The 72,089-nt window shown below is 34.9% G+C and overlaps 3 protein-coding genes across 6 annotated transcripts; 1 reads left to right on the top strand and 2 right to left on the bottom strand.

The window, feature by feature from the left end:
- Nucleotides 1-30,070: 30,070 nt before the first annotated feature.
- Nucleotides 30,071-41,298, bottom strand: LOC128016037 (transcription factor AP-2 gamma-like). Of its 4 annotated transcripts, none has more exons than XM_052600356.1 (7): nucleotides 41,162-41,298; nucleotides 36,786-37,241; nucleotides 36,651-36,702; nucleotides 34,312-34,540; nucleotides 32,850-32,968; nucleotides 31,608-31,749; nucleotides 30,071-31,411 (listed from the first exon to the last, which is right to left on the bottom strand). In XM_052600356.1, the coding sequence occupies exons 1-7, from the start codon at nucleotides 41,189-41,191 to the stop codon at nucleotides 31,117-31,119; spliced, it is 1,323 nt and encodes a 440-aa protein (XP_052456316.1). In that variant the 5' UTR covers nucleotides 41,192-41,298; the 3' UTR covers nucleotides 30,071-31,116. The 4 variants fall into 4 exon arrangements, with proteins under 4 accessions (XP_052456316.1, XP_052456315.1, XP_052456313.1 ...); XM_052600355.1 differs by having other exon boundaries at nucleotides 36,786-37,244; nucleotides 41,162-41,295; XM_052600353.1 differs by lacking the exon at nucleotides 41,162-41,298 and adding an exon at nucleotides 38,450-38,761 and having other exon boundaries at nucleotides 36,786-37,244.
- A 512-nt stretch (nucleotides 41,299-41,810) lies between these two features.
- Nucleotides 41,811-62,642, bottom strand: LOC128016036 (replication termination factor 2). The gene is made up of 9 exons (XM_052600352.1): nucleotides 62,435-62,642; nucleotides 61,563-61,657; nucleotides 60,919-61,012; nucleotides 59,648-59,787; nucleotides 58,363-58,441; nucleotides 46,849-46,962; nucleotides 46,502-46,553; nucleotides 44,162-44,233; nucleotides 41,811-42,577 (listed from the first exon to the last, which is right to left on the bottom strand). Exons 1-9 carry the CDS (start codon nucleotides 62,501-62,503, stop codon nucleotides 42,378-42,380), a joined length of 915 nt encoding a protein of 304 aa, XP_052456312.1. The 5' UTR covers nucleotides 62,504-62,642; the 3' UTR covers nucleotides 41,811-42,377.
- On the top strand, nucleotides 49,770-55,392 carry LOC128016035 (beta-1,3-galactosyl-O-glycosyl-glycoprotein beta-1,6-N-acetylglucosaminyltransferase 7). The gene is made up of 4 exons (XM_052600351.1): nucleotides 49,770-49,946; nucleotides 53,095-54,081; nucleotides 54,229-54,324; nucleotides 54,770-55,392. The coding sequence occupies exons 2-4, from the start codon at nucleotides 53,130-53,132 to the stop codon at nucleotides 55,009-55,011; spliced, it is 1,290 nt and encodes a 429-aa protein (XP_052456311.1). The 5' UTR covers nucleotides 49,770-49,946; nucleotides 53,095-53,129; the 3' UTR covers nucleotides 55,012-55,392.
- Nucleotides 62,643-72,089: the final 9,447 nt, after the last annotated feature.

The raw sequence follows: 72,089 nt of genomic DNA, 5'->3' as shown, positions 1-72,089 counted from the left end.
TGCTCAGAAGCCTGTTTTCAAAGCTCGAAGATCTCATTCTGAACTCAAACACTCCTCATCAAATGTTCTCTTACTGGATGACAACAACTGACTCATTTGAATCTTTTTTGTTTGTTATTATTGCTCCAACAGAACTGTGGAAGAAACATCTGCTGTGAAAAAGCAATTGTCCTCCTGGTGTATTTACAAACAACTCCAGAGTTGTTCATTTCCTCCATCTATTATGAGTTCTCTCCGCTGAGCTCTCGTCTCTTGTGTTAGTTCTGGAGGGTACGTTGTTGTTTTCTTCCACCATCCCATGCCTTCCTCTCCAGTCCATGGCTGTAAACCTTGCTGGGGGGCGGGGTATACCCGGCCCTGTCTCCCGTCAGCTGCGGCGCGAGGCTAGTGAGGCTAGCAAGGCTAGCGCTGGAGGTGTTGAGCAGCAGGTCTTCACAGTAAGTTGTGGTGACAGGTGTCATTGGTGCACACACACGCCTCTCTGATGACTGTCCCTCTCACTTATGATCCCATGCACGGCACTTTTCACAAGTCATGGAAACACACACACACATACACACACACACACACACACACACACACATACACACACACACACACACATACACACACAACTACTCTGGCATCCCACACACGCCTGCTGCCAGCTGTAGTTACATGACAAGAAAGAAAGAACGGCCAGAGATACCACAGTACATTAGCATGAGCCACTACAGCCAGAGATTTACAATTCCTGATGAAATTATGAGTACACGTGCTAATGTGATGTAGGAGGTTACAAGGGTGTTGCTATGCACTTGCTAAGATGTTCTGAGTTTTTGTAGCATTTAGTGTTTTTATCATGTTGCCATGTTTTACTAAAGTGCTCCGTGTAGTTGCCAGGTCATTGATAAGCAGTTACCAAGATATTCAGAGAGGATTTAAGCGTGCTACTATGCAGATTTGCTTTTCTGTCTCAGGTAAATAATATAATCTCATAATATTAAAATACTAATTTCAAATACAGTAATACATAATACATGTATTATAATATAATAAAATACAATATCTTTTTTTATATATCTTTAAATATATGATGAAAAAATATCATCAAAATAGTATTTAATAATTTTATTAAATTGCGTGCAAACACATTAAAAATATATGGTGCTCACTGAAATAGATTCAATGTAGTTGGCACTTTGTGTGGCACGCAGTTTCTCTCGCTCTCTGAACTTGACCTCAGCTCTATTCAGTCATTTTGCTAGTGTGTGTATCACAGCCTGTGTGTGTGTGTGTGCTCTTGTTTTTATATCATATCAGGACACAACTCTGTATAATGACATGGGTATGACACAGGTATTACAAGGAGAGGGTGACTCCTGAGGACATAACCCATGTCCCCATTTTTCAAAACACTTATAAATCATACAGAATGAGTTTTTTTGAGAAAGTAAAAATGCACAAAGTTTCCTGTGAGGGTTAGGGTTAGGTGTAGGGTTGGTGTAGGGCCATAGAATATACAGTTTGTACAGAATACAAACCATTACACCTATGGGATGAACACACTTTACACACAAACAAACGTGTGAGTGTGTGTGTGTGTGTGTGTGTGTAAAGGCTCACAGTGGGAGTCCAGGTTTGGCTCTGTCCATTCAGAGCAGCCATTAGATCATGATAATTAGCTATTGCATCTCAGTGGGCCCTCGGTAGGAGATCGAATGCTTCTCAGGACCCTCACACACACACACACACACACACACACACACACACACACACAGTGCTAATGAACACAACCACCCAATTCTCCGCCTTACCCCATTCACACCTTCCCACAGCCGCTGTAAACGCTGCGTCTTCACTCCACCTTCTCACACGGCTGTCCCCGCTGTTATTGCAGACACAAAAGCACAGAGTTTATTTAACATTCCTTTAGAACTGGACTGAAAAACGCCCGCTTCTCTGTTAGCCCTCCAGTTTAATTCTCCTTCTGTTCTCCTCAGGTCACAACAATTTAAACATTATTCAAAAATTTGAATTCACATTTATTCTTGTGATAGTCACTTTTGAAAAAGATCACATATTAGGAAAATATTCAATTATAATGTTACTACTTTTAAATCAGACAGTAAATACATTTATAATTTCACAAAATGCTGTTCTTTTGAACTCCTATTGATAAAAAAAAAAAATGTTTACTCAAAATCATGAAGCTCCACAATTGCTTTTAAATTGATAATTATAATAAGTAAAATAATTATATTAAATAAAAATTGTCCAGCAAATCAGTATATTAGGATGATTTCTGAAGATCATGTGACACTGAAGACTGGAGGAATGATGCTAAAAATACAGCTTTACATAAAAATAAAAATAAATTATATTTTAACATAAATTTCTATAAAAACAGTTATTTTAAATTGTTATAATATTTCACAATTTTGCCATTTTTACTGTATTTTTTAGCAAATAAATGCAACATTGGGGAGTTTTTCTTTAAAAAAAAAATATTTAGAATAAATACTGTTTTTAACTTTTTGTTCCTCAAAGAATCCTAAAAAACTCACAGGTTCCAATACAAATATTAGGCAGCACAACTGTTTCCAAAATCAGTATGTTAGAATGATTTCTGAAGGATCATGTGACACTGAAGATTGTAGTTTATATACGTATATAAATATATGCATAGATATATATACAGTGTGGGAGAAGTGAAATGTCAGTCTCTCATTCCTAATAACAGAAGTAAGTGCTACAAACGTTTTGAATTAGTGTGTTTGGTGTATAAATGTGCACAAATAAACAGAAGCTAATGACGCGGCCTGGTTCATATTACTTTAGTGTGCAGTGTGTAATCATGCGTCTTGAGAAGAACCAGATTCACTGCTCTCTTGAGCAACGTGAGAAAATCAGACACAATGCATATACGGTTTATGTGTTTTAATGTATTCACGTTCTGAGTATTGATGAGGCTGCGACATCACTCTGTTTTAATTAAGACACTGTGTGTCCCACTAATTAGTGTCAGATTTGAGCAAATACTGCAGCAGGAGACAAAGCACCAAGTGCTATGATTTTAATATTCGTGAGAATAACTGCAGTGACATTATGGCTAGTTGCTTTCTCACCAAACGAGTTCATGCCATAAAATCATCAGCGACTCAATGACGTTTGACGTTTTTATGTGCTCCTTCCAAGAGCCGATCAAACCTAATCCCAATCTCATTTGCATTTATGCAGATTAATCTTCTAATCTGCATGTCTGGCTAATGAACAAGACAGAAATTGTGTGTGTGTGTGTGTGTGAGAGAGATAGAGAGATAGCGCTTGGTTAATTAGCAAATCTTTGCTTTGGATTCCTAAAGGTCAGAGTGCCAGAGGCTTACATACGCTCCCTTAATAACATGATGAGCTAGAAGTGACAAGTGCACTGACAGCTTGCTCTTCTTTCTTTCTTTCTTTCTTTCTTTCTTTCTTTCTTTCTTTCTTTCTTTCTTTCTTTCTTTCTTTCTTTCTTAAAAGATTGCAATCTGGTATTTAAAGCATGTTGGGTGCAATACATTTCCCTGATCCAAAAAGCATATTTTGCATTTGTCGCTACATACAACACTGAAAAGGAAAATAAAGAGAAAAACTCTATAATTAATAGTTTCAACATTTGATTTGTTACAATGCAGAGCTATATAGGAGAACTGCAGATAACGAAAAAAAAGAGAAGAAAGATTAAAATTTGAATAAAAATAAAATGCCATTGCCTTGTGACATATCCACAGCATTATATCACTACATAGGGTTCAAATCTTAAATTATATATTCACATAACTGTTAATGTAAAATATTTGTGCAGATATTTTTTTATGTTGTTTGTAATCTGCTTATGTAAAGATTTGCATGCATTTGTTAAATAACAGGATTTAAAACTGGGTTTCTGTGGATCATAGAAAGTCTTAAGTAACCCTTCAACAAATGAAGGCCAAAAAAAGGTACTAAATCATTGCAGATAAATTAAATTTGCTAAAAATGTAATATCTACCTCAGTATTTTGGTCATTTTCCGATACAAATCTCTTACGATTATCAAATCAAGATACATTGAAATTACTTGAAAATGCAGAATGAAGAAGTTTTGTTTTTTGAAAAGTTTATGCTTAAATCAAGAACACAATGGAATATGAAAACTTGTTTTCTCTTTAAATTTATTAATTTCTTAGCCCATTTTTAGCCCACTGGCATTTTTTCTTGTTTTAATCCTAAACACTCCATTTTGATCAATTTAGCAGAAAACAAGACTTCTTATCTGTATTTTTCTTCTCAAGTAAATAAATCTTGTTTTAAGAATCTTCAGGCATTTGCACTGGAGGAAGAGCACTTTTTTTGCTGTGTGATCAGAAGGTTCAGTAAAAGTTATTTCCATATTCTTTTCTCTATTTGCAGATTTTGAAGGCACGTTTAAAACAGCGGCACATGTGAGGATGCGCTCCATAATCAAATCCAGATGAAACTGATGTTTCTACAGTAATTCCCCGATTATCCCTGGTTCTGAACACACACAGCACTCATTCTCCATGTCCTCGATGACCCTTCCTTAGAAGAGTCAGCACGCCAACTCTAGAGTTTATATCTCCTTCAAAAGAAGAACATTTCAAGGGACAGTTCAACCAAAAATTACAAATTTGTCATGCATTTACTCTCTCATGACTGTCTGTAGGACATTCATCCTTCTTTCTTTTACTTTTTCTTTTTCTTCTGTGAAAAAAATAAATAAATAAATTATATATTATAATTTATTACATATATATATATATATATATATATATATATATATATATATATATATATATATTTTTTTTTTTTTTTTTTTTTTTTTTTTTCAGGCACAAAAACCCTGAGAAATTTACAATGACATGAAGGTAAATTAAAGTTTAACCAAAAATGTACATTTTTGTCATGCATTTACTCACCCAAATGACTGTCTAAATAAAGTTAATAAATAAATATGCTGGTTTTATTTAAATAATTAAGTTATCGTATTTTATACAAAAAAAAAAATTTATTTAATTACTTACCAACCAAAATGTAATATGATTCCACCACGGTTTTGCACAGAACTACAATTTTCAAAACACACGGCTATTTTATGGACTAAAAAAAAAATACTTTCACACTTAAAAATAAAAAGTAATACAGGTATCAAATAACATGAGGGTAAATGCGTACCATTTCACATGGCCAAATAAAAGAGGGTTTATTCTACTTTTTAAACGCTGAATATTGTGCATTTTGTTTAAAGGTCAAATGCAAAATACATATCTCAGTCATGACTTTAGTTATTTGAAACTAAGCATCAGGATCTGCTCTGCTAGCGTCTTTCTCGCGCTGTCACGGTCAAAGGAATGTTGTGTTTCTGATGTGATTGACAGCTCTGACAGACGCGTGGTGCTGGTGGCATCAGACGGTTGGAGAGAGAGAGAGAGACCCTCAGGGCTCAGAGACGCTCAGCCAGTGTCTGGATGGAGAACTGTCAAAACTGAGCTGCTCCAGTTGCTTAATAGACAGCTGACAATAAGAATAGCATCTCAATAAATGAACAGAGCAGAATAATTGGCAGTAATTTTGTATGAGGGCCTTCAGAAAAAATTTCATAGTAACACACCCTCTCTCTCTCTCACACACACACACACACACACACACGTATACCTTTTTTTGACCGTAACCTCATCTCATTCTCACACAAAGAGATGTCAAGAAAACAAGTGATAAGTGCACAGTGGATGAAAATATACTTAACTCAATAAGTGCAAACAACACTGAGATTTCAAGGGAAGTGGGAAATCAGAGCCGAATCATGGGCTAATCATATTTCATGCATTTCATACATTTCCTAAGCATTAAATTAAATTAATGTCTGATGTTTTATACAAACAAATTAATTCATTAATTTATTAATTTATTTATTTATTTCATTAAACCATTTATTTTAGTTTTTTGGACATAAAATATCATTGCTTATGAATCTGATAACCATACAGTACTTTGGCATGAATTCATTGTACAAGGCTAAACTTTTTTTTATCTATTTCCAACAACAGTGAGTCATTCTGAGAAGAAAAAAAAAAAGGTTACATGGCGCCGCTGTTAAAAGTGTGATTATCATTTTATACAAACATGCACGTATATGCATGTTGTGTGTTTGCACACGCATTTGTTTTTTTATCCCGCTCTCTTGCTTCGTTAAGGTGAGTTTTACCTGTGCTGATGACTGTGAAACAACAACCTCCCTGAAACTGACAGGCAGGATTTCAAGAAGCAACAGATAAGATTCAGCGTATGGATTACATGTTCTCTACACACACTTCTGTCTTCGCTTCGGGATTTCAGAGTTTACAAAGTGACGAAAGCCACCCTCTGCACACAGCCCTACTGACAACATTTCCCACAATGCACCAAAACCCAGTCGCTGAACCGTGGATCTGGACTGAAACAACTATTAAATGAGCAATGCACAATGGACATATTTCAAAACGCAAATTAAAACTGATCTATCAGCAGTATTGTGAGTGACGCACCATGAGAGGAATGCAAAAGGTGAGTGGCGGAAAGTCTCCGAGATGCAGTGTTCCTCACGTCTGCGGTAAACAAGACAAGTCGCTGCAGGCTTGAAGATGTTCATGCATGACAGGAGAGAAACACTTCACTATTACCACTGGAACTGCACTTGATGAAGTTTAGCTGCACTTACTAACCTGCAGTTTGTGTATTTTAGTTGGAAACATATCAACTTGGCCTTGACCATTTGTTATAGAAAGTCTTTTTAATGTGTGTGCATTCAGAAGAGGAAAAAACACGCAAGCCATCCCGTCTGTTGAGCTGCGCTCGTAAAACTTTAACAAGTTGATTCATTGGCCTTTGGTTGCTTCATTCTGATGCCCAACAAAAAAGCTCACTTCTTTACATACCTTTACTTTTTTTATACGCGTGTAAAAAACATAATTTCTATATGCACACTACTTTTGTTCAGAAGTTTAATTGTTTAGTGTTATGGAAAGAAGAGTCTATGAGTCGAAGAGTGTTGCATTTATTTGATTTAAAATACAGCAAAATTGTGAAATATTATTGCATTCTAAAATAAAAGCTTTCTATTTTAATATACTGTAAAATGCAATTTATTTCAGTGATGTAAAGCTGAATTTTCAGCATCACTACTCCAGTCTTCAGTGTCACACGATCCTTCAGAAATCATTCTACTATGCTGATATGCTCCTCAAACATTTCTGATTATTAGAAATTTTGAAAACAGTTTCATTCTAAAATCAATGCAATTGAGATCTGATTTTTAAATCAAATTATTTGATTCGAATCGTGAAATTCCAAAAGAATACTCAAAAAGAAAACACTCAAACCTGGTAATGCAAAGCAGCATGCTAAAACGTCTTCGAGACATGAAGAAGGGCTCTTTTGATTTGGGCCAGTGAGTAATTATCTAGCAAGTGTCTATTTGATCATCTTAGCAAACATAAACAGTAACTTTGCACTCTGGTTGCTTCATTCACTCTGCAAAGCATAAGCAAAGCTGTTCCCGACTCACTTTTTTGCACATGCATGAACAACTGAAATTCTCACACCTGCCTCATCACGGGATGCTATTATTTCATGGTCTTGTCTACGCAAACCCGCACCTTCCCTAAACACACACTCGCCCCCCTCGCTCCTCCACAACATGCTGTCCTTTGATGAGGAAAAAACTGGCAGTAAATTCCAGCTCTTTCTGCGAGCTCCTTCTGCGTTTAGCGAGGTTAACAAGCTTCCCCGGCTTTAGCTAATGAGAAGCGTCTATACGCAGGGGTCAAAACAGGGCCCCAGCGACTAAGAGCCGAGCTCCTCGGTTTCTCCTCTTTTATTTGTTCTTTCTCTCCGCAGCACCAGCGCTTTCTCCGTCCTGCTGGGGACAGATGGGGGTTCTCATTAAGACAGGATGTACCAATGTGCTGTAAACTACTTTTTTTTTCTTTTTTCTTTTACTCCACTTTGCTTTCTCTCTCTCTCTCTCTCGCTCTCTGGGAATCTTTGGTCTGCTGGAGATCAGTTGCAGATGTAGAAGGACCGAGAGCAGACACACTGTCGGCCATCGATGAAGGAGCAATGATGAGAGGAACAAACATCTAAATTTACACAGGACTGTGTGCCACAGCACAGTTGGCAAGTCAATGGATCGTTGTCTTATCAAGTAACATTTAAGGGTTTTCAAGTTGGTTATATGGTTCCCTGGAGAAAGTTTTAACATCCCTCAGAACTCGGAATCACGGAATCGCATAAAGTTCTCATTTAGTTCTCACTGAACAAAAAGTTTTAAATTGCTGAGAATGTCCTCACCGTCAGGCCATCCACAATGTGGAGGAGTTGTTTTCTTCAGGAAGATCTGGAGAAATGTATCATTGCATCAGTGTCTCATCAGTGGATGCTCTGCAGTGAATGGGTGCCGTCAGAATGAGAGTCCAAACAGCTGATAAAAACATCACAATAATCCACAGCACTCCAGTCCATCAGTAAGCAGTTGCCATTCCATAGTATGGACAAAAAAAAAATACTATGGAAGTCAATGGCTACCAGCAAATTTGTGGTTACCAACATTCTTCAGAATATGTTCTTTTGTGGTCAACAGAAAAAAATAAACTGATATGGGTGAATAAATGATGGAAAAATTGTCATATTGGGGTGAACTCAGTGTAAAAATCAAATGGGTTCAGAATTTTTATTTTCAGTTTTAGGAGGGAATCAAACAAAGGGAAAATCATAGTTTTAACCATTTATATGCTAGACCGTCCACTGCAGTATATCACCTGTCAATCAGCAGCACACTGACTCGGAACATGCCTTAACCTGCATCTGTGTGCATGTGTCATGCATTAACATGTGAGAAATGATCCATGTTGAGCAACAGGAAAAGACCAAGTTTGCAGACTTATGAATGCGAAGTCTTGTGACTGGGAAGCCACTGAAAACAGAAGAGAGATATGCCATGTCACCTGACAGGAAAGCCATTTCCCAGTCAGAGCAAGTTATTAGATTTTGATAAAAGATGAACCTTTTCATTAAAATTACTTGTGCAAAATAAGATTAGGATCGCACATTAAAATAAATAGAGTCAGTTTTGATTCATGTTGACTTTAAATGAGAGACTACATGGAATAAAAAACAAATAAATGCACTTTTCCTTATACTTAAATATGACATAAAATATAAATAAATGTTTTATATTTTTTATTTATATTTTATATAAAATATAAGTAGACATTGATTCATAAATGAATTAATTTAAGGACAATTTTAATATTTTATATATATTATAATCAAAATATTTGTGCTGAAAAATAGACTAATTTTCATATTATTTAGCATTTGTATTATTTATATTCCATATTATTCACAGAGTGCCTTACTGTAAATTTCTGAGGTCAGGCAGCTAAAGAGGGGTAACATGCATGTACGTGTGTTTCCCTCTCTACTCATTAAACTCATGAGCTGTCGCTGAAGGCTGGACGTCTAACACGATGGAGGACAATGCAAAGAGAATAATCAGGACAGGGCGTAATGATAATTCAATTAAAAGGTCCCCCTCCCCAAAGGAACTTGAGAAAGCTTCTGTTTAGATCTGACTGAGTGCACCTCCTACGGCAGGAGGCTCAGTTCATTTACTAATTAATCTTCACAAGACTCATCTGCATGGCCAAAGGGAAGACAGAAAGATGGATAGATAGAGAGATAATAAAAATGAACTGTTTCGGTTTCATTGGAAGCTTTCTGCCTTCTCTGTTCTTACAGTATGGCTGTGTTTCAAAACCCAGTCAACAGCATTTCATCAAACCGTAAGTGCACTTCTAAGTCCCAACGCAAAGACTGATCAAGAATGGAGAGTGCAACATCATTCTGCCTGCCAAGAAACTTCATTTTGGCCAAATTATGTAAAAGTCCAGTGAAAATATATAAAAATATATACAGTGCTTCAAATGGAAGACCATTTGGCAATTAAAAACTGTTGATTATAAATGCACTTAATTTAGCCTGGAAAAAAATAATCTATAAAATTGTATTACTAATCTACTTCAGGATACATTGTTTTGTCCAGGTTATAATAATAATAATAACTCATAATATAAAATAATATATAAAATACTTTTTATGTCAGGGTTAGCCTGTTATATTTAACTAAAATTAAAAACTGAAACATTTTTGTTAAAACAGATAAAGTCTTTCATTTAGATTAACAATGTTCTAAATTAACTAAAAACAAAAATAAAACAAATAGAAATACTGAGCATTTTTATTTAAAAAATAAATAAATAAATAAAACTATTGAAATCACAAAAAACACTGTAAAATACAAAAACATAAACTGAAATTAAAATAAAACAAAATAAAAAAATTAAAACTATTTTAAAAACCTAAAGTCTAAATTATACAACACACAATTTATATACATACTATAAAATATGCAAAATTTAAAATATATATATTACAATGTTACAATGTTAGCTCTGCAACATTTCAAATTGTAATTCCTAACTAAAGATGTTTTATTAGTTAGAATGAATCCTGAGGTAACAGCCTGGTGTAAAAAGCAAGGCAGTGCACTAGGTTTTGGTACAGATTTTTTAATTTTTTATTTGGTGGTTTGTTCCTTTTTAAGTCTTACTGGCGATTAAATAAAGCTTGGTTAACATCCAGCTACTCTGGTGGTAAAGTTCTTCATCATGTTAGTCCTCCAAGAGTGTAACAGCCTGTCTTACTCCATTACATTTTAAAAGAAATTGTGTTTTATATGCAATGCCTGCTCTGTGCCAATACGTTGTGTGTGTGTGTGTGTGTGTGTGTGTGTGTGTGTGTGTGTGTGTGTGTGTGTGTGTGTGTTCTTCAGGGTTACACTGAGCTCTGGGGAAGGACAGGGAGTGTGTGTGACAATGTGATGCTCACTGGAAGAGACAGCGTTGTAATTTGCCCTTCCAACACCACAGGCTCTTGCATAATGCCCCCTTTCCACTTGCAGAGCATAAAAGGACTTGTATGTCAGACGTGGAAGCTGCACATTTCAGACAACATGAAGATACATTCTGTTCTGGCAATTATTTGAAGCAATAGTTCACCAAAAATTAAAATATAGCATCAAAACACTAATACATACTACAAAAATCATGAGTTTGGAAGGAGACTGAGAAAGAGGAAATAACACAATTATCGTTTTGGGAAAAAATATTAATTTAAAGGGGAAAAAATTACACTTTCTGAAAATATCCTCACCCTCAGGCCATCCGAGATGAAGATGAGTTTGTTTCTTCATCAGATTTGGAGAAATGTAGCATTGCATCACTTGCTCACCAATGGATGCTCTGCAGTGAATGGGTGCCGTCAGAATGAGAGCTGATAAAAACATCACAATTTTCCACAAGTAATCCACACCAATCCAGTCCATTAACATCTGGAGAAAACAAAGGCTGAAACAAATCCAGCTTTAAGACGTTATAACTTTTAACCATCACTTCTGGACAACTAGATTTTTGGCCGGAAGCAACCATTTAAAGTCAAAACTTCTTGATGAATTTGTTCACAAACACACAGCTTTCGTCTTCTCCAGTTGTTCACTGATGGACTGGAGTGCTGTGGATTATTGTGATGTTTTTATCAGCTGTTTTGACTCTCATTCTGACGGCACCCATTCACTGCAGAGCATCCATTGATGAGACACTGATGCAATGCTACATTTCTCCAAACCTGATGAAGAAAAAAACTCATCCTAATCTTGGATGACCTGAGTGTGATTTGTGTTACTTACAAGATCACAAGCATGCAGTGAGACTCAAGTTTCTTCTCTATTTCCATCTATGATATTTTCCTCTGTCGTAAAAATGAATCCGAGTTGATTGCGAAAAACGCCACTGTATTCCAGATGCGAATGATTAGAAGAGACAAACTGTGATAAATTGTCTTGGTTTGCTTCCTTTAACTGCATTTCATGCTTGGCAAAAGATGCATATGTTTAATACATAAAGAAGATATGAGAAAGTGAATACAGTTTGTACAGTACAAAAACCATTACGCCTATGGGATGAACCCACTTTGCACAAAAACAAACTTGTTTGTGTGTGTGTGTGTGTGTGTGTGTGTGTGTAATGTGTGTTATGTGTGTGTGTGTGTGCGTGTGTGTGTGTGTGTGTGTTAATTTCTTCCATTCTATCACTTTTCCTTCAGTGAAACTGTGCGTGTTTAAACACGTCTCTCTCCAGCTCAGCATTGTCTCAAAATGGCTCAGCACACAGCATGAAGGTTACAACTACACTAACTCTTAAGAAAAGTGAATGATATTCGCCTGTTGCTAGGGCCTTGCTATGCAGTTGCTAAGGTATTCTGTGTGTTTAAGAGTGATTGATCAAAAACCTTTCCAAAGGGTCAACTGCAAAAGATCAGAAGGAATGTGCTGATATCTAAAACGATGAAGGCAAAAGTTTAGGTTCTGTGAATGAATTACAGCACTATTCAAATAACTGTAAAATAATTACACTAAGAACTGACTCTTATTGCTTGAATAAACACACACTAATTTAGGGTCATTCTATAGAAAACAGCAATAAAATAAAATAAATAAATAATAATAATATTTACTTTTTTAGTTTTTCACAAATGAGGAAAAATATTTCCCAAGTATATCTTAATATATAAACCTTTCCAGTATGTGGCAGGACATCCCATCTAGTCTCTGTTACACACAAAAAAAATATGTTGCATATTATTTTAATATTTGTTTCACGTTAATACAATGAAAAATTCTTATAAAGAACAAAAATTTAAGTATTAAAGTGTTAAAACGTATAAAACTAAAACTGAAATAAAAATAAAGCCAATTCGAATTTTTAAACAATTATAACAAAATTGCCAAAAGCACAAATTGCCAAAACTTAAACTACAGTTAAAATGGAAACTGAAAGTATAAAAAAAGATCATGCAAAATATTAAAATACTATTATAATTAATTATTAATAAATTTTAACATTTGGAGGAAAACGATTTACAAATATATATTGTTTTATACTGTAAATATTTCTCTACATTTCATCAGCAGCTGTGCACAAGCATACAAAACTAAAGCATGGTTTCACCAAACATCAACATCATTATCCATGTATAATATATAATGTAGTTTTTTGGAGTATTTTACAAATATTTCACGGTACATCTTGCTGTCTATTATTAAATTGTTTTAGAAAAATGTATGTGCATTATATCAGCCACTGTGCTCTCTATAAATTGACAATATCAACTAAACACAAGCGTGCACAAATATCACCAAACATAAGTATCATTTTCCATGTATTCTGAGATGGATGTAATATGAATGCACGGTGTGATTTAATCAGTGTAAGGAACAGCTACACCACAGGGCTCGATCTCATACAGACATACTTTCATACATGAGAAATAAATGCATGCTCCTTTATGTCACGCTTTATTCAGTAATGAGGATCTTCTGCAGCTGATGTATGCACTTGTCCACACGTATGACCGTGTGTAAGCATGTACATTGTGTGAGAGCTACAAGATGTGATCGTTTCCTTCTGCGTTTGTGTGTATCACCCTTGAAAAGCATGCAAAGTGTCAGATGAGCTCCCGAAAGCCCTCTGCAATGTTCTTCAGATGAGACCTGCAGGTCACTTTCTCCACCTCCAGAAGCCCCAAACCCCCAGCACTGCTCGCTGCCGCCCCCCGGGCTCCCATGATCCCCGTCACCCCTCACGCCTGAACGCCCGGCCCTCCGGTCTCTCGCCCACAACACCAACATCGCCTGTCTACATCCATCTTCCTCGCCTCCTCTCGCCCTCTCCGATTGGTCTACAACCACAGACGTTTGCCAAAAAAATAGTGTGGGAGAAAGGGGAGTAAATTAATATGCCACATATCATAATTATTAGAAAGATGATATTTACCACAGTTAAAAATGTATTTACTTATCTGACATGCATCTTAATGTGTGCATTCATTTTACAATATCATAAGGTTTTAATAAATAAATAAAGAGTCTATGATCTGGAAATTTAAGTGCTTTAAGCAATTAAGAAAAAAAATATACATAAAAAGATTATATATATATATAGATATATATCAGGAGAGAGACTCCACTCATATATATATATATCTATATATATATATATATATATATATATATATATATATATATATATATATATATATATATATATATATATATAGATATATAAATCAATAGGCTTAGTTTTGTTTTTATTATTAATTATGCATTCAATTTATCAGACATGACAGTACAAATATTTCTATTTCAAATAAATGCTTTTTAAAAAAAGGTTTTATTAATCAAAAGATCCACAAAAATACAAAGCAACACATTATTTCCACATTGATAATAAAGATGGAGTAATGATGCTGATAATTCAGTTTTGATCGAAGTAATAAATGGTAACATATATTCACATAGAGAACAGTTATTTAAAATTGGAATAGTATTTCAGACAATATCACTGCTTTTACTGTATTTTTGATCAAATAAATGCAGCTTTGGTGAGCATATGGAGACGTCTTTGAAAAATGTAAAAAACTTTTTAACTGGTTTATACTTGACACTAAAAAAATATGCTAATGCAACAAGACAACACACAATTTTTGGGAGACCTAAAGTGGTGGGGACAAAATCCTCCATGTTCCCACTATAAATGACGTCTTTGCTCTTTACCCATCACTGTACTTTCTCTCGATCCGTCTCCTCTCTGGCCTTCGTCCCTCCAGATTTTCTGAGAAAATAGCTGAGGGCCAGATGAAGGCTTTGGCTGCCTCTTTGCGTTACCAGTTAAGACAAATATTTCCCAGGACGAGTCCCGCTGCCCGCAGGATGTTTACACGCAGCTCCCTTCCCACCCTTGTCCTGGCTTTGCCTCTTTCATCCACTTCCTCTGCTTCAGCCCCCCAGACACACACAGACAAACACAAACAGCGAGTATCGGCAGATCACCTTCACACGCTTTCCGTTCAACTGCCTCTGACCTCCTTGTCTTGCCCCAGATTTGCCTGACCTCACCCTTTAGGCCAAGTACACAAAACAGGCTCTGTCCGTTAGCATAGCGCTCGGTCTGGCCTAGCATAGCTCGCCGAAGAGCTTTCGTGCCAAACTGAGAAGAAAAGACAAACACAGTGATACTGCAGACTGGAGAATGTCTAAAATAAACATCAGCGGACAGAAAGGGAAATAAAAGTAGCAGATATTTATTTGATCATTTTTTAGATCAACATCTGTGAACGGGCGCATCATCTGGAAAGCATCATTTTTTTTTTGTGCAAGCATGAACACTGCAAGAAAAAATGCTGGATGTTTCACTAACTTTCATAAAAAGAAGAAAATAAAACACTTTAAACGTTGGAACTGGTTTGTTTAATTAGATGCATTGTGTGGTGGAATTGGCCATTTTATTCCTAATTTCAGCTGGCATTTTTATGAATCTTAAATCCACACTATTGAATGGCATCCTCTGAAAAATTATAGCTTGACTGGAAATGATGCAAAATAATGCTATCCAGGGATATTTACTTTTTGTATTTGTCTTTTCTTTTCCTTCCACATCACGTCTCATATTTCATCTCAAGCTCTTCGCTGGCACTGACGTCTACAGTGACATACAGTAACATCAATTATTACTTGGGGCAAAATTTAGTCAGACTAAATTTATATAAATAATTACTGAAGTCATTCAATTTATGGAATAAGATATTGAAATATTTTATGTTTATATTGAAATAGTTTATTGTTTATTTTGATAGTAAAAAAAAAAAAAAAAAAAAAAAAATATATATATATATATATATATATATATATATATATATATATATATATATATATATATATATATATTATTATTATTATTATTATTATTATTATTATTATTATTATTATTAAAATAATACAAAATAAGAAATTGATTGTGGATCTCGGTCAAATAGTTATGTATTTTTGTATTATTATAATTATCATTATTATTGTTGTTGTTGTTGTTGTAATCTTGTCCCAGATCCACACTTTCAAAATCAGTAAATGCACCACAAAAATATGAATTATTATTATTATTATTATTATTATTATTATTATCTTAAACTGAGATTTTAATTTATTATTTTAATTATACTTTTTAAATACCTTTATTTTTATATTTATTATTATGTCATAAGGAATAATAATAATAACAATAATAATAATAATAATAAATTGAGATTTATTGTTGATCTAAGACAAATATGTTTTTAATTTTTTATATCATTATTATTATTATTATTATCATTATTATTATTATTATTATTATTATTATTATTATTATTATTATTATTATTATTATTATTATGGCATTATTATTATTTTGATCCAAGATCCACACTTTCGATCTTAAAATCTGTAAATCTACCTCAAAATAATGAATTATTATCTAATTCATTGTCTTGTCTTAGTTGAAAGTCAGTGTCTTTCATAGCTCTAGATGACTTCTGGAGGTCAGAGAGTTCACTTCCTGAAGATCCATGAAGCAAGCCTTTATATAGCATGAATGACTACAACAGACCATGACAGAATGAGAAAATGACAAGGAAAGGAAAAACGTTCTAATTTCAGAAGACGGAGATCCTGTTATCGATTAACATCTCACCTAACTCCACGTATTTTGGAAGCATCCGGAAACATTTGTATTCTCTGGTTTTGTAAATCCTTTCGGCTGATTAAGAGGAATTAAGGGCTTTGTTTGTCTCACGCTGCCTGTAAAGGGTTACACATCTTGTCTTAAACCTACTGTGCAATTCAGCAAAACATGTCACAGCTTGACACGTTCAGACCTGAACTCTCATACTTCTGCCGTTATTGAGGACGCTATGTGACACACCGGCTGGGTTTAAATGCTAAATGCAATTATGTGAGATCTAGATCAGTATATTTTCAGATGCAAGCTGTGTTTGATAAACTCTCCGCTGCGGTGTTAGGGTGTTGTGGGTGGATGGCAGGGCGTCGCAGAGCGGTTACCGCCCGTTTTATCATCCACCAAATCAACAGACTTAGAAAACTGCACACATATTCATAAGAGTCATGAGATTTGAGGTCTCATTCATGTCTGAAGTACAAATCATGCAGTGAATAAGCTACCAGTGTTATTTTAGTATCACTGGGATATTATTATACTATTTTATTAATATTTAGAAGTTTTTTTTTCAAAAATGATTCTTCATTTGAAGTTTAGTTAAATTTTTAGTAATTTCGTTTTTTTTTTAATCACTTTTACAATTTTTTTTTTTTTTTTGTAATACGTGTATGTATATTTTTATTTATTTTTATTTCCATTTTAATATTATTTTAGAATATAAAGTTAAACTAAATGAGAATTTGAAATGTTGCATTCGTAACCCACTGTTCAATAAGTTCAAGTTTAAGTATATATTTATATTTTTTTCAGTTAAATAATTATTTAATGAGGTAAAAAAAAAAGAAAATAAATAAAGTAAAAAAATAATAATAATACTTAATATTATTGCTTGCTCCTTCCACCATCTTTAATTTATAATTTGTAATTTTTATTAATTTTTTTTAATTTTTTTTAAACGCATTAGCTAATCACAAAGCTTTATAAAACTGCCTTTTCCATAAACGGGCTTAACATTTTATGTTTTTTTTTTTTTTTTTTTAGGTAATTCCTTCCACATTTCTTTAAATACAGCCTATGGTGGGAGCTCACTAGGAACAATTCTGTCCACACTGAGTTTTGTTACATTAAGATCCATTCACTTGAGAAGCAAAAAGAAAGTTTTGAAACCTTAAACTGCTAAATTTCTGCCAATGAACTTACTACATTGGCAGATATTTTGCAGTTGAAGGTTTATTTTAACAGAAAACAAGACTCAATATCTTGTTGTTTTGCTTCATCTTCATTTAATCGTGTTATATATTCGTTCTTAAAAAATTGTTCTTAAAAAATACTGAGTACAAAAATCACTTTGTGCGGTGCAAACTGGAAGACAGCCACAAACTCACACAAGCAATAGCGGAATATATACTCTGCAACTCTTCACTGGAAATCATAAACAATAATATATCTTTCCTCACTGTGTTTGTCACCACCACACAGAAATGTGATTTCCCAATAGCTGATCTGCTCCTTGTGCTGAAACATCTGCCAAAAACCAGCACACCTTGTTCTTCTGTGTGCTTCCCTGCCCATGATGCCCTGAATGAGTGAGTCATTGCATCTGAACAGTTGGATTGGTTTCTCACACCCAAGACAATGACAAACCAACGCAACATGAAAGGAGTCGAGTTCTAATTTATCTGCGATAAAGAGAAAGCACACACACACACACATCTGAGAAAAAGGCATTGGGAGGGACTCCACACTTCTGCAAACTGGATTTTCTGGTCTTCTTGCCTGTCTTCACAGCAGTGGTTGTTATATTCATAGTAACTGTCTTAAAGATCAACTAAGCCTCTGTGACAGTGACACACAAAAGGAGAGGATGATTTTCTGACAGCTGATGTGTGCTTACATTGCTCAATGAGGAGAACGGGAAATGTTTTCAACACTTATGCTTTGAAAGATGCGATAATTCGCTGGAAAATGACAGTTTTGGCATCATTTACTCATCCTCATGTCCATCCAGTCCCACGTGACTTTCTATTTCTGTGAAAGGAGAAAGCATTGTGTCTGAACTTCCGTTTATCATTCAACAAAAGCAGAGAGTGATGTATCCAGCCAAGCTCAGAGTTCAGGAACCTTACAGGAGCTTTCGGTTAACGTTTCTTTTAATTAACGTGCATACTTTGTCTCTGAATAGATGAGTCAAACGAGTCTGATTTCGTTCAGTCAGAATTGTCGACATTCACAAGCTTCCAGACAAGCTACGAGACGAAACAATGCTATCTCACGATCAATTCATTTACGAGGTGGCTAACTCAATTTGTCTAGACCCTAGTGACAGGTAGGTTCAGGGGCGGGGTTGGGTGTAGGCATTCGTACAAATTCATACGAATTGTGCAACTCATAAAATATGTATGAAATACTGTGAGATCAGGCTGGACTAAAATATTCGAAACCGCAACAAAGTAAAAGTGCGCAACGATGACTTAAAATTTAGAAAGTCGGAAAACTTTCCACAAACAATCCACGTGAAACCGTTTCACGCAACATTATCCGTAATGTGTGATTCGTGAGCAAATGGCTCAAGAACCGGTTCGTTTAAATGAGTCAGTAAAAAGATTCACAAATTCATGAACCAGGAACAGTTACTTAAAATTACCTGTAGTAATTTATATATATATATATATATATATATATATATATATATATATATATATATACGTTTGCAATCAGTTAAACTGGACCTGACATTGCTAAATAATAATAAACAATATATATTAGTGAAATATTTACCTTTTTTATTTCTTGTGTAAATAATGTTGAGCAATCAGTTTATTGATAAATACATAATATGAAAGTGTAACACAACAGAAGAGTATGAATGGTAGTAACAAAGAAAACAATGTGAAATAAATAATAAATAAATAAATAAATAAAGGGCACAGGTCTGTTTTTTTTAAAAATGTAAATGCTTTTATTATTTATTTTTATTTTATTATTATTATAACAAGATATGATTAACTGTAATTGAAGTCACATATTTAGTCTTGTTATAATAATAATAATAAAATAACAATAAATAATAAAAGCATTTACATTTTATATATATATATATATAATATTATATATAATTATAAATATTTTTTTTTTTTTTTTTTTTTTTATCAGCTATATTCAAAAAAATAAAGTATAGCCTAGAATAATATGGATTGTAGCTCCTATCATTTAATCTTAAAAGAATTTAAAGAGAAATATTCACACTGCGATATCTTCGTTTTGTATCTTGTCGGATCTGAGAGCAGTTGGAGGCACGCTGCTGAACATTTCCAAGATAACTGTTTCACTTGGTTTACACTTTCTTTACAATCTGCCCATCTCTTTCTCACTCAAGTCTCTGTATCTGTTTTCCCCATGTGTTTGTTTTAGTTCGTCTGATACATTCGTGTCTATCTGCAGAAGTGTGTGTGTGTGTGTCAGCAGACTCTGTGTGCAGTAGTCACGCTTGTTTAGCCGTGTCAAGTGAGATCGGACAGGTGCATGCTGGTTGAAGCACACACACAAAATACACTAAATAAGTGAGAACAAACCTGCGCCCGCCGTGCCAGTCTACTCTACTGTAACATTAACTGTAGCGCTGCTTGAGTTTGCTTTTTCATCTTCCCATTGCATTCCAGCATATTTTCTAGGGAGTTGAATTTCAAAACATTTTGGACTGAGAGAATCTCAGTGAACCACAAATATTGGCTCCCCAGATGTTTAGTCTATTCTTTCACTAAAGCGTTTGTTTTAAAGGACTAGCTCACCCAGAAATCAAAATTCAGTCATCATTTACTCACGCTCATTTCACTACTGTATACCTTTCTTTCTTATGTGGAATAAAATGAGAAATATTCTATGATGTTAATGACTATATAGGTCACAAACTGTATGGATAGTTTTACATTGCTTTTATGATGCATTTATTATTTACTGATTGATAATAGAAGTGATGTATTTATTATATTATTATTATTTTGCTGTATAGAAAAGAGCATTTTAGAGATTCTTCAAAATATCAAGTTTTTTTGTTTTATGCTAAAAACATGCATGCTATTTATTTATTTATTTATTTGTTTGTTTTTCTGTTTATTTATTTATTTGTTTGTTTATTGAAAATAGCAGTTTGCTAAATCTTCAAAATCTCTCTCTCTCTCTCTCTATATATTTATATATATATATAATATTATTATGATTAGGATGGTGATGATTTGTCTATATATTTGATTATTATTATTTTGCCGCATAGAAAATAGCACTTCAAAATATCTTGCTTTGCTTTTTATGCTAAAAAAAAAAATACATTATTTTCATTTATTTTACATATCTTGGTATAAAATATGAGTTTAGAGATTCTTCAAAGTATCTTCATGCTACAACGAAAGTATTATGGGTTTGGAAAGACACGAGTAAATGATGACAGAATCTTCACTTGGGAAAAATATTCCTTTAAAAATGAAAAACCGGTCTCACCCTCATCCACACACACAGGATGGAGTATCATTCTGATAGATCCGATAAAGAATTTGCTCTTTGCTTTCGTTCTCATTGTTATTTAAAGACGGGAACCTTCTGACAAGGTGGCATAGACAGATTTCAACAGCATGCAGCTTTTTCTGCCAGAAATCTTTCCCCTGGAATGTGTCAAACAGCACCTAAACAAAAGACAAACAAAGCCAGAGTAATTCAGTACATCTATAGTATAGTTCACCTGCAGCAAACACATAGGCATCATCATGTCATGTCGAATGTATTTAACCGCCTATAAACATACTTTGCATTTACTTGTTTTACAGTGTAGTTTGAAAAAGACTGGCGCTGTCTATCTTCACTAGCATTGACCTTTAGGACTGTTTAGTAATCACGTTCTGAATCTGCATGAAAATCATTCTAGCCTACACTGGATGGCGCTGATTCTGGAACCTAACGTTTTCAATACAGTTCTCCCTAAAAATAAAACTGTGATACATTTGATGATTTTAAGAACATTGCGGCCCATTCAACAGCAACATGAACATTCCGCTGGACATTCCATGATGTAACTGCTGACGGAATGTTCATTTTTCAGTTGGATTCGATTTGAATTTTCAAATCGAACATTCTCTCTCTCACTCTCTCTCTCTCTTTCTCTCTCTCTCTCTCTTTAAATAAACCAGATACTCCAGCTACAGTCATCCTCCCACTTTCCACCCAGTTTTGCGCTGAAAACAAGCCCGGACAGCTAACACGCCCCCCAGATAAACACATACAGGAAATGAGTGTGGTTGAGCCATGATTCACCCTAGACTGGAAACACTTAATGTCTGTGAGATTCATTCCAGCTTTTAGACAAAGTGTGGCATGTTTACTGCACCAGATGCCATTTTTTAGTGGTTATTTGTTGTTTTTGTTTATTGTGAGAGCTTGAAGGAAAGAGCCCTACTTTAAGTCACTGCTAATTTTAGTATTCACATGAGTGCATTTAAACTGTGGGGTTCTTGGAGGAAACTTCAACGCTTCAAATTAGAAAGAGGAGAAATGAATGGATTTTACGTAATGGATGTTCTGCTCTGACGTGGATGAATTAGAATAATTATGGAAAATAAAATTTGAGAAAACGCCCCCCAAATTAAGAATCTGCATTGCATCTCGTACACATTGATAATACTAAATGGAGATTTGATTCTGTCTCCTATTATTCGATTTTTTTTCTCGCCATGTACCTCCTCTGGAGTTTCTGAAGAGATTGCAACTTAAATCTGAATTTTCACAAACATAAAATAATTTTATATCTACACTGGGGAAAAAATCTAAAATAAAGTATAAAAACAATTTCTAGTAAAACTGACAAACAGTTACAAAGAAACAGCAAGTAACATTGAATTAAACATGAAATATTGAAACTTAAATAATATTTTCTTGTGAAAACTTTCTTGTGTACTTGTGTAAATAATTTTGAATATCTTTATTGAATTTATATATTTTAATTTAAATTATATTTAGTTTTATAGCTCCTTTACCGTAAATCTCTTTATTTTTTACACAGAATTTTTTTTTTTTAATTTAGAAATCGCTAGTGAAAAAAGAAAGAAAGAACAGGTATCACATTGAATTAAACATGAAATTCTGAAGAAGAAAAACTGAAATAGTATTATTTTAATATCCCATTTAAAAAACAGTAAAAGCCATTATCAGCCAACCTGAATTTGTTCACGATCTATCTGTAAGTGATTCCTCACGTGCTAGTTTAAGTCTATTCTGTTCTGCATCACTGTCTTCTTTCACTTAACTAGTTCCAAATTTGTGTGTTATCAGTATGAAGGCGGAAGGCCTCGAGACCTCTTTTTAGTCAAGTAAGACAGCTGGTTGAAGATGGCAGAACGAGTAATGAGTTTTACCTTTCGCTGAACCATAAAGACTGGTCTACGCCTTTAGGCACTCTTTGTCTTTCTACGTTTCCAATGCAGCCTTCCACACGGTGCTTACCGCGGGATCTCGTTCCTAGTAACTGGCTCAGTGAGTTAGTCAACTGTTTCATGAAAGCTCACGTCTCCCTTATACTTCTATAATTCACAACTCTAGACCAGTGAAAAAGTGGACTGGTCTGAATCAGGAGAGAAAACTGCACAGATCAAGCACAATTTTGATGTGTGAGACGACAGATGATGGACTTTTTCACTTTTAATGGATTCGTATTTTAGCCAGAAGCAATGGTTTAAAGTTAAAACATTTAGTTTTGTCTTGGCATCACAAGACATTAACTGATGGACTGGAGTGGATTACTTGTGGATTATTGTGATGTTTTTATCACTCTCATTCTGACGGCACCCATTCACTGCAGAGCATTCATTGCTGAGCAAGTTTTGGGTGGACTATTCCTTTAACACTAACAGCCCATTAACATTAACATATCTCACTAAACTTAAAAACATTGCTCAGTTTAAGAGCATATTACTAAAACGCATGGCACAGAAAAAAAATCCACAGTTAATTCTAGCTATTGTATAATCATTGCAATAATAATAATAAGAAGAATTCAAAGTTTTAATTAAAACTTAGAGTTATTGTGTTTCAGTTAATAAAAGTCTAAACATTGCAGATGTCACTGTTTTGCATGACAACAAAGCTTTGCCAGTTACAATCAGACTCCTTTAAACAGGGACCTTTCCATGTTAGGGGACATTTATCCAGGATTATTCATTAGCATTGCATTATTCATAATTATTGCATTATTCAAAGACACGTTCACATCTGTTGCTGTTACAGTAAATAAACCAGTTCTGGTGAAATGGGACCTGATGAATGCAAAGCAAAATTTGGCGGAACTAGACACGTGAAGATGAAGGTTCATTTTCACCAATTTTTGAATTTTTTTATTTCTCAGTCATTTGAAAAAATGTCTTTTTATAATCCCAGTAACATCTAAATTGAGCCCGAGAACAGATTCTGAGCTTTGAAAGAACAACCTAAGAAATCAAATCTGAATGAATAAATGGCATAAAGATGCAATCCATGTGCAATCCTGATTGATGATGCTGGAAAATAATGTTGATAGTTGCTCAATTATGGTCTTTAACAACCCGTTTGGTTTGGTTCCACAAAGCTTCTTCAGACTCATGTGGAAAATGAAATTGGCTTTAGAGATGCAGAGATAATGAGAGGTATGTTATCTGTGTCGAGGAGGAGAAATACTGTGAACCAAGCCTGATTCCCCTCCACAGGAAGTCAAAACAAACGGCTGGAGGGAGGGGCTTAAAACACGAACAGTTAGAATTGCACACATTTGATGAGGAACATTGTAACAGCGTTTTCAAACAACGTTCCAGTAACTGAAGCAGCTAGAGTACAAATCAGTCAGAGAACGCAAAATAGATAAACCTGATGTGTATGGTGGAGGAGGAAACCAAATTATCAGCTGAAAACATTTCCTTTTGAATCAGTTATGGAAAAAGTGGAAAACAAATTAAACATTTTTAAATAAACATGAAATAAAAAATAAACATATATATATATATATACACAATTAAATTATGTGAGATTTATAGATTTGCTGGAAGGCATATGTAAATAGGTACTAACTATAGACCTGTTTTGCATTAAGTTTTAACAAAAAAGTTCGGATAACACAACTTGGATTGTGAAAGACTCTCTAAAAAAGTTGTTTTTTGGAAGGATAAAAGCTAATGTATATACAATACTGTTCTAATGAATGGGGTCATTGGGATTTGTATTTGTGTATTTTTTAAGGAGTCTCTTCTGCTCATCAAGGCTGCATTTACTTGAATGAAAATACAGTAATAACTGAAACGCTTTTACAATTTAAAATAATTGTGTTTTGTCTGAATATATTTTAAAATATTATTTATTCCAGCATCATTCCTCCAATCTTCAGTGTCACATGATCTTCAGAAATCATTTGTAATATGATGATTTGCTTCTCAAGAAACATTTCTGATTATTATCAGTGTTAAAAACAGTTGTGCTGCCGAATATCTTTGTGGAAACCGTGAGACATTTGAATTTTTGGGATTCGTTGAATAAAATGTTCAAAATAACAGCACTTATTTTAAACAGAAATCTTCTGTAACAATGTAAATGAATTTCCTGCTTCTTTGGATCAACTTAATGCATCCTTGCATTAAAAAAACAACAACAAAAAAAAAACACTTTTGAATCAAAAAATATGTGTAAATAACGGACCTCACTGAATTGTTTTTCACGAAGGACACATATATTTTCCAAGTGGGAGTCAAACTGATCATCACATCAAGCATTGCATCTTAAACAAGCATCCCCGGACCATGGGAATCAAACATATGGAGGAGCTGAACATGCAGGATTAACATCAACCATCTAATCAATAGAATCCGACTGTTTTCCAACAAGATCTGATAGCAGTCGTTTGAACTGTTGAAACAGAAAATACATCTATAATTTGGAGTTGACGTATAAAAAAAAACATGTAAACTTTTGAACAGACTTACAGTACATGGCCTTATTTTTGTGCATCAAATTTAAGACAATTAGAGACAATTACTTACAACAAGGAAGTGTTTTTTGTAGAAAAGAATGAACAAAGTACTCTTAGAAACCAGAAATCCCTTGCATCTGATAATGGCTCCAAGGCTGGCCAGAGAATTCTGCCAGGTTGTTTTAATTAGCGCTGTTTAGTGCATTAAAGGAGAATAAACAGGACTAGCTGCGTATCGTTAGCAGGGACAGATGCTTTTAATTAAGCTGGATATGTCCTGTGAGACTTAGAGTAATTTTTTGCGCAGGAAAATAGGTAATGGTGGTTTCTAAGAAAGCAAGAGCCATCTTGACGTCTCTGTCCGTGTGGCGGAGTGGACGCTTCCCGCAGAAACACGGACATCTGCCGTCTGCCGTGGAGGGGTGAGGAGGCCCTGGATTCGTTAGCAAGAGCGCAGGCTAATTGGCAATATGTGTTGTGATGGAGGGAGGGGGTGTTTGGGTGCTGCAGGCAGACCATCGCTTTCCCACAGAACTTGTCCAAGAAAGGAGGAAAAGAAGAGTCAGTTCATGATACTTTACACGATCCATCCTACCAGACATGGGTCATTTTCTGGAAACACTGCCATTGTGTAGTATTGACCTTATTACAAAATTAATTCTTACTATTACTTACTACTAATATGACAGGGAAAAATTATCGGGGAAAAAAATAATAATAAAAAGACACGTCTTCATTGGATTAAATATAAAAACATAATAAAAAAATTTAAATATAATATAAAATTGATTGAAATATTTGTTTTTACATTTATTAAATAATACAATTTTATTTAATTTAAAATGTGTTTTCTGAGAACATTTAATTTTCTGCTTTTTTTTCTCTTTCTCTCTCTGATTAAACACACACACACACACACACACACACACACCACATGTAATGCTACCAGAATTTACCAAATTATGAAGAAGCAGGAACAGAAAATATTGTGTACTGTTTGGGTCTATTATGATTTACTACTGAAATAATTAACAGGAAAAAAAAAATCTTTGTATGTCCCCACTGAATTTTATCTTAAAAAAAAATATATAATAATAAATAAATATAAATTACATTAAAAATGGCAAAAATAAATTATTTTTAAAATAATGCCCTGAATAATTTTAAATGATTTTATAATTTTCACAAACACACAATCATGTTATATGTTCCATTATTTTTTTTAAAACATCGATTTTAATATATATATATATATATATATATATATATATATATATATATATATATATATATATATATATATATATATAAAATCATTATTTTAATGAATGATTCTAAATCCTTCATAGATTTATTAGGAAAGTCTCTGATAGATAATTATGTTGTTGTTGTTGTTGTTTTCTACAAAAACAAACAAACAGAGTTATTTGTAGTTCCCATTAGTCTTCCATTGTTCGCCAAAAACAGAGAGTCCCTTCCAAAACACAAGACACTGTTCTTTGAGAACGACTCCCATCAGTGTCTGTATTTCCTCCCTGGAAGCTCCCGCTCCACCAGAACATGCAGAAGAACTCCTCCTTGTCTGTAATTTCAGTTCATTCCCGGCATTTTCTGCAGGAATTCTTAGTTGTTCCTGCCCCTGTTAGACGCACACACATCCCTCCCTCCAACAACTTTTATGTTCCCATTATTTGGCCTCCTCGTACCAGCAAGCAACTCCTCGGCTTGGCTCTCGCAAACCATCTGTACAACAACATCCAAGTTGGACATGTGCTGCTACTGTTCTGAAAACAAGAGCTTATTCGGAAACATCTTTCTGAATGAGTATCAAAAAAACATCCAGGCACTGGAGTTACAAACCCCATTTAAAGCAAGTGTCTTAAAGAGCGGTTACAGTGGTTTGGAGTTTCTATTTCCATCGGTGTCGCTGCTAATGACTGCTAACGCAAACCATACTGTGACGTTTCTGGAAACGCGTGTTTTTTTGCAGAAATAAAAAACGAAAATGTGTTACAAAACTAAGTAGGTTACTATTCTCGTTTCATCTAGTAGAGATTCTCTGAAATCTATATAAATAGCCTCAGGATTCAAGAAATAAAAGCATGAAAGCAAACATCACTGCCAATTTAAACACAAAAAACACAACGCTGCCAGTCAGTAATGTGAGCTAACTCAAGCACAGCCACTGACAACAAATTTAGCATTAGCAACTCAACATTTATGTGCTTGAGCTTTAGTTTGAGAATAGATTTGTTTTTTGTGCATGTATAAAGCTCTGCAGCTTGTAGTCATCCGGAAGCATACTGTTAGCATAGGTCAACCAATCAAGGCTTGCAAAAAAAACTTGATTTAAGGATATTTGCATATATAAACAATAATGTATGCAAAACGGGAAAACAAGAGATGATATTAGCTTGGCAACACGGCTTCTGAAAGAGGCCTAATGCCTGCAGCTATTTGGCTAATTAAATTCCATGCACATAATGTGATAAATAATATGAAATATTAAGGTTAAGAGACTATTATTAACTAAATCTAGACCACTTAAAGGGATAGTTCACCTTCAGTTGCTGGTCCCCATTGAGTATGAAAAAAAAAACTATGCAAGTCAATGGGGACCAACAACTGAAGGTGAACTATACCTTTAAGGGATCGTTCACCCAAAAATGGAAATTCTCTTATATTTTACTCACCCTCATGTTGTTACAAACCTCTATGTGTTTCTTTCTTCTGCTAAACACAAAAGAAGGTATTCTGGAGAATGTTGGTAACCAAACATTTGATGGAAACCATTGACTTCCATAGAATAAACTAATTGGTTATTCAGATATCTTCTACAAAATATCTTCTTTCGAGAGAAATTCAAACAGGTTTGAAACAACTTGAGGTGAACTATTCCTTTAAAAGTATTAAATGTTTGCATGTTTATGTAAATTTAATATTTCAACAAAACACTGAATCACTGGATATGAAGGCAACGTTGGACCTCACTGACTTTCAATTTATGGAAAAATTAAATCTGATGCATGATGGTGAGTAAATGCTGAAAAACATCTCAGTTTTTGGGTGATTAGTGGTTGGTGATTTGAATAAACCCTTAACTTGAAGCAATAAGGGATTTTTGACTTGTCCTAGTAAGCAATGGTTTAGCTATCACCTGGAACACACTAGCACTGTTGAATCGACAAAATGTAATAATATGGTAACGATTTAATATGAGGACAATAATGTTATTATTAAACACAGAGAATAGGCCTCATGTTTGTCTCCATATGTTTTTAATGATGTCAGTAGCCATTTTCAGAGCTGGGCTGCAGCCAGTTTAAACAAGCACAATGCATCCTCAGGACATACTTTCTTAAAGAGATGCAATATTTTTCCAACACTTCCATGTAGGCATCTCATCACGGGACGTTCGAAGTGTGTTGATTTGGGTGTGTGTCTTTCCGCGTCCGCATTTCACACCGATCAACACCTTTCATGAACAAGAGGAAGTTCTGCAACCAACACCTACAGCCGACCATCAAAGCAAGTCCATCAAAGTCGCCATGTCTCAGCTTACAGCCTTGTGCAGGAAAAGAATCAGAGTAAGTGCAGGCAGTTACAGCCAACTGTGGGAGCGCGGCAAAGCCACACATCTGGTCCAACGGGTTCTGAGGGAGACGCTCACACTTGCTCTACTGTCAATTCAGTTGCATGAGTCAGTCACTCAACAGAGACAAACACGCACACCTGCGATTTCATTGCATACGAGAAATTGGGAGCGCTTGCTGTGAGAACGAGACAAGATAGGGGATAGTTTTGATAAAGAGATGTGATAGTTGCATCTGTATACTGGTGTCATCTGAAACTTGAGGTTTAAACAAAGAGAGATCTACATGCAAACTTCATAAACAAAAAAGGCTTTGAATAAACCGTTTCACATCTGACCACATGGTGCATTAATAATAAAGCAGTACAGTAAATAAAAAAGAAAAACATTGGGTCAACATTCTCTCATGGCTTTGTTTATCTCTTCTCAACAGTCCTGTGACTTCAATTGAAACCGCACTGCGAGTTTCACAGTAGAGCATTTAAATATGAAAAGAGAGATGCGGAAACCTCACACACATAACTGTTGTCCTGTCACGCCAATTTGCAAGATAAGCATGCTTATGAAAAGAGGGGAACTGTCTGTTTCGAGCAAATGAAAAACACAAATATTGGAAGGTTAATACAGGTGTTCACAAACCCACTCTTCTTTTCTGAGGAAAGCCTTCGCTTGACCTGCTTTCCCAATTTAGTGCAATGATGACCACTTTTCTTTCTGTGAACATTGTTGCCATTTATTTTAAAAAGAATCTTTATACACATGAATTAGCCATGTTGACATGCTTCACCGGCAGGGCACGCGTGTAGTGAAGTGCACAACTCAACGCCATAAATGGGAGTCTTGGTCGATGTAAATCAAGAGTTGAGTTTTTATTCCTACAGCTTTAAATCAATATTACACAATTCTATAAAGCATATCGATCCCATAGCCTAACCACTACATGATAAAAAAAAAAACACAAACAAACACCCTTTATAAAAGCTTAACAGATTGATTTTAAAAAGTGAAACCAAACACCATAATTTTACCAATATTTACAAATCCCGTTAAATTACAACATAAATTAGAAAATATTTACATTTGGGGAAAGACACATGGAACATTTAACTTCTAGTCGTACGTAAAGGCATCAAAAAGGAGAACAATAAGGTCAACATGCACACACACACACACACCCATCCGATATTTGATGTTTGATTTGATCATGTTAACTTAATCAGAGGTCGTTTTAATGGAGATTTACGCCAAATACATCTCAAGCATTTCTTGTATAGTAAAATCCACTGATCGGTGGATAAATCTTTGTTTAGTAATCATGTGTTTCCAAGCACACAAAACTCGTCATTCGTGCCAATAACACTCCCACACTAAGAAGAACGATAACACTGTGCCCAATCAAGTCAAGTGTGGAACAGGTCTCAAACATAATCACATCCTTGGCAATCCATTAGGAGGTCAGCACCAAGGAGGAGGACAGGGAGAAACCAAACTTCCTCCTCCCAGATTGGTTGCAAAAGAAAATCCACATCAACTCTTGAAATGGTGTCTTTGGGAAACTCAACAACTTCCTCTTTGCAGTTCCCCTGTGAAAGACAACTTCCTGTACACTGTCTGACTCGTCGCAGGGTTCACCCAATAAAGAACAGTCTCGACTTAGGCTAAGCATTGAAATGTGTTTGAGTCTTTGTGGAGGAGAAAGTGCTGGAAGACCAAGACGTGAACCAAGAGGGCTTCGAGTTTAAGCGTAATCTCGTTGTGGGAAAACAAATCAGAACGGAAACAGAATCAACAACTACGACAACGATGAAGAGTCAGATCTGGTAAAAAGGTAATTCCACTACAAAAACGGTTATTGCATTCAAAACGGTCCAATCGGGTTTGACCTCAGCCTCACTTTCTGTGTTTGTCCATCTTGTCTACTTTGTTGGAGCCGTCGGAAGAAGCCTGCGAGGAGTCTCCGGTCGAACTCACGTACATTTTGTCCACCTGCTTGAGCGCCTCGTTGAGGTAGTTTTGCAGCGAGGTCATGGCCGCACAGATGGCCGGAGATCCGAAGCCGTGGGTGATGAGGCCGAAGTGAGTCAGGCAGCTTTGAATCCCTGGCTCCAGAATGGGAGCCGGCCTAGAGTTTCCCAGAGGAGATCGGTCCTGAGTCAGCAAGTCGGTGAACTCCTTACAGATTTGCCTGAAAGATTAGATGACCAGTTAAAGTATTAAACCATGAAGCAGAGATTTCAGAAGCCTGTTCTGCTTCGGTGGAGACACCCTCAGAAGCAGGGGGGGTTGTTTCCAGCCTTGATGCCTCCATCAAAATGGGCTTGGCCACCCTAACCTTAATGCTTCAAGAATTGGGATTCATGTGAAATGGGATAGTTACTCACTTGGCTGCCAAAAGCATGGTTTTGCGAGAGTTGATCTCATTGCGTTCCACGTGTGGTCGGCCAAGGTACTCCGCGATGGCCTTCGCGGGAAACTCTGTCTCACAGACGTACCCAAAATCTCTTGCCAGGTGTACGGCCTCACCTGCAGACAGGATGAGGTGAGAAACAGTTGACTCACGTAGCACCACAAAGATGAGTCACCGTCAGATCCATCGACTTGAAAATGACTCACAGAAAGACTAGTTTCCTCTCTAAACTAAGATGAGTTCAGATGAATAGACTCTCTCTTTTGTGGATTGCGGTGGTCACACTGCATATCTCTAATGAGCTTTTGTAGCTCAAGGGGTCTAATGGTCCCCTAGACCCAACAGGCTCTTATTGATAGACTAGCACATTATTCACAGTAGTCGTCTTTAAGGTCAGTCGCTCCTCTTGGCTAGCGAACATGTGATAACAAGCCCTAATTCAGCTTTGAAGGTCTGTAAATAACTACGCCTTCTAGTCACGCTCCTGCTTCAGACCCATGTTCCCATTAGTGGTGAGAATGGTGACATTAAAAGAGAAAGCTAAAAGTATCCTGCATCGCTCCTGGTGCTAGTTAACTCGTGATCTTAGCGCTGATGTCTCTGTGACTCATTGGTTAGCTATTCTCATGCGAAAAGGTGGACATGAAATGTCAAGAATTTAAAGATTGCCAATTAATCAGTAGAGCTAAAATTTACAGCCCTTGCATGTGATCGCAAAGTATTTTGGTTTTGTATTGAGCTACTAATAGTTTACTAGATGCTCCATTAAAATTTAGACACTAGACTTTTGACAGAAAAGATCGAGATCAGGACATTCGAACCTCAAAAAAATCAAGCCAAAGAATTTGTTCAGCATTTTGCACAGCGAGAATCAATTAAACGTTCTGTATTGTTGCAGGTCATTCAAACCAATTTAGACCGATTTAATGCAATTTAAGACTAGAAGATTTTTCAAATCTGAACATATTGCATCATACACTGTGATTTTCTGTCAATTCATAGTGCTTTTCAGCATGTAACATTGACTTGTTCAGACTACAAATTGGGGCAAAAGTCGTTTTGTGTTTCCAGCTTTTAACATCCACTTTTCAGTGTAGAACTTAACGACATCCTCCAAAGATTCTGTTGTTGAAATTCCTGAAATACGCTAAAACTCTGCCATCTGGCTGGTTTTACAGTAACAATAGTGGAAATTTGACTGACATAAGGTGCTTACCTTCCACCAACGCAGTTAGTAAGGTGACGTTAGCTGCCTTTCTGCGACCCGCCGGCAAATTCAGCCCAATTTTATCCAGTTTTTCCCTCAAGGATCGGCCGCCGTTCTTTGACTTTGCCCTTTAGAATAAAATTGACAGTGAGTGTCTTTAGTGACCTTGTGCTAAACTTACCAATGCAAGGTTAGAAACTGTGTAACTGTCATATTTTCAGACAAGATTTTTTACGTTTCCTAGAAAACCCAGATGGACTTGAACGGTTTTTTTTTCCACTTTTCCAAATCTTTAAACATTTAGCATGACCACATTTTAAAGAAAACTAAATTTTTTACAGAAAATCTCCAACTAATTCCAACAACATGTTCGGATAGAACAGCAGTAACCAGGATAGCAGAGTTAAACAAAGGCTTAATTATTGCAGGTGAAACACATGGATTTTATTTGACTTGACTTGTTTGTATTATATGACTTAGAGGCCAATATGGAAAAAAGGTTTTGGGCCCAGATTCAAAAGGATAAACAGGCTCGTGAAATAAAGTGATGTCACAGCTCAAGTGTTCTAAAAATCCCCACTTGCTGTTTGGGCCTCGGTGATATGCATGACTAGAGCTGTGGCCTGGCATCACCCTTCACATGTGGGGTGAGGGATTGTTAGCAGGAGGCATGAGTAAGTGCCCTCTTTTCCCGCCCGACACCTCCCCCTCCCAACGCCCCGTGTTATATGACCTACTTAACGAATATCAGCATTTTGCATCAGACACATGGGGAAAGAAAAATATTCCCACTAATAAGGGGCAATGAGATTAGATTGTGTGTCTGGTGACAACCTCCCAACATTGCACATGCCGGCATATGGGGTCAAAGGGTCAAATGAAATTAAAATCAGCTACATCTTATCAATACGCACACAAATGGAACTTGATGGTACCAAACATGAACCTGCAAAGATTGATAAACACACACATTTTGTTTCCACTGACTGGTAAATGCATGGGGGGAATCTCACAAAAACATGCAGGTTACATTTCAACCAAAAATCAAGATTTTTACATTTAGCTAAAATAAAAAATAAGCTTTTTTAGTTTTTTTAAGACCGTTCAGATTTGTAGCATTTTGGCATAGTGATTTTATTATTAAAACAATTCACTTGTGCAAACATTTTTTTTTTCAGTGTATAACAGTAAAATGTCTAATAAAGCCATTATTTTTTATTAAAATCAGCATAAATTAAAAACTCATAATATATAAATATTTTATCAATCTATGTTTAATTTCACATTATTTTTGTTCATTATGGCAATATAAATTCAAAATAGGGTTTAAAGTTGCCTTTAGAGTTGGGGTGGATTAAGACATCTGCATGTTGAATGGTTTCATGATTTACATCCACCAACCTCTAAAAAGTCTTACGTGCAAATAATTAATAGAAGACTTTTCTACTTTGAATGTGCAGTAACTGCTCACCTGCGTAATACTCCTCCGAGCAGGGATGCGTTTAGACACTCCGGCGGAGACAAGCGCCTCTGAACTTCTGCCACAGTTACTTTGTACTTAGAAGTGGAGCTGAGAAGAGAGAGTCGACCAGGGACCGAACAGAAGACCTCGGTGGGATTTGACACCATTCCCAGCAGCTGCTCTTTCTGAAAGGAGATCCCAAACGGACTTCCCTTCGGCAGGGACACCGGACCTGGACCTGGAGATGAGAAATATCTCGGTCAGCCAAACAGCTCCAGGTATACAGGTGAGAAAGAAACGGTATGTTAGGAACGTTATAAAATAATTGTGTTTATCAGTTCGGATCAAGGGGTTCAGATTTTGTTTTAAAAAAAGAGTGAATATTATCTATACAAAGTGGAAGCTGAGATGGTATGGATGAAAACCGATTAAATTCAAGCCAAACGCGACAGAACGGGACACAGCAGTCCTCCGTGATATAATCACGTCGACTAAAATATTGGCATAGACATTAATTCAGCAAGTCACTTTGGTGACTCAAAAGAAAATCTAAATTACTGACTGGCTATCTGTCATTCAACTCCTGACCACAACATAATACAGACGCAGCAAACAAATACATCTAATTACACTGCAGGAAATGGTAAAGACCACCAAACAATATCAAAAATATAGACTCTCGAATTTTTTGTTTAGTTTTTTGATGCCAAACATATTGCATTCAGATGTGATCTTTTGTGTATCTTCAACTCTTCTCCTCAACTGTTAATTCATGTGACAGCTTTGAATAAAAAAAAATAATAACAATAATAAAAATTGCAAAACTAGAACTGGTGCAATGGTTCTTAACTGATGGGTTCCTGTTCTGATATTATACAATGTAACTACATTTTTTGATAGATAATTATCACAGCAAAATAAATAGGAATTAATAGAAACTTTAATGCTTTATGGCAAATGCTTTTTTATGATGGAAAGGTCATGGGGTCCAATTATACTCATGCATTTGTAACTTAGTAGAAGCTTGTCAAATTAAACAGATGTCAAAATGCATGCATTCAACCCCAAAAACCATGAACAAAACTAAACAAAGTAAAAGAAAATACTGTAATGCTACTCCGTCGCAAATGTAAAAACATTCTTGTTTACTTTTCCATGCTACACAGTTTTAGTACTGAATAGGGTTGATGTAACGTCCCGAAGGGTCCTAAAGAAAGCCTGTTGAGAACCACTAATACAGACCATTCATTTCAGCAACTAGTGATCACACAAAACAAACAGACGTTCAAAACTATCTTTCGGTTTTGCTTATTTAAGACGATTTCTTGTCACAGCATATGACTGAACAAAATAGCCCTGCATGTTTAAAAGCAGCCACACCCCAACTACGGTTGATTCTTGTCTCCTCGAGCGTGTTTGTGTGTGTATAGTGGGGCAGAATTGCATTTTGACAGTGCTGTTTCAAAAGACATAGGCCTAGGCCTCCTCTCTCTGAGCAAACACACCATTTTAAGGATTGCCCAACATCTACAACTTTGGCTAGTCTGCCATTTTGAGAGGAACCTCTGTTTCTCCATTCAAGCTGACAGAGAGGCAGAATGCTCCACGGATCAATGCTAGATTAGTTAAATGGACCACATGGCCAAAAGGATTAGCGATATATGTATTAACCAGCACCACCTCAACTCCGCCCACCTAAACCGTTGGCTCGGACAAGACGAAATCTGGAGGCTGACTTTGTTTTTTCCACATAAACAGCAAAGGTGCAAGATTTAGGATTTAACACGGCTTTAAGCAGAACAATTCCTTCTGGAGATTTGGATCGGTATACATTTATTAACACGAGTGCATTGCATAAGTTTAATGCAAAACGATTATTATTATAGAATTATAGTTGTATAACTGCAGAAGTTTTAATCAAAACACTTCACAAAATTACACAAGGTTGACAAATTTAGGAGAGTCCTGAAATAAAATATTGTTAAATTGTACCTTCGTTTAGGATCATTTCAAGTAAAAGGTGATTAAAAAGACACCTCCGAAATTAGACATTTGACTTACTCAACAAAAACTGAGTTTTATATGAACAAATCTCTTTCTACTCGAGTTTTTATAGCTCACTTTACTGCAGTTTTTTTTTTATCAATTCAGTATGACTATGAAGCTATAATTATAATCATTTTATTTGGATTATTATTAAATATATTAAACTAAAATATTTGTATAATGCTATTATATTGTGTGTGTGTAAAATTGCAATACTAATATTGACATCTTTCCCATATAAGTTTGAACCTAAAAACTATCCAAAGATACATTTATACTAGAAAAACAGAAATGCAACCAACCTTTTTTGATGACTGTGTGATCAGGAATTACAATACTGTGATCACCTTCATGCTGCAAGAAATAACCAGGAAATGCATCACTCTCCACTTAATTCCACATAAATAATTATGAAATCATTGATCATATCAGCTCACCTGTACATCATCCAATCCGTGGCCCATATCGTGCAAACCCATGTTATCACCTATGGAATCAATTCCATGCATGTGTGGAGGCAGAAGCTCCGGTCTCCTAAAACCATCCCGCCGCATCCCGGACGAGCCCCCTTCCAGGCCCAGAAGGGGACTGCCGAGTCCACTGCGGCCGTGGGACCCGATGGCCTCTTGACCTTGCCGTCCGGGCCATGACTGTTGCTGATTAGATGCTGCAGACTGGTGTATTGAGTTGATATGAAACGGGTCGCCCAGGTGAGAGTACGGGTCGTTAGATTGGGTGTACGGCAGAGGCTGGTAAGGGGGAGGGAAGTACGGCGGCTGGAAGTCCGAGCTGGCGGTGTGCGAGAGGGACGGTGGCGGGCTGTAGAGGTGCTGGCTCACCGCGGGAATGTGAGGTAAACGGGAGTTTCCATTGCTGCTGACATCATGTCTTTCCTGCTGAAATAGAGAGTGCATCACATTAAAACCACACTAAAATGAGTTTCTCTGAGTTTTCCCACATTCTGCTGAAATGAATACCTTTGGAGAAAAAGGATCTGACTAGTGCATGAGTATAAATGCTTACAATGCTTTTAATCTCACAGATAATTAACAATCCTTCAATCACAAATTTTTGCTAATTAAAAACTGAGCTTTGCATGTTCTTTAGTTTATCATGCAAAATTAAATGCAATCTCAAAAATCTTAGAATTAAATTAAAAAGATGCAGTGTTTGGCTTAAAGATTTATTTCTACCCGATTAAAGCCTTGAATGAACTTTCGTTCATTTAACCCTATACGTATTCAGTCACATCGAATGCATCTGGCCTGTTAATTTAAACGTTATCACATGCAACGCAATGTAAGGTTACCAAACCAAATATTTTTACAGTCATTTGTTCTCTTTCTAATTCAAAATCAACTGCTCGTCTTTTGAGTCTGTGTTCAGCTCTTGAGTGGACTGTATAGTGTGCATTCATGACTCCCATTGTCTGGCAAAGTTGCTTGGAGAGTTACTGTCACCAAAGACACATGCATGACAATGAACGACGGGCCATTTCTAGACAGCTTCATTCTCACTTACATTCATACTGAAAACCGATACGCGTTGGAATTTTGCGCTACCCCCCAAAAAAGCTAATTTATCATTATTAATAATAATATTTTAATCACATTGTAAAATAACTGCGTGTCAAATTAAATTGTGGGCTACTTATACTTTCATTATTGTTGTTATTACTATTATTGTTTTATTATAATTAGCTACTTTATTATTATTATTATTATTATTATTAACTTCTCAACTAAGTAAATTCCTTTTAAATTAACATTAAGTAAAATATTTTTCACATCTACTATTTAAACGAACGTGTTTTGGTGATCACATGCATTTATTTATTTTTTTCAAGATCAAATTTAAAATCTCTCTCTTTTTAAATAAATAAAGCCTAAAACATTAGATTATAGGTATGTTTCTTACTATAAGAACAAACCATCGTGCATTAACCTGCAAGAGTAGCTTATCTAGTTCACTTCCCAGAACTTACTTTTCATAATATTTGGAAATATAACAATGCAAATATCCATATTTTAAATTAAAAACAGACAGTTGCATGTGTTTAATTCTCTGATATCTGCCCTTCGACCAGACGTTTTCCTCTTACCTCGCAGTCATCTTCATACTTCACGTTATCTGCTAATTTCCACAACATTGTGTCTTTGTCGCGCGAGGATCTCAGATCAATCTCAGATGTGTGTATCTGTGCTGATGTTAGTTTGCGGTCTAGAAAATAATCCAGAGAGTCCGGCGCGCGCCGCGCACAACTCGAGCATCAACTCAGTGTTTGAAGGAGGAGAACGAAAGAAGAGAAACTCGTGCAGTTCGCGACACGAGACGAATGCGAGGGTTCCGGTCCAAACAGACTCCCTCTGACGGACAACAGAGCGGCTCAGTGTCGACTCACTGATTCTCTTTGGACTCTCACTACTATATTTGCATGTGGCAGCGGTGGGCGGTGACCTGCTGCGCGGTGGCTACGTCAGAGCGAAGGCCCCGCTGCTGATTGGCTACTGTCAGAAAGACAGACCAATCGCAGAACTGTCCGTCTGTTCAGAGGGCAAATTAATCCTGGACGAAAAGTCGCGATGTTTTGCCATTAACTGAAACAAACTCTACAAACAAAGCATTTTAATTAAAATGATATGTTATTTACTCAATTATAATAACAGATTGATGGAAGGATAAAACGGTAGACAAAACGATAAAACAGAAGAAGGATAGATAGATCGATAGATTTTGATTGACTGATTAATTGATTGATTGTAAAGTGGAGTGCAAATACCGAACAAACGAAAATATATTCATGTTACTTTTTTCCACTCAGTTTTTATGCTGATTATACACTTTGCAAAATAATAACGTTTTCAATGATGATTTTAGACCTTACAGACGACCGTACATTTTAATTTAATTGTGCTATTTTAATGTTCTCAATTTATAATAGAAAATCAATTTTTAAAAACGAAATATAATAGTAGGCTAATAATAATGATCATGGTAATGATAATAATAGTAATAATGATAGGTAAAAATTGTTAGCCTGAATACACTGTAAGTCGCTTTGGATAAAAGCGTCTGCTAAATGCATTTAAAAAAAAAAAACAGTAAATGCAAAATATTTTAAAGTGATAAATGTTTACATTAGAAATCTGAAAATCCGTAAGTAAAAAGATAGCAAGAGAGAAAAAAGAAAAACAAAAGGAAATCTTAAGACTCGGCTGTCTGTTAATGCATGTCAATTAAATGTATTTGTGGGTCAAATCGCCTGTGGCTCGAGCTGGACTGTGATAAATGAAGCGCACGAGCTGGTTTGATTACTCTGCAATCTGAATGAAGTTGCTGTCAGATCCTTCCACACACTCAGACTCTACTGTAACCCCGGGGGAGAAACTTCTGTTTATGTAACCTGCTGAAAGCACAAGCAAAACATCCACTCAGGGCAAAAGTAAAATGCACGAATGTGTGAATTGTCGCAGAGACAATAATTATTTGCATTTAGGCCTAACCTGGAGAGTCTGTTACATTCTCATTTTCAGTCCGTTGTACAAAACGGAATCAGGTCGAATAATTTAATATCTGCCTGATAAATCATCAATATGAGATCTTAATTGTGAGCAGTGACTGACTTTTTTCCGTGGTGTTTTATTTCGGCTCAAAACTCATCGCTGGAAATAAATACGAGATCTATTAATTTATTGAATTAAATTATTCTAATAATGTTAGTTAAAATAAATAATTTCAAGTTAACAATCCCTGATCATACAGGCTCATGATGCGCTGAAACAATAAGGCCTACAAAGTATGAAAAAAAAAAAAAATACAATTATAAATATAATGTGCATGCTATGTTTAATGATTTAACATCGTATTAGTGTCACTATAGGAAAACCAGAGATGGTTGTAACTCTCTTTGAGTTTAAATCTGTAGCCCCTCATAATTTCATGTTTTCTCGCATTTATGTTACAAACTGAGAAATGTACAACTTACTTTAAAGCCCAAAAAAGCGCTGTTGTTACAACATAACAGATACAGAATATGGCTTATAACATTAAGAGGAAAAAAAGGGGGACATGAGAAATCAAATCAGTTAAATTTGGTGCATTAATTATTTTATTAAACTGCTGTAGAATTAGTTAAACAACCCATTATTAACCACGACCACATTTAAGCAATTTAATTAATTATGCACGAATATATATATTTAAAGATCAACAGTTACATAAAACAGTAACAGGCTAACAATTACAAATGTGTTTGCGTGTATGTATAACATGTAGCAATACAAAAAAAAAAAAAAACTGGAACCATCATCGTCTGATCAGACAAGTTTCATCAAATTAAAGAAAATAATCTGATTAATAAAATTCGCGGTTTGCCATTTAACACTATTAACATCACCACAAATCAAATTATAACCAAGGACTAAAATGGGGATTATCATTATTATTTTCAACCCTGTAAATGCTTTATGATTTTTGCAGAGACTTGTGACCTCACGTGGTGCTGATTTCAGTAGCTAATTTCTAATTGGTTAAATTGTTGGGTGTTGAACTACTCCCAACATTTCTCTTCTAGTTCTGCAAATTTTACGGTGTGATAAAGCGCGTTTTTCCTCCATCAAGGCGTCTGCTAAATTCATTCATTCTAATAAAACTGCTATGCCTCACTGTTGAATGCTCAGATAGGAGTTAAGCTTCACACCTGAAGAAATAAAAGATCTGCAATTTGGAAATTACTTATTATTGTTTGTTGTTAATGGCTGTTGTACAGTTCATCTTGGCTTAACTATAGCAATAAAAATCGAATAAAACGTACCCGCCAGTCCAGCCTCTCCAGCATCGACATCTGCTTTAACTGTTCGGTTCCTCTGTGAAGCAGCGAATGTTCGCATCACGCGCTCCCGCCGCTCATACACCTGGATGCGCAGCGCAGAGAGCGCGCATGCGCGTACACTCAAAAACACCTGAACGGGGGCCGCAGCATTCCGATCGATGAGGATGATTAGTCATCACATCAGCTCTGTGGAGCAGCACGCGATTGCAACAGCACGCATTCAATTAAAGAAACGTCCAAATAGTCATTAATAACCAGGATGATCTAAAGAATTCACACACATTTAGACTTATCCAATAATTCATTTTCATTTAAGAGAGACTGTGCCTGCTCTTTCCATGTTTTCAATGACGGTGGAATATATTTAGTGACAGACCTACAGGAAAAAGGATCTGGGGGAAAAACGTAACAAAATCTGGGGGATTTAATTTCACATGCAATAGTTAAAATATTTTAAGTAAAACGTATTAGACAAAGCAAGTCTAATAAGAATGAACCTCCTTGACTGGGATTTCATGTTCCACAAAACATGTAGCACACAATTCTGATTCAGTGAGTAATTCAAGTTTGACATTTCGAGCATGCATTTCTCATGCTTTCTCACGCACTCAGGAATTAAGACACATAAAAGAAACTGTAGAGTCTGGATTTTATTTATGCACCTGTCAGATGAACATAACAGACTGCGAAAAGTCAGGAAACGGATAACTACATCAGATCTAATACTGTTAGACTGAGGCAGCGCTTATTCATAGACATCTACTGCCGCCCTGTGGACAAAAGCAGTATTGATGATTATTACTAACACATATCCAACAACAGTGCAGGATTTCTCCCAGATCGGACTTTTACTGTGTTCACAAATAATGCATGTTTAAAAGCACACTGTATAACTACTGTAGCTATTTCTATGAATACTGTGAAACGCACAATAATTACAACGTACAAAGATATCAGCCTTTAAATGTGTTTTTACTGCAATACAGCTCATGTTTAAACCTTAATAAATCATACCATCCAGTCCAAAATTGTATCACTCAAGCCAACATGAGTTTACTGAACTCTTATGCATGCAACTAAATTAAGATAATCTTATAAAGGATGCAATGTTGAAAAAGAAAAAGGTTAATACAATGCATTAATTTTGCTCCTCCAAAGCCAGACCACTACAGAGCGAGCTTCACTAAGAGGAACGCACTCAAAAGTGGTAAGGTGTGTGTGTGACCCAGTTGGATATCTGGTCTTTGGTACGTTTGGCCGAGCTGTGGGAGGTGAAGAGTGACTTGAAGGTTTCAGATTTGTCCTTCATGTCCTGGATTGATCTCTTACTGCCAATGACGGGACCCAGGGGGGCCTTTAATGTCTTAGAGCACTCTCCAGATGTAGATGGTCCTGGAGCTGCGAAAAAAGAAAAAAAAAAGACACTGGAGTGATTGAACTGGATGCATGACTTCTCCTGGAGCAGACTGATCTTTAACATCCATTTTTAAAGGAATGGTTTAACCAAAATTTTAATTTTTTTGAAAACCGATGAGTTTCTTCATTGGAGCAGATTTGGAGCAATGCAGCAGTGCATCAAAGGATCCTCTGCAGTGAATGGGTGCCATCAGAATGAGAGTCCAGACAGCTGATAAAAACATCACAATAATCCACAGCACTCCAGGTCCATCAGGAGAAGACAAAAGCTGAAACAAATCCATCATTAAGACGTTTAACTTCAAACCGCTGCTTCTGGATAAAATACTCCATACATAATACTGCTTATTCCACTGAAAAAGTCATCTGGTCTGAATCGGGAGAGAAATCTGCACAGATCAAGAGCCGTTTACAAGCCAAAACTGTCCAAGAACCGGTTCAAACAAATATGTGGCTGGATTTTGATGTTTGTTTCTCACAAACACACAGCTTTGATCTTTTCCAGATATTAATGGACTGGAGTGCTGTGGATTATTGTGATGCTTTAATCAGCTGTTTGGACTCTCATTCTGACGGCACCCATTCACTGCAGAGCATCCATTGATGAGACACTGATGCAATGCTACATTTCTCCAAACCTGATGAAGAAACAAACTCCTCTTCATCTCGGATGGCCAGAGTGTGAGTACATTTCAGGATGTGATGTTACACTGACCCTAATCACAGTTCTGTACGACTGTCCTCTTAATATGTCATTGCAAATGTTTATAATGTTATTTTAAAGTATTATTAACTTATTTTAAAGTCTTTCTAGAATATAGTCCATCTCTTTTTTCAGAACAAGACAATATAGAAGCCTAACAATGTCCTTAAATGACATGACATTGGGGGAAATTAATTTGCTTGTTAATATCTCGTGTGGCTTGCAGATAGTGATGGCCAGTAAGATATTTTGTGTTATATTTTTCAAGCTGATATTATTGAGGACTTATGCTTTCACATTTGCATGATGTGTACTTAAATGCATATTATATTTAAATGTACTGCCATTCAAAATTGGAAAATAACAGTAAAAGACTTCTATTTCGAGTAAATTGTTCTCAAATAATCCTGAATAAACACAGCTTCTTAAAAAAATATTCAGTAGCATGACAATAATAATCAGAAAAGTTTCTTGAGCAGTAAATCAGTATATCAGAATGATTTCTGAAAATCATGTGACACTGAAGACATCTGCTGCCATCTACTGTCGCAATGAAATACTACAATAAACTGCTGACCACACAGTGCACAGTATGCATCGAGCCTACCATTTTAAAACAGTGTGTGAACTAGTATGCAATGTCTGTTTCACATGACCTGACCATGCAGCAATACACTTCTCTTTGAAATTGCATCATATTTCCAGTGCAGTTTCCCTTTTTTACAAAATTACGAAATACATCGCAACCACTTGCATTTATGAAAGAAAAAAACACTGATATGATTGTGCTCTCAAAAACATTCACATATAGTTCAATTCCACATGTAAACCTAGCCCTCCGGTACTCTGGCATGCTGGGATACCTGAATCACTGCTGCTTTCTCCATTCAGTGATGTCAGTTTAGTCTCTGAGGCGTCACAGCTTCCTGCCGTTACTAGAGAAAAGGAAGACAATATTTAGGAGTTTTACTATTTTAATAAAGTACTACAATTAGTCGTTCAACCATCATTGAGAAGTTCAAACCGGTGTTATTTACTTTACGATCACTGAGATACTACTGAAGTTTTTATTGATATTTTTAAAAAAAAATTTGTATCATACTCATTTTAAAATTGAAGTTGTTAATGTCTATATAGTCTGTAATAATTTTTTAAATAAAGTTTTTATTTTTATTTTTAAACATTTTGTTTGAATTATTTCTACATGCAGCTCACATTAAATGTTCAAAAAATGCATAACCATTTCAAAATAAGTGTATATGAATTTACAAAAGCTTATTGATAATCCAGCTCATATCATGTAATGTTTAACAGCTCATTAGTTAATGTACAATCAGAAAGCAAACATGAACCATGGCACAGCACATGTATGAACTGCACTGAATGCAGTCAGTGCGGTTTCTCCATTTCTGAGCTACCTGACAGTCTCCAGAGGAACACTTCAAATACAGCAAAAACCCAGAAACGCTTTATTTTCCTTTAAACAGTTTATAGCTGACCACTGAGAATCACTGCTGTAGATGCAAGAAATCTGATGACAAAATCAGGTTTTAATTCAATTTGTATTATGTCAGTGTGTTCTGTCAGTTTTGAATGAACTATGTCACATCAGCTGATCTGTCATTATCTCACGGATGATCACATGTCAACTTTACTTTAGCCTGATTCATACTGAAGCAATACTACAAGGGTAGATTCAAACTTCAGTGAATATTGACATTTAGTCCTGAACTGATAACGCCTGTCCGTCATTTCTACACAAAACGGAACATTTCTACCTGACACACTTCAATGCACTTTCTATGGGGCTTTTTTGGGGGATTTTTGTGTACGTGTAAACTATATTCAACATTTTCATAGTGTCTTGTCTAGTGTCTGACTCAAAAAGCAGACTTTCATCACAAGCTTTATATTGGTCAAGCTACACACTTGTGAATCGGTAACATCTTTAATTATGAGTTCTTTATAATCTAACACTGTTCGATATGCACGTCTACTTGCTTCTCTTGTCTTTCTAAAGACACTCGTAATCTTTTAAAAAAAGTTGTGTTGATGAACTGCCGGTAAAGCCGGTACAACCTTCTTAAGAACAGAATGTTATTTCTATCTTGAAACGTTTCAGCTGGACATACATGTAACACTTTTTTAAATGTTACTTTTTTTAGAACGTTCATTGAACATTTAAAAGTAACATTTGAAAATTTAGATTCACGTTACATTTTGAACGTTCAGAGAATGTTTTCGTAACTTAATGTGAATGTTTGAAAACATCATTAAAAGACAAATGAAGCTTCTACTGGAAAAGTACAACTTGGGTGACACAATATGTGCATATGGAAACATACAGAAACACCCACCCACAGGAATCACGTCTGTAAGGCTAAACTAAACATTCTTCTACCTAGAAAAAGCCTCCTAATCTCTCTTTAGAGACTCAACAGCTCAAACAATGAACTGAGATTTAAAACAGAACTGAAGTGCTGTATAACAAGCTTTAAAATGGATCAGACAGCATCTCAAAAGCAGCTCATATGCTCGTGCACTATATCTCCAGTCTTATAAAGGCAAGTCAGTTTTTCTGTCAAGAACAGAGCAAAATGAGTCATTATTCCCTGAAAATCTTCCTCTCTTTCACAATTTTTTCACGGTTTTGTTAACTAAACCTTTACAAATATTTGTGTTAATTGAAATGAAGCTGAAATAAAATAAAACAGAAATATCAGAAATATCAGAAAAAAAAAAAAATCAATAAATAATAATAATAAGAAAATAATCAATGGCAAAACAAACTAATAAAATTGCTAAAGAAAAAAAAAACATCTAAACCTAAAAGCTTATTCATAATATGAATACAAAGTGCATAAATGATACTAAATTAAACTGGTCTGTCAGGCTCACAATAAAAGCTTTGCATTCTTCAATATCTTACATCACAGAGAGTTGGTGGCATTCAATCTTTTTGACTGTTTGTGACACAACAGAAGTTTGACAGCTTTGACAAATCTCCTGTCTCTGTTCTCTATCTGTGTTCCACAGAGGAAATAACCAAGGGCTTGGAATGATATGAGGGTGAGTAAATGACACGCAGTTTTCATTCCTGGGTGAACCAGTGCTGAAGCTACGGATGAAGCATGTCACAAGAAATACTCACTGTTCAGAAACTTTCATGTGATTTATAATGCAACTCTTAAATGTTACTGTACCTGTTGAATCCTGCGCCTTGGAGACTTTAGTATCTTTGCTCTTCTTTGATTTCTGCCAAAAAAAGAAAAGAAAAGCCTTACATGAAATGTGTTGTGAAAAACGTCTGGAATCACATGAAATAAAATAACGTGGAACTGAAAGAAAGAAAGAATGTGAAAGAAAGAAAGAAAGGAAGTGAAAGCGTCTTTTTGCTTATTCAGTAAGGTCAGGTTGCACATTAATTTTGTCATCTCTTATAAATTACGGTAAAGGACTTTTCTTCAACTGGTAGTTGAGTTTTCATTCATAGCTTCCATCCCACATCTCAAAGACTTTGCAATTCTACACCAGCAAGACATCGGTTTACTTTTGCAGTTTTAGCCTTTGACCGGCGCTCCTCCATGGCCCTCTGTAGCTTCTCCACCTCCTCTTTAGTCCCATTCAGCATCACAAGGTCGTCTTCTTGGAAAGGATCTCCACACTATATATATATATATATAAAAAAAAAAAAAACACAAGAACAAAGTCATTTCATTCAACTGGCTTTAAATGTTACTTTGAACAGCCGAATTCCCCGAACACATCTACACAATCTTGATCATATTCTGAACAAGTCAGTCAAAGATAATTCAACTAACAGATGCAATAAACAAATCGTTCATGATTGACCCATCATCTTACAGTACTACGTCTGAACGAGAAAGGAGAAGATATTATTCATATGCAAGCATTTTCAGAAGCGCTTTCAGCTGGCTAAACACACAAATGCACAGGGAGCCGACTTCCACCCATTCTTGTTGATGTACATGCGTGTAGAACATGTGAAACAATACTAACACGATAACCATATGCCGACTCAAGTGTATATGTACATGCTTTATACACGTTTTCCATTCGCTCTGTGCTGAATGCTTTTTTCCCGTGAAAAATGTTTTTGTGTGGACATTGTTTAATGTTTTCAAATGGAAAAAAACAAAAACAAAAAAAAACACATAAAACACAAATAATTAATAAGCTTGTTGTGAATGTAGCCTGATAATATTGCTCAGAAATTGGGTCAAAAATTATGTTTTAAAAAAAATGTCTTTCTCATGAAACCTCGTTTAAATAATTGGATATTTGAAGATTCATTTTTTATGAACCCAAATATTCGAAATGCAAATTTTTTTTTCTTTTAAACGCCCGTCCATAAGATTAAACAAGGCTTGAGATAATACAGCTTCACTGGAAGCAGATGTAACCTATATGTCTTTACCAAGTTTGAAAAAATGTATACTACTAGTTAAGTTTAGACTCAATTATGACTATTGTCCACACTACACTGAAAAAAAAAAAATTAAGTAAAAAAACCTTACAAATTAAAAAAATCAGAAAGAAATTGCTAATATATTAGCACATTACTACAAAAAAAAAAAAAAAAAAAAAAACATTTTATATAAGTAAATATGTAGTAAATATGTTAAAGTATTATTAGAGTATGTTTTTATGCTTCAAAATTTAATTAAATGTGTAGCAAAGTCATCAAATCTATGATAACACACAATGCAAGTATGGTAGGACATGATAGGTAAAAATTGATAGCCTGAATGCACTGTAAGTCATTTTGGATAAAAGCGTCTGCTAAATGCATAAACGTAATTTTTAATTTAATTTAATTTTAAGTATGGGAAATATGATGTGACCACAATTGTAAAACAAATAAATCAGAGCTTTGTTAAAATGTCAGAAAATAGTTGAAATTACCAATTAACTAAAAAACTATCTGAAAGCAAAGTGCACAAACCAGATAATTGTTAATGCGTCACAAAACAGGTTATAAAGCGGGTATGACGGCTTAGCCTGGAAAGCAGAAAAAATGTTGCAACGATGATGAAGTTTACTGAAAGCCAAACACACACACAAATGTCAGGCATTCAGCAGCAGCTATTATCCTGCGTACACAAGAGCACTGATCTCTCTCGCTCATCAGCAAACACAGACCCCCGTCCCTCGGGCTCAGCAAGTTCCCTTCAATCTCTGCGCTCAAGTGGGAAGAAACAAGGAGCTGATGCATCTGCAATCATATTTATCTGCAAAGCAGGCAGAGAAACGAAGCTGCAGCATCTACTAAGCAAAAATTAACAAATCTGGTTGATGCTTTGAAGTTAACACGAAATCAAAATGCACAATTTTCTTAATGCACATGATTTAAAAATAAAAAAAAAGATTGCAATAAAAAAAATAACTTTCTTGTCGGTTGCTTATAAAAACTGCATTTTTGTGGACTGTTAAAGTAGTTATTTTTACCAAGCTTATTGTGTTATTTTTGAAGCTTGACTGTCTTTGATCACATTCAAACTGCAAATGATGAAAGCCATTCGTTAACAGGAAAGGACCATTATTAGTCAACTGTAAACTGAAACCATATTTAAATGCTAACTGTAACTGAATTAACACATTTTAGATCTTATGATGCACATTATTAAAAAACAAAAACTACATATATCTCAATTTTAGGTCTGGTCACATTAAATTAAATTTCCTTGTTCACATTCCAAATGTGAATGATCAAAATAAATGACTAAATGATGACAAAATTGCATTTTTATGCAATATAGCAACTATTTGTTAATTTTTTTTTTTAATCGAATCAATTTGAAATTCCTTAATGCACACTTCTGATCTGATTGTGCACAATTTCTTCAATGCACATTATAGCATATTTAAAAATAATATTTGCAATAAAAATGTAAATTTTTGGTCTGTTATATACATAAAGATACTGTTCATGGATTGTGACACATTCTAAGGTGATTACATGAAGTCAGAATTTTTATTTAATGCATGACAACACCTATTTGTTTTGAAACTGAATCAGTTATTAACCAATTCCCAAATTCCTGATCATATTGTGCATCAATTCCTGATTGCGCATTACTGAACATTAAAAATGTAACTTGCTATACATGACCTGCTACATTTTTAGCCTTTGTGTTATTACTGAAGCTTGACCTTATTCACACTCAAAATGCAAATAGCATAAAACATGACAAAAGAATGAGAGAATTGGCAAGTATTCATTTACAAATTTAATTCCCCAGTGCTATTGTCAAAAGCAAACCTGAAACCATGTGAAAACATCTAACCAGTTCTGATGAATATAATAGGTTACGGAACTGGTTAGACACTGTGCTAAAGATGAAAGACTAAGAGCAAAAGAGGTGCAAATTACAGCATGAACTGGACCAATCATTTTTCACCTCTCATGCTCCTCCTGTTCCCAAGCAGCTAAGCCCCAGTCGTGGGAGGTCATTACAGCAACAACAAGCTCACAGCAGTTTCACTCTCTCACAGAAAGGCAGACGCACTGATAGCCAGCGCTCGACGGAGGAGCCGTTTAGACAGAGGTCATGTGGATGTCAGTGCGTTTGTGAATGTTTAACCCCATTGCTCATTTACTGGAGAGGGAACGGCTTGAGCTGAAAGGTAAGCACACTCTGACTCGGGGATTTATTGAGCTGCGCCTGATGCACTTCAGAAAACCAAAACCATGTAAAATGTTTAAAGAAGGCTGGTTATCGACTCTTAGTAGAAAAAGAGTTTCCTCCATCAGGGCAATGTTTGCGTTACTAATCTGTTGCTTTTGAAGCCTGATGTTTGACGCATTTGTTATCTTAGCAGGTGTTTAAGAAGTTCATTTGCTAGCTAACGACTACAGAAATGAATCTCTTTTTCAACACAGACCTATGTAATGGCACTGAGATTTTATCACCAATGAAAGCATATGCACTAAAGCTCAGGAGGTTTTCTATTCAACATGCACAGGGTTTTAAATGAAGTCAGATTTCCTACTAGCCATGAAACAGTCATTTACTTTGCTTCATGTAAAATGTATTACAATGGGAAAATAGCTGCCTTTACCATTGTGTAACACAGATGATCACATGTGAGATCTGGCATACATGGCACAGGTCACACACAAGTATGAAAATGCATTGTGCTCATTATATCTTTATGTGTTGATGATGTTATCTGAGGAATATTACGTTTTCTGCATTTTAGAAAAATCCTTGATGTACAATTTTCCACTGTGGTAAAAGTAGCACATGTGTTTATTACTAAATGGAATCGATTCTAAACATGTCTTTTCCCCGTGCATATGGCACGTGTGTGTGTGTGTGTGTGCGCGTGCTAGAGACAAACGAGGCGAGCTTCATTGCACAGGATATGCAAATCACATTTAACTGCAACTTGACAACTCGAGCCAAACAATAAATAACAGGTCACATATTATTATTATTATTATATAGAACAGTGTGTGCTTTTCATTCTTTAAGGTGAAAATGTCAGCATGTTTTATAAATCTCTGAGGGTTCATTAAACGACTTGTGTTAAAACTGATCTCCAAAGCTCATTTGTGTCCAGCAACTGGGACCCCCAGCAGTGAACACATCTCTATGGGGTGCAATTAAAAGGAAACCCAAGGGTTGCTACGCTTAGAAAAGAGTGACACAACAGAGTTACATCCAGGTGGGAAAAGACGTTTGTAGCCTTATAGAGATGGGAAGGCAAACGGTGATAGGGACCAGTGATGCCGGGTCAATGTATTAATAACACGCACCCACCCAACGTTTTCAACTAACCCGCCCGCAACTCGGACCGCGGAAAAATGTCAATAAAATATTGCACCCGACCCGCATTTTTTAAAAGCAGCACATGCTCATCATAGCGTCATTGGGCCATAGGAACGTAGGCAAAGCTAACTAGGCAAAAAAAAACAAAAAAAAAACCTTAATATATTATAATTTTGTCAAGAATTATAAAAAAATTATAAGAAATGCAAATTTCATATGGATTACATCATCAGAGAGTAGCCCATTTATTTTGGTTTGAATATTTTGAATATAGCCTATATTTCTCAAATATGTGATGCACACACTGCGTTTAGTTCAAATGCAATGCAAGTGATCGTGCTAGCGCCTTATTACATTGTCTGCTAGGCTATATATTTGCTTCTTATTTATTAAATACGGGCAACTGATTGATAAAACATTGATCAAAATTAAGATGCAATTTATACAAAACGAAAATCTCTTAAAAAGAGTTTTCTATAAAACAAAACTTAATGAAGTCGTCAAAATCACGTTTTTTCCAAAAACAGCGCCGTTGCTCACCATGCAGTCTTCTTTGCCGCCTCCATCTCTACATGCAGACTGAGCTCGTGCGTCAGCTTCATGCCAGTTATTCAGCCAATAAAGTGTAGGCCTATGTATTTCAAAAATGTGTCTAGTACTATATAAATGACAAAGGTTAAATTGGCATTTTTATTTCAAAGGACCCGACCGACCACGACCCGAATAGCATTAAAAATATTTTTGACTCATAACCGCGGGCGACCGTAGGCACCTGCTCATTTTGGATCAACCCGTGCATCACTGATAGGGACCACACCATAATGCGTCATTATGAAAGTCAAAAAATGCTCCTGAGTAACGGAAACACCCCGTACAAAAATACTGCAGATGTTTATCTATGCATGTAGTGATATGAAAACTTCTGTCCATGATTTCACAACACAGCTAAGATGGAGCCACCCAAAACATGTGCTCTAAAACTGCTCTGGAGTTTAATGTAATGACATGAGCCACCTTTGTATTATTGATCATTTTATTGAGTATTTTAAACATCTAGAAGTTTGAAATGAGCTAAAATAAAATAATTAACAATACCTTTACAGCACTCAGTAATATTAGTTTAAGTTAACTTCTATATATTAGTAACATTATATTTGTATAAATTAAATTAATACATTGCATTTTGAATGTACTACTATTACTAGTTAAATTAAATTACTAGTCCATGATATCTAATGCAATTAACTACTGTTAATACTTATTGTAAAGTGTTACACTTAATGTCTAATTAATGATTGTGTGATATTGATTACCAAAAATAAATAAATAAATGTGACTTGTGTTTTAAAGCACAGAAATTATTTAATAACAAATGTTATTAAAATGTGTATTATTTAAACTGAAAAGTTTACAAATATATATTTTCTTTTTGAAAGAAATTAATATTTTTATTGATCAATAATGCATTTAATTAATCAAAAGTGCCAGTAAAGACAGTAAACACATTTATGTTACAAATAAAAGCTGTTCTTTTAACCCTTCGATTCGTAAAAAATCAAGTTTTCACCAATTTATGAAGCAGCACAACTGTTTTCAACATTGATAATAATCAGAAATGTTTCTTGAGCAGCAAATCAGAATTTCAGAATGATTTCTGAAGATCATGTGACACTGAAGAGTGGAGTAATTATGCTGAAAATTTAGCTGTGCATCACAGGAATAAATTACATTTTACAATATATTCACATAAAAAACACCTAATTTAAATTGTAAAAATATTTCAGATTATTACTGTTTTTACTGTATATTTAATCAAAAAAATGCAGCTGTGATGAGCATAACAGACTTCTTTATCATCAAATACATTATCAAGCTTAGTCTCTGTAAATGGCTGATATGCTTATTTAATGATTGACAGAAAGGGGAATGTATATTTGAGTAATTCACCATGCTGAGATAAGTTTCTCTCTTATTTTTTTTCCTTATCTTCTCTGTTTCAGGAGGTCTATAGCTGCTTTTCAGATGCTGGACTATTATGGTCCAGCTTGAGAACACCAAGTGCAGTTTTCTCGTCTGCCTTGTAGTCTGCGTCTTAATATGTTCTGCCATCTACCTGAACGCAAAAATACCCAAAATCTCTCTTCCATTCACTGACTGGAGCAGCCAAACCACACCAGCACCCGAAAGCTGTGACATACTACCACCTGCGACCCCCGGGTTTACATGGCAGCAAAAAGACCATAAGAACTTCAGCTATGAGACCAAACCGGACGCAAACTGCACTCTATTGCAGTCAGATCTGCACTTTATCATGGAGCCATTGAGCAAAGAAGAAGAAGACTTCCCTTTGGCTTTCATAATCACCATCCACAAAGAGCTGGAAACATTTGTGCGGCTACTGAGAGCCATTTACGCTCCGCAGAATGTGTACTGCATTCACATAGACGCTAAAGCGGCGGAAGAATACAAGACAAGCATCCGAAACCTAGTTGGATGCTTCCCGAACGTCTTTGTGGTGTCCGTCAATGTAAACGTGACTTACGCTGGCTTCTCCCGTCTGCAGGCTGATATCAACTGCATGAAGGACCTGGTGAAGTCTCCAACAAAATGGAAAAGAGTTATAAATCTGTGCGGCCAGGACTTCCCAATCCAGACCAACCTGGAGCTAGTCCGATACATGCAAGGACCCGAATGGAAAGACAGGAACATTACGCCGGGAATCAAGCAGCCACCCACTATGAAGCACAGGACTCAGTTTCAGTACGAGGAGGTAAAAGGCACCCATGTTGCACCAAAAGGCAAGGGTCAAAAGAAGGGACCACCTCCTCACAACCTAACAATTTACTTCGGGACTGCTTATTACTCCTTGACGAGACCGTTTGTGGAGTTTGTCCTCACAGACAAGTTGGCCAAAGACTTGCTGGAGTGGTCTAGAGACACCTTCAGCCCTGATGAGCATTACTGGGTGACTCTAAATCACATGAAGGGTAAGTCCGAACACAATGATCAAGCATATGGTTGCCTTTTAAACACAATATGACTCTGTTAGTTCAAGTCAGTGATTAAGCATGATAGCAACTGCTCAGAAGCATGTGGTCCGCCAATCATAAAATTGGTTTTGCATGTTTATTCAGAAGCACCTGGCAGTTATGTCGAAGGCGAATGGCAAGGTAACGTTCGTGCAATCAAATGGAAGGACCAAGAAGGTACAGCACACCAGGGCTGTAAAGGTACGAGACCTTTTAATACATTTTACACTGACATTTATGCATTTAGCGGATAATTGTATCCAAAGGTTCATCCACAGCAATCTGTCACAGAACCAACATTATTTTTAGTATACAATATTAAGTTTATTCAGGGATTCTGCAGGTTTTATGAAGGTAAATGTAATGCTTTTATGCAAAATTTAATGCAATGCCTTTATGAATTAAAGACTTTCGGCTTTGAAACAAGGCCTTAATTATTTAGAAGGGGTGAATTAAGATTTTATGAGATACACAGATACCCTGTTAATATAAAGCTGGATATTACAGCTCTTGATTAAAATACTGCATTTAATTAAGACTGTGCCAATCAAGTCATAAAACATGTTCCTAACAACGGGCTTTATTTTCATGCAAATACAGGATCTTGTGTTTGTGGATACAAAAACCATTGTGTTTGTTTCTATAGGGCGATACATCAGAGATATCTGCGTTTACGGGATTGGTGACTTACAATGGCTTATCGAAAGTGAGAACATGTTCGCAAATAAATTTGAGACCGCAAGTTTCCCAGAAGCCCTGCATTGTCTGGAACTGTGGCATCGGCATAAAGTTCTCCAGCACGCCATGGTTCCCATTCAACCATCATGGCGTCTCACCACAGAGGTTAAAGTCATCAACAGCACACTCATTTCAAAACCAGACGACTGATTCTGGGCAATCAACCATGAGAAGGGAAATTCACACCATTTACAGACTTGTCAACTTCTGCATACTGAAAAGCCTTCATCACGAACATCACTTGATGACGTGTGAGATCAGTAAGCACTAGTTCCTCTTGACTTCAAACTGCAATCTCTCATGGACACAGCAGACATGAAGGAAGAAACAATAGAGACCTCAATGGAACATTTTCTGCTTTACGGAGCAAATTTGTTGTTGCTGATTGTTATGTGAGTGTTGCACTGATAGTAATCGTAATTTGTATTTATTTGTATTTATTAACTGCAGCATAATGCATTGTTTCAAATGGAAAGATAATAAAGAATGAAGGCATTGCAATCCTTGGCCAGGTCCAAGATACAACAAAAACTGCCATTTCAATTTGTTCTAAAATGATAAAAAATAAAAATATTAGTATACACACACACACACACACACACACACACATATACATATATATATATATATATATATATATATATATATATATATATATACGCACACAGACACATTCAACAATTCATCACATCCAAAATAAAAGTTTTTGTTTACATAATGTGTGCACAAATATATATATATGTGTGTGTGTGTGTGTGTGTGTGTGTATATATATATATATATACCCTCTCTCTCTCTCTCTCTATACAAAAACATATTTTGGATGCAATATATACACACACACGCGCGCGCGCGCGCACACACACACACACACACACACACACACACATTTTGAGGTAATATATTATTATAAATAATACTTTGTTAAAAACAGTCAAAGGGTGCTATCCTGTGATATACACAGTAACTGACCAAACATTTTGAAAATATTGTGATTTTATTTTTTACGTACAAAGCCAATCCTTACTCGCATGTTTAGGGACCATCATTATGGCATGTCATTATAATACTTTTATAATGTATGCCATATATTATTAATTTTTAAATGTTCATGAAAACATGAACATCTGCTCAAGTCAATTGTGATTTCAACACTGATCATATTCTGTAGTCTCTGTGCTTTAGTCAACTGGATTGAATCGTTGAAACCCCAACCGAACACATCAAGCACTTTCATTTCCACTGTGATCTTAATAAATGTGACTCTTTAGTAACGTGGATAGAAAAAAATATCTGCTAACAACAATGTAAATTATTTGACAAAGACAGAGGAACATTCATTCATTTCTTATTTTTATAAGACATTTACATAATGACCACTATTAGCCATTTATTCAAAGTGGCACTACAGCTGACGGTGTACACTGACATTCACGTGTCATCCTTTTGCAAACAGAGACATAAATGTTTTCTCAATTCATGTGTTTCTGAGGAGAGATGTGTTTCTTCTTTATAATCATTTTCACCTGGTGGATGGAAACCAGGTGAGCAAGCACAACTCGCATGCAAAAGATATCTTAGTATATGAAAGAAAAAATATTTATATTTTCTGTGTTTATTTATTTTGAATTGAATCGTTAAAAATTTGATTAAATCTGATTAAAAAAAATATTTTTTACAGTTATGTAAAAACTGTAATAAATACATTTTAATACTTATTTTGGCTCATGGACCACATGTTTGATGAAATGATTTAAGCACCTCTGTTCTAAACAATACTGCAAAAAAAAAAAACATGTTGAAGCTTCCAATCTAATCAGCTTTCCCTGCTGTTAAAGACAGAATGAAAAATACAAAATCAAAACCTAGATGCATGTAACACAATACATAACCACAAGCTATGATTAACAGAACCAAGAATAGTTAAATAGTTGCTTGGAAATGGATAATCATTAAAGGTTTATATACTATTTTCAAATAGTACTGAATGTTTGTCCATGCAAGCACAGCACACCATGCTGCCGTCTGACTCATTAATGCTAAAAGTTTCCCTATTTCCACCCTAAATGCTTAAATGAAAAATACCAGAGAGAAAAGCCACCAAGCTGAGCCTGAAACCAATTAGACCGAGGCAGGGGACTGAGAGGTTAATGATTCACTACTGAGTGCACTCATTAGTCACGGTCAAACTCCGTCCAACTGAAAACACAGCAGAGAAGCTGACAAAGAAAAACAGCCAGAGTTCAACTCAGAGCTTATCTTCACCTGTGATGATAACTCATTATCCACATCTGAAACCGACAAACAAGATACATGTGAGTGACTACTAGTGTGTGAAAGTGTGTCTTACAGTTAGAAAACCAATGCATGTCTGTGGTACAGCATCTGAAAGTGTCATTTATTGTAAACGGAGTCAAACAGAAAGTATAGCTCTTATATAGAAATCTGACAGTTTGTTAAACTAGTTCTATTAACCTATACTCTACCGTTCAAAAGATTTGAATTAGGATTTGTTTTTATGTTATGAAGTCTATTCTGCTCACCAAGGCTACATTTATTTGATCAAAAATACAGCAAAAACTGTAATAGTGTGATATTGTTTTACACCTTAAAATAGCTGTTGTAAATTGTTTTAAATTAAAATGTATTGCTGTGATCAAAGCTGTATTTTCAGCATCATTACTCCAGTATTCAGTGTCACATGAAATAATTCTAATATACTGATTTGATGTTCAATCATTATCAATTATTACTAGTGGAAAATGTTTTATAATGTTTCTTATTATCATCAAAACTGATTCATTCTTTGATTAAAAAAATAAATAAATAAAATAGAAGTTTAAATAAAGAAAATCATCATTACTATGTATTTGAATTGTATTTTCTGAAGATCATGTGACTCCGAGGACTGAAGAAATGATGCTAAAAATCCAGCTTTGATCACAGGAACTTCAATTTACAGTATATTCAAATAGGAAACAGTTATTTTAAATTGCAAAATCACATTTAACAATGTTACTGCAATTTTGGTCAAATAAACACTGCACTGATGAGCAGAAGAGACTTTTTATTTTTTACACACACAAAAAAACCTAGTTATTCCAAACTTTTGGCCAGGAGAGTAAAATATTTTACATTTTTTCTGGCTTGTTCAGGCTGTGCATGTGCATTAAAATAAACATACAGACAAAAGTGCTATTTAAAAACTCAATCTGCAGTAAGACAAACAGAATAGCAATACGCTAAGCTCTATTAAAAACCATTACCTCGGATCAACATTTAACTAAGATCATCTATGTGGACATAATCTTCCATAAAGTAAACAATCAATTACATACGTCTTATGCAAATGATCATTTACGGTCTAAGGTTTCAGGAAGATTATTAACATATAGCTGGTTTAATAAAGCGCCTACACAAAACAAAATGAAGAGATGAGAGCCAGAACAGGAAACAGAGATGTTAATGACGTAAGAGAATCGAGAACACTGCTTGACCAACCTTGTGACAGATTTCGGTCTTGACCTCTTTGAGCGCTCGTTCTGAGAAAACACACCCACAGGTCTGTAGGTACAAAAACCTGCAGGAAACAAACCCACTGAGATTACCAACATCAACAGAAAAACAGCTGAAATGCCTTTTTTTTTTTTTTTTTTGTGAAGTAGAACTTGCATACACGCTTGAAAAGACAGAAGTACACGTCAGTTCTGTATAGGATGATTATTTTTATTTTACCTTAAAATTACATCGACTTAATTTAATTTAACAATCACCTGCTGCAGCACACTGAAAAAAATGTTTCATTCATCAAATTAAAACATTTTAGGGTAATGATTCACATCAAAAAATTTTAATTTGAGCCAATAGTTTTATTTTTTTATTATTATTGGATGAATGAAATACTCTGCATCTTTGTTGCTTTGTTACATTTTGGAATAAATTATTTAAATAGCACTTTTATTTAGTTTCACTGGTAAATACCTTTTTTTAATTTAAAGCCAAATTTAAAAACTAAAACAAATATTGAATGCTGATTAAGAAACATCTTATTGAATATGTGTTGACTGTGTTATTTGATTGTAGAACTATGGAGTTATTGCTTTTAATTTCACATGGTTAGAATTAATCTTTTAACACAAGGCCAGTTCTATGTAGTTTCAACCTGATTCAGAAACAAAAGCTAAATGCTGATGTCTGTAACATCTATGTTTGTATTGAATGTGGGCTACTTACTGTGCAGTTACTGCCGTTAACCTCAGGTTAATTTCAATAACTGGTAATGGTTTAAATTTTGCAAATGTGTTACCAAATGTTGAAATCAATGTAATTTACTAATATTAACAAGTTTAGCCTTCATGCAAGGTGTCACCAGAAAACGTTAATTCAGAGAAAAGCTCTAGAAGAACTGGTTTTAGATTAAATTTTTTGTGATTTTGATATTTTCAAAATAGTATTAAAAAATTAACAATATTTTAACTGCATTTATTAATGGAGATTAATGTTGATTGCTATATATACCGGAAAATGTATTGTTTAAAGTTGAATAATTAATATGGTTAATATATGAACGAACACAAATTAAAAATGACCATTAGTATGTTTATAAACTAATAAATGCTGTAGAAATTGATCATTGTTATTTTATGAAACCTACTGCATTAACTAATGAACAACTTAAACATACTGTAAGCAAAAGTTTTTTTTTTTTTTTTTGTCTCCTATGGTCTATGCAACAACATTAGTGTCCAAATCCTAATTGCATGTGAGCTGAGAGATATGGTCTTACTTGTGTTTTCCGTTCATCTCCAGACCAACCACAGGACAGATGAACATGCTGCAGTGCATGTCCTCATAACAGTCCCCTTTAATGTTGCGCCTCTCGCCCTTCCACGCCGGGTTATCTGTCAGATTCAGCTCCTTCACGTCCTGTCAAACACACCAGAGTTATGGAGTTAACTAAAACTATAAGAACAATTGTTATAGAAAATAATATACCGTATTTTCCAGACTATAGGTCGCACTGTTTTTCATAGTTTGGCTGGTCCGGCGACTTATTGATCAAAATTAATTTGACATGAACCGAGGTGAAATGAATCAATAGAAAACATTACCGTCTCCAGCCGCCAGAGGGCGCTCTATGCTGCTCAGTGCTCCTGTAGTCTACACTGAAGACATAGAGCGCCCTCTCGTGGCTGGAGACTGTAATGTTTTCTCTTGGTTCTAAATAAATGCGACTTATAGTCCAGTGCGACTTATATATGTTTTTTTTCTCCTCATCATGATGTATTTTTGGACTGATGCGACTTAAGTTCAAGTTCAAGGACTCAATGTGGGGACACATTTAAAGTGAGAGTGAGGTTACATCGTGTTTTCATTCTAAGATACATTGTTACAGATTTCATTGTCAAACACAACTGTGCAAAAAAGCTTTTTCTTTTTATTTGCATTAATTTTTGGCCATATGAAAGAGATGTGATATTCTATTTGTTGTATTTCTGAAATAAATTCAAAATAAATTCAAGCACTTTCAAGGACCTGCATTGATGTATGTTTATTTTCAAAAAACTTTCCAGGGTCTTTAAAAATTCTGATTCACATATTAAATCGAACATTTGGTTACACTGAATGACATTTTAGTGGCCGTCGTCTTTATCATGGTAAAAATATATGATAGTCATTATTCTTTTGGCCATTTTTCTTTTTAACGGGTCACATAAAAAAAAAAAAAAAATACAAGAAAATTACAGCAAAAATAAATAAAAAATAAAAAAATGAAAATCTAATAATCAGAATACTTCAATGCAGTAAGATATTTACATGACTTCTCTTCCTTTTACATGCAATTAAAATTGGCATAATTCACATTTTTTATGTGATTACGGTTATGACGATTATGAGCTTAATCAAATCAGTTTGATCAAAGAATTGCATTTAAATAGTAAAGTTTAATTGCCATATTATAATTGCAGTATGAGTGCATGTAGAGGTAGTCAATAATGACATTAAAAACGTATAAACCAATGAAACGTCATTCATAATTTTTCAGCGCTTACTGACCTTGATGCTACGGATGTGAGCCACAACCTCAGAGTTCGGCCTCTCCGCTGATTTATCCAACAAGTACTCAATGATCGCATCTTTGTTATACAGTCTGGTGGAAGAAAAATCATTTTTATGCATACACTGCAAAATATCGTCTTAGTTTCACTATACGCAAACTAAACAATACAATAATATTCTTTAAAACAGAAAATCATTGATGCATGCATGCATCACGAGTGAAATTCTGCAGATGGATTTAAACATGGTCAAATATACCAGAGCAATGAATTCGACTTTCTTATTGACGCTTATTCAAAATAATTCTAATTCTATATTGAAAACTGCAGAGCATCTTCGTGAGGATCCATTCATGGAAGTTAATTTCAGATTCTACAGTTAAACAATGGATGGTGGGTATGCAATAACAAAGGTACATCTTAAGAACAGAGGTTAAGGTAGAAAGTCATTATCAGTCAAAATAAACCCTATAAAGGCGATCAGGACATGAAGCAGAGGTCGTTTCAGCCTGAAGGGTTTGATTTTGTGATAATGACCATCTGATAATAATTATGTTGCACTGACCCTGCTATAAATATATAAATAAATATCAACCGTTTTACATTTTTTAGAATTCAAACATACAGTAATGTGTAATGTACCTGCCCAGTTCACAGGCGACTATGGGCCGCTTCAGCTTCTCCTGACTCAATGCACAATATCTCCATTTAGCAGCAAGTTCTGCGGTTTTATCCACCTGTAGAGAAAATAACAACAACAACAAAAAATAATTTATTAACAATAATAACACTATATATCAAAACTTCCTGGTGTATGAGGGTCCTACATAAAAATATTTAGTGCATTTAAGTAAGTGCAGTTAATTCAAATATTAAATGCATTCACAATAAGCCTTAATACAGATAAAATGAATGCATTTTTTAAAAGTAAATATATTAAAAAAAAAACAAAGCTGGACGTTTACTGAAATAAATTCCAAAAGTTATAAATATTATACTTTTTTTATTAAAATATTTAACATTAAATATATATGTATATATATTTATTTTTTATTCCTGTGCATGTATTTTTTGTGTGTAAATTCCTAACGTGCATTTGTATTTATTTTCATGTTCACAAACTCATTGCCCTTTTTTCAAGAGTTTGTAAACAATCGAATAAATAACATCATAGCATTTTAGTATTGAGGACCAAACTCAAAACAATAATACTTTACGAAATTCAATAGAACCTCAAGAAATATCATAATAATACTAAAAAGTAAAGATAGTAATACTATGATACTTTGAAATATGCCATGGCACTGAAATCACTGTATTTCCAAATACTACGGTATGTTTATGTCATGAAAATAAAAGCTTATTTAAAACACATTCGATCACGAATAGTTTAATGAAATTCTGCAGCAGCTGAAGAAAACAAAACAGATGTTAAACTCGCGAGCTAGTGACATGCTAAGATTCTACACGCTAAGTGTATGCTAATAATCAAGCGTTTAGCGCGACGTCTTTACCTTTTCAACCTTTTTCGGGCCTTTGACCAGTTCGTGTCTTTTGGGAATGGTTCCACCGTCGCAACCCATGCTGAAAATGCAATTTAAACGGTTTTAATCAGAGAACTTAACCTGAAGCTAAACGGAAAACTGTAAACAACCGAGGAGCTTCGAAGAAGAGCGTCAGCGGCGAGCCTGCGTTTGTTTTGCATATAGCGCCGCCTAGAGAGCAGTTAAAACATTACACCTCAGGTAGATGTTGTTTCAACACCAACCACTAGATGGCGAAGTGGAGCTAAAAAAAAAAATAACAAAAATAATTTCAGAAATATTTTTCTTTAGTGCACCAGTCATTTATCCTGACACAAAACCACACCAAGAAAAATACTAAAAATATTGTTATTTGAAATGAAATTCATGTTTACAGTATCATGGTTTTTATATGGAAGCCTATTTCGAAGAATACCACTAGACCAGCTACCGGTAAATTGGGAAAAGAAAACGTTCAGTCAATGTTCTCTCAAAATTATGAACAAACATTTTTCCAGTAAATGGAATGTTCATTCAGAGTTATCATAAAAAAACATTAGCACATAAACATTATTTATACATTTTAGTTAGACATTCCTCAAAAGAGAACATTCAAAAGTAGTTCCTATAATGTTTGAAAAATAATAAAATAGAATGTTCCACTTGAAAATAGAATATTGTCTTTGACTGTCATATATGCAAGAAAATTATTATTATTATTATTATTATTATTATTATTATTATTATTATTATTATTATTATTATTATTATTATTATTATTATTATTATAACACGTTTTGAATGTTCAGAGCACATTTAGAAAAGAAAAAAAATTCATTGCAACATTATAAAATATTCTTACAACATATTTTTGGTAGGTGGAAGGAAGACTACATAAACGTGTCCAAATCTTCTTTTTTCTTCAGCTGCCTTTGGTGGTGTTTAATGTGCACAATAATAAACAAAAAGCACAATGTTTTATGTGCTATAATGAGTATGGGGATCATTCAGTGCCTTGAGAATAAATAGTAAGCTATTTCCATCTGCTATCACTGTACAACCACAATAGTTTTTGAAAGAGAAACTTGTGCTATACAACAAGCTTGTATTTATATAAATGCATGTTCATTTCCCTATTTCACCTCTTTTACTAACTAATGTCTTTTAGGAATGGCTTGAACTAAATTTCTTATCTGAGTGTGTTGCATTTTCATGGTCATTCTGACGCTGTGGACAACGAATATGAATCGAAATGGTCAGTGACAGGCCACTTAGTCTAACCGTGTGGATGAGAGCTAAAAGTTGTCTTAGGAGAGGAGGTGAGTGCTAATACAGTCTATTTCCTGTGCCTTCAGGAACGACTGATTGGTTTAACATTGATGTGCACATCAGCGTGACCATTAGTTTGTGCAGCGGTATGTAAAGTACGACTGTGGCTGTATAATTTATTACAGTGCATGGTGTAAACATGAATATGGTGTTAATGTTAATGCCAGTGTGTGTTGTGTGTTTATATTTATGACACAACGTGTAATAATAAGAATATGCATGGGTAAATTTGTCATTTTGTTTGACATTATCTCTATTATCTATTTGCTCTACCAGTAATTCAGAAATTGTGTTACGTGTCTTATTAAATTACGGATGCCTCTCTCATGGCTAAATGTTTTGCAATATGGATTTCATTAGATCAAGGAGTGCTCTAATCTGTTAGCACACTCTTTCAAATACTTAAAAGTGTCTTTCAACACAGTGGTGCGGATCCATATGCGTTTTCTTGCGCTCTCAAGCTGTAATAAACAATTTCACTCTCTTAGACTCACGTCTGAGCGCGCTCAGAAAAGTATAGCCATTTATCTCAATTTAATTGCCACTACATTTACCCTTCAAATTGAGTTTAGATTGAAGTCAACATGAAATCAAAACTGACCTCACGCGCTTTCTTAGGCATGTTCCTGGTTTTGCTGTGCATGTTATTCCAAAGAAGAAAAAATGTATGTTTGCGTAATCTTTTATCAAAGCATAATCATTTCACTTTTACTGATGCCATGGATCCAAGGAATTCTTATTTAAGTGGACAGAACTTTCCATTAGCATCTCAGTTAATGGCAGATTTTTAAAGCCACTCACCTGAACTATAATGCATCATTTAACTGATATATCTATATAAGAACTTTTTGCAGTCTATTTCAAGCAACAGGTCAGTGGTGACATCTACGGATATTTATGCAAACGTTTGGGGTTAGTAAGTTATTATTTGTTTGTTTGGAAGAAATTAACACAAGAACACATTAAACTAATCAAAATTAAATCATTTATATTGAATAAATCATATCAGAAGGATCATATAACACTGAAGACTGGAAGATGAAAATTCAGATTTGTAACACAAAAAATAAATTAAATTTTTTTAAATATTCAAACAGAAAACCAGTATTTGAAATGGTAATAATATTTCACAATATTACTATTTTTACTGTATTTTTGTTCAAATAGAAACTCACTTCAAACGCATTATCAAATCTTACTGGATGTAGACTTTTTTTGATGCTTTTTAAATTTCTGTTTGCATCCAAAAATGGGTAGTGGTCGATCATTTACTGTAATATAAAGACACTTATGTGAATTATATGTTGCATGCAAAAAAAAAAAAAAAAAAAAGGTTTTTCATCAAAATGCAGGGCTACTTTTGAAAAGCTGGCTGTCAACAGAGAAATGCTTTTTGTGCACAATGGTAATCTTCCAGCAGTGGCTAAAAAGCTAAAAGTTAACCAAGTTCTCAATGAATTCCCTCTCATTTATGTAAAATTATGCAAGTAAAAAACATAACTATGTTATATTACTACAAAACCTCATTTGGGTGATCCTAAAACTCTATATTATCAAGCAAAATGTCTTTCTAGAGAATCTACAAACCCCATATGTGTGATTGAAGCATAGCTCCATTAGGTTGAACAGGCGCATAGAGATGAGGCGTGTTTAACTGAACTCATCAGGGCTCGCGGGGCACTGAATCAAACACATTTATCCGGTCTAACTGGCCAGGCATCAAAGTGTTTGTACTGGCTGCATCCCATCCGGACTCCACGAGTCTTCTGCTGCTTCAAGAAGGCCAAAATCAGGAACCCAGAGGAAAGTTGACTTTTTTTTCTTTCTTTTTTTATGCTTAAGCAGAAAGCGAAGAAATCTTGGCCGGCAGATATGGTACAGACATCATACAGTGCATTCAGGGTTAAAATAATAAGCCTCATAGTGTGTTCAGGGAGGGGAAAGCATATCTTGATTAGGTTTCAAGAAGTAGTCCTTCAAAATATAGAGGGCCATGTGCATTTCATGGCAGACACTTTGAAAACGAGAGGCTTTCTTTGCCTTATTTCCTCTGAATGCACCTGGATAAGCGAAGCACGGAGCCAATTTGTCAGTGATTATGGCAAATTGTAAAATATTTGTGGATTTCTAAGGAGGTCATTGAACCGCAGTCACTGTAATTTGCCCCAGAAAGTGCTCATTACACAGATTTCATTTCCTATCAATCATTTGTAATTAAAATTTGTTATTCTTATTATGTGACATAAAAATGGACAAAACCCCCCACAGACTTAAAAGCCATATGTAGAGCCATATCATACCTGAGCCATATCCAGAGAGCAGAAAATCACTGGTGTATGTTAACAATCAATATGTTAAATTATTTAATGGATACTGAATATATGCAGAATAATATACTGTGCAAATCTATTACAACATTGAATAATACTGAACATAAGGAATAACTGCATTTCATATATTGAAAAATATGTGACAACATACAGTATGTACTTATATATCGCAATGCCTGTAATTTTATATTCACTTCATTATATATATATATATATATATATATATATATATATATATATATATATATATATATATATATATATATGCATTTGATAAAATATACAATACTGTGTGCTTATAAATATATTTGAAAAATCTAAGCTCTAGTTTTCCATGTATGGAAATGCATTATTTAATATATTGTATAGTATTTTCTAATATATTCCTATAACTTTTAGTTTTTTAAGAGTATGCAAATAAGGCATTATATGAATAAATGTGCATAAATTTACAGAACATAAATCTGTACACTGAATAAAGTTTTTGTTTAATTTATATATATATATATATATATATATATATATATATATATATGTGTGTGCATGTGTGTGTGTGCATGTGTGTGTATGTGTATGTATGTATGTATCAACAAAATGAAACAAAAACTTTAAAATATATATATATATATATTTTTCCCTGAATTTAACTGTATAACTTGCAGTTTTAAGTTTATATCTCCAGGGTTCGCAAAACTATACCAGAATTGTGAGATTACCGGAAAGTTGCAAATACTTTGAAATTAATCATAACAATAAGAACAATAAATAGACAATATCAAACAGTTTCCAAGGTTTGTTGGCGGGGGGGGGGGGGGGGGGGGGTGGACTTCAAAACATCATTCCACCCTCATCATCTTTTGCAAAGTACTATTCTCTGTAGATCCTCTGTAGTCAAAATGTCCTCCCTCCCAATTAGAAATGAACACTTCCAAAGCATCATTCACTATCTGCTGAATCTTGGTGCATTGTGGGTAATGCAGTACCAGTCATTGACATTTTTCCAGATGTCAATGATTATTTTGTATCACCAAAACAGGAACACCCACAACAGACATTTCCAACAAATATAATACCCATAAGGATGATGATGCATGCCCTCACCAGTTTTTCCTGATCACGATGAAATCGTCTTTGCATAAGTGCTGTTTCCACTGCAGAGGCGTATCTGTAACTGGCCCGAAACCTGAAATACAGAGGGAAACCCATACGTCTGAAAGTGCATCTGTGTTCAACCCCCAACTCCTCATCGGCCGCTCAGGCCTTTTCCACTCTGGTTAGGCTGACGGGAGAGTGGAGGGTTTCTGACAGCTCTTTGGCCGGGCAGGGGTTACCCACCAGGCCGGGGACATACCTGTGGCCAGGGCGAGTGTGTGAGCATCGCAGACATGCGCAGAGCCAATGCCAGATCTCCTCTCCGCGCACCCCAATAATAACAGCACTCCCTGTCTGAGCCATGCTTCTGCATATCAATGAGCTGCACTACTTTGCTTTTCCACATTCAGCTTTCAGACTGAGAGGGACATTCTGGATGAACATCGATGGATCATTATGCTAATTGTTGGGAGAGAGGGTTGTTTGAGAATGTCCACATGGATTAAATGTTGTGTATCGCGTAAACACACGCTTTGCTTGCTGTGATTACTATGCTGTCTTAAACAAATGAAACCAACCGTTTTCCCCAAAAACTTAGTAAACTGGTTTGCTGCCTTGAGATGAGCACGTTTTAATTGTTGGTTGACATGCACAATCCGTCAAATCATCATTTTTGGAAATTGTTTTACACCTTGTGAAATGAGCTCTGCATTTTACCTGAAATAATAATAATAATAATAATAATAATAATAATAATAATAATAATAATAATAATAATAATAATTTCTGATAGCGTTAATCACAAATTAAAATAATAAAACAATATTGTTACATTATTTTGACATTTTTAAAACCATAAAATATAAAGTTAATACACATTAAAAAAAAAAAAATTCTGATTTTTGAATAATAATTATAAGACAAATGCAAATTTTCTGATAAATTTAATAATGAACTTTGTACAGTGGGGTAAGAAAAAATTATATTAATATTTAAAAAGAATGTTGTATTTATTTATTTGTTTGTTTGTTTGTTAGTTTGTTTGCGGTGTTAAAGACAACGAAGTTACAAAGATCAACATTTTCTTGTCCTGTTTTTGACCGAAACTATTTTTTTTTTTTAAACATTAATGTTTTGCACTTTTATGATGCTAGTTAGGCAGGTCACTAGGTTTTATGTCTTTTTTCCATGTGTTTCCCATATCTTTTTTTTTATTATTTATTTATTTTTATTCATACTAAAATTGTTAAATCTCATTTTCAAAGAACCTTAACAAATGCCATTTGGGTAAGAAAAATATATTTTAAAATCTTTAAAATATCTTTAAATAAAAACTTTATTTATTTATGTATTTATTTACTTTTTTGTAATACAAAGTAAATGTTTTTTTTTTTTGCCAAAACTATTTTTCTTATAAGCCAGCATACCATACTTGTTTTTATTGTCTATGATGCTCCGATATTCATAATGTTTGCAGCAATCTTTCTTTCTTTCTTTACATGTGTTTCTCATAACATTGTGAGTCTAGTCTTCTCAGGACTCTATCTTTACAGCGCAGACTAATCAGCTGTAAATGTTTCTCTTAAAAGGAGAAGGAGGCAGAAGTTGAAGAGCAAAGGCCGATTCACTACAGCTCTCTCGCAGCAGAGGAGAGAAGAGGAGAGCAATGGGAAGGAGGGGCCAGAAAGAGAGAGAAGACAAGTAAAGAGCTCTGGGCTTTGACAAATGATCTAATAAAGGGGCAGGAGGATTATGGGCCAGGCGCCCACTGGGAAGAGGAAGTGAAGGGCTAAATATTAGAGGCTGTCAATAAATTAGAGAGCAGAGAGTAGCTCACGAGGAAGATCATCAAAAGCAGCCGATCTAGAACTGAGTACGAGACAAACAACATACACTGTCAACAGCCTTTTTAGAAAATGCTTAATTCATTTTCAGAGAAAAATACATGATTAGTCTTAACCTATACACTTTCTGTTCAACCCTAATATGCTATGATACTTTTCCCGTTAAAAAACAGGCTGCTATAACATATTTACTTTTAGTTAGTTAGTTAGTTAGTTAGAAAGTTGGGAAAGACTTTTCTCCCAAACAGACATGATGAACACACTGATCCAATAAAATTAATGTGTCTATTCAATTGATTTGTTTCGCACTTAGCTTAGAAAAAAAATGATTTAATGTAAAAAGAAAGAAGAGTAAATTAAAGTAAAATAGTGCCTTATATCACGCCTAATGAAAAAGCCAAAAGCGACAATGACAACGAACTAGATATCATTGTCCTTTTCAGTATTTCATGATTTTTATATTTATATTGGCAAATTTAACTATGGGATAAACTGCAAGTTTTCACTGCAAAGATTTTTATTATTATTATTATTATTGTTGTTGTTATTTTACCACTATGGAATATAATAATAATAATAATAATAATAATAATAATAATAATAATAATAATAATAATTATTATTATTATTATTATTATTATTATTATTATTATTATTATAATTATAATTATAATTATTATTCTTGTTATTATTATTATTATTAATTTATCTCACCATTCTGAATTTAGAGTTTTCTTCTGACTTTTCTTCTCAGAATTGTTTATATTTAGCTTTTTTTTATTGACGAGAAAAAAATGCAAGAAAAAGACAGAATTGTTAGATGAAACATTGATATTAAATGAATAAATAAATAAAAAACAAACCTTTTCCAAAAAAATAAAACATGCTTTTGTACATGTATTTGTATTTGTGTGAATGTGTGTGTGTGTGTGTGTGTGTCAAGCTCAGATTTGCCAATATTTCAAAGTCTGCAATCAAAAGTCAGCAGTCTCATTAAATTCTTCTTTCTGAGACTCATTTCATCGGTTTTTATTTCTAAAAAAATAATTTTGTTTCCTAACTTTTGAGACAAAGTTAAACTAAGCCACTAAAAAGAGAGCAAACTTTGAGCGATATTTCCAGCACATCCACAAGGTGGACATCAGTTCACGTTCACAGCGAACAAGCCTCTGCACAAGTCACATTTTACTGCTCCCACATTCCCGATCTGCTCAGGTTTGTCGTATTTCCCCTCCACCCAACCCCTTCCTCTCCCTGTTTTCTTTCTGGAGCGCTCGGGCCTTTGAGCCTGTAAATGTCCCGTCCTCTCACTTTCCCACACCATTCATCTTGGCTGGTTAGTCATCAGTCTGTTAAAGCTGATTTAAGCAGTTCACCTGTGCTGGCCAGAGGCGGCTGTTGCTCCAGATGAGTGAGATCTTGATGAGGTGAGGAGGGATCGCTGGAGGTCAGGCCTGTGCTCACTTGCCCCGCGGACGGCTTCATTAGAGAAGATAAGAAGAGCTGCTGGAGAGGAGATGGAAGATACTGGAGCAGCTGTCTGTGCTTCAGACATACAGATAAAACATAAACCTTTCCTCCAAGCAGCCAAGATACCTATAGAGTGAATGAAGTTATTTATTGATTCATTAAAATATATATATATATTTATTTATTTTATTTTAAGGTTGTCTTGTTATAGGAACATGTCACTTTCAAACAGAGGTTTTGAAAAAAAAAAAAAAAAGAATAATACAAAAAAATTCTAAATATTTATTAAATAATAAAATATAATTAGATTGAACAAAGTCAGTCTAAAGTATGGCGTTACAATAAAATAACAAAATCAAATCAAATAGTTTAAAATAAAATAAACATATTACTGCATTAGGTGTTAACCCAGACACATTTCAGAGAAAAATAATAATAAATTATTTTAATAAAAAATAGCTGCAAAATACATTTCAGGACCTTCCTGAATACACTAGATAAGAAAATATCAGTAAGAAATAATAATAATAAAAATACAATAAATAAAAATATATACAATAAATAAATAACTAACAGAACAATAAATAAACAGACAGTAACTGTTTGGTTTTCAGAAAGTGATATAAATTGTCTGTGGGCTGCTGTGAGCTCAACGGTGTTTAGTTCTGCCAGTCAAACACAGTTACAGCAGTCCAACCGACTGAGATGTTTCCGAAACTTTAATTACCTGTAAGTGTGAAGTGATCTGCAAATCATGAATGTCATGTTACCACACACGTCATTATTCACTCAGACGGGCACACACACACACACACACACATCTTCCTTATATAGAGCTCTGAAGATCTGGATGTTATGTGAGATCACAGGTGGCAGGAATCTGAGGAAATTCTTTCTCAGTGATCCATTGCTATGATGCCACCTGTGTGAAGTACAGAGAAAAATATCACACTTTATTCAGTCAATGAGTCATGTTTGTCATGTTTTCTGAGAAAAGTTGAACTAAACCCAATTTTATTCATGTAACAAACTTAATTTGGTTGGAATCAGTGAACATGATGAAATCATGTCAATTCAAACTTCAAAAGTCTTATGCAGTGACCATTTTTTGCAATAATGGCACAGGTTTAGCTTGAGATCACTGCAGGAGCTGCTTCAGAGATCAGCCAAAAACATAGAAGTTGCTTTGGGAGACTGTGATGATGATGATGATGATGAAGATGAGTTCATCCGCCCTCTGTGTTAAAAAGCCCTCAGAGGCGTCTGTCTCTTTACCACGCCAGCTCTATCTTCCTTTGGAGCTCTTCATTCATCAGCAAAACCTGCAAGACGAGCCAAGTTTCTCCAAAGATTTTTTTCACTACTTTTTAGTGCTGCAATACAAAACAGAAACTTCACATCAACAAACATGAAAATAACAATGTTCCCAGCTGACAAAAATATGTTCTGAGAACATTTTGCTAATGTTCCCATTAGGTTACGAAAATTTTATTTCTGAATGTTTTCTTAATGTTCAATACATCACACACGTCTGACTGAAATCATTCTAAACAATGTTTTTTTTTTTGCTAACATTTCAAT

Source organism: Carassius gibelio, chromosome A6 (assembly GCF_023724105.1).
Source record: "Carassius gibelio isolate Cgi1373 ecotype wild population from Czech Republic chromosome A6, carGib1.2-hapl.c, whole genome shotgun sequence".
NCBI classification, from domain to species: Eukaryota; Metazoa; Chordata; class Actinopteri; order Cypriniformes; family Cyprinidae; genus Carassius; species Carassius gibelio.
Note: the sequence above shows the minus strand (reverse complement) of the source record. Positions and strands in the feature narration are given on the sequence as shown.

Coding starts and splice junctions, on each gene's coding strand:
- LOC128016036 (XM_052600352.1), bottom strand. CDS start 62,503: ATGGGTTGCGACGGTGGAACCATTCCCAAAAGACACGAACTGGTCAAA. Junction 59,788..60,918: donor CTCACATCCGTAGCATCAAG/GTCAGTAAGCGC, acceptor TGTGTTTGACAG/GACGTGAAGGAGCTGAATCT. Junction 42,578..44,161: donor AGAAAGCAGCAGTGATTCAG/GTATCCCAGCAT, acceptor CTTTTTTCGCAG/CTCCAGGACCATCTACATCT.
- LOC128016035 (XM_052600351.1), top strand. CDS start 53,130: ATGGTCCAGCTTGAGAACACCAAGTGCAGTTTTCTCGTCTGCCTTGTA. Junction 54,082..54,228: donor GACTCTAAATCACATGAAGG/GTAAGTCCGAAC, acceptor ATGTTTATTCAG/AAGCACCTGGCAGTTATGTC. Junction 54,325..54,769: donor AGCACACCAGGGCTGTAAAG/GTACGAGACCTT, acceptor TTGTTTCTATAG/GGCGATACATCAGAGATATC.
- LOC128016037 (XM_052600353.1), bottom strand. CDS start 38,497: ATGTTGTGGAAATTAGCAGATAACGTGAAGTATGAAGATGACTGCGAG. Junction 36,703..36,785: donor ACGGATTGGATGATGTACAG/GTGAGCTGATAT, acceptor TATTTCTTGCAG/CATGAAGGTGATCACAGTAT. Junction 34,541..36,650: donor TCACACAGTCATCAAAAAAG/GTTGGTTGCATT, acceptor TCTCATCTCCAG/GTCCAGGTCCGGTGTCCCTG.